The 71,630-nt window shown below is 49.2% G+C and overlaps 1 protein-coding gene across 1 annotated transcript; it reads left to right on the top strand.

Moving 5' to 3' along the window:
- Positions 1 to 20,194: 20,194 nt before the first annotated feature.
- On the top strand, positions 20,195 to 50,644 carry LOC123346787 (E3 ubiquitin-protein ligase TRIM39-like). The gene is made up of 7 exons (XM_044984247.1): positions 20,195 to 20,225; positions 21,840 to 22,252; positions 25,001 to 25,096; positions 28,460 to 28,690; positions 30,089 to 30,111; positions 30,196 to 30,296; positions 49,980 to 50,644. The coding sequence occupies exons 1-7, from the start codon at positions 20,195 to 20,197 to the stop codon at positions 50,519 to 50,521; spliced, it is 1,437 nt and encodes a 478-aa protein (XP_044840182.1). The 3' UTR covers positions 50,522 to 50,644.
- The last annotated feature ends 20,986 nt before the right edge of the window (positions 50,645 to 71,630 follow it).

Genomic DNA, 71,630 nt, shown 5'->3' with positions numbered 1-71,630 from the left:
CGGAATTCATAAATTCCTAGTTTTAAAACCTGAAGGGACCGTTAGGTTTAGTTTGATCTTTATAACACAGGCCAGTGAATTTCACCTAGTTACGGAGCCCAATAACTTGTGTTTGACTAAAGCATCTTTCCAGAAAGGCACCAGTCTGGACTGGGAGACATTAAGGGATGGAGCAGCCACCACCTCAGGAGTTTGTTAAACATCTGCACTGTTAAAACTTGTGCCTTATTTCTCATTTGGATTTATCTGGCTTCAGCTTCCAGCCACTGGTTCTTGTCCTGCTTTTCTCCACTAGATTACAGAGCCCTTTAATACCCAGGATTTTCTCCCCATGAACACCATGATCAAGTCACCTCTCACTCTTCCTTTTGACAAACAGAACAAATCGAGCTCTTTCATTCTGCCCCTGTAGGGCATTTTCTCCATTCCTCAAATTACGTTTGTGGCTCTTTGTTGCACCCTCTCCACTCTTTTTGAACATCCTTTCCAAAATGCGGCCATTAGAACTGGGCGCAGTGATCCAGAGTCCATTTCACCAGTGCTGAACATGGAACTAAAACCCCTCCCTGCCCCTGCTCATTGGCGAGGGGGTGTCTGGCAAAGCTGCTTTCCCGCTCTTTCTAACTGTCATTTCTCCTCCTCTCCCAGTCAGTTCCTCGTCCCCTTCCTTCTGTTTCCCTTCTCTTCTTTCCCCTCCAGGCCCCTCCCTTCTCTTCACCTCCCCCTGCCACCGAGCAGGGCAGAGGCCAGCAGCAGGCACCTCCCACCAGTGGCAGCAGAACACATAGTGCTGGGGAAGGAGAGACAGAAGAACTGAGAGCCCAGCAGTCATGGAGACACCAGGGATTGGCAAATGTAAGTCTGAGGGTCAGGAACCCCCAGCCCCAACGTCTTTAGCTGGTAGAGAGCTAGATAATGCCATTTGTAACATCTGTCAGGAGTATTTGACAGACCCAGTGACTATAGAATGTGGACACAACTTCTGCCGGGACTGCATCACCCAGCGCTGTGAGGGAGTGGAGACACCTGCCTGTCCTCAGTGTGGAGAAACGATCCAGAAAAGAGCCTTCAGGTCCAACACGCAGCTGAGCAGCATAATACAGTTCCTCAAACAACAGGGCTTAAAGCCAGGACAAAGGGGAAGGGAAGGGAACATCTGCGAAGAACATGGCAAAGAGCTCACATGGTTCTGTAAGGAGGATGTCAAAGCCCTTTGTGAGGAGTGCAAAGGATCCCTGGCTCACTGCTCTCACACTGTGATTCCCAGGGGAAAGGCTGCTCACAAGTCCAAGGTAGGGGTGTTTCTGTTGGCTAATTAAATCCCTTCAGGGTCCTGTGTCACACCTTTTCTGGACAGATACCAGTCTGCTGTGACTGGACCTAACCAGAGGATCCCCCGTGCTTCTAAGCCTCCAGCTCTGGGTCCCTCAGCTGCACTCCTAGCTGCAGACCCCATGTTTGCCACCCTTCTTTGGGATGTGGTCAGTGGTGAGCTGGAGCCAGTTCCCACAGGTCTCAAGAACCGGTTGCTAAAATTAGACCTCCGTGGAGAACCAGTTGTCAGGGGCACATCCAGGCCCCAGCACGCAGGGGTGGCTCTAGTCGTTTCGCCGCCCCAAGCATGGCAGTACGCCACGGGGGGGCGCTCTGCTGGTCGCCGGTCCCACGGCTCCGGTGGACCTCCCACAGACGTGCCTGCGGAGGGTCCGCTGGTCCCACGGTTACAGTGCCTGCGGATGCTTCCACCGAAGCCACGGGACCAGCGGACCCTCCGCCGGGACGCCTGCGGGAGGTCCACCGGAGCCACCTGCCGCCCTCCCGGCGACCGGCACAGCGCCCCCAGTGGCATGCCACCCCAAGCACGCGTTTGGCATGCTGGGGCCTGGAGCCGTCCCTGCCAGAACACCAAGTGCGTGCTTGGGGCGGCATGCCGCAGGGGGCGCTCTGCCGGTCGCCGGGAGGGCGGCAGATGGCTCCGGTGGACCACTCGCAGGTGTTCCTGCGGGAGGTCCACCAAAGCCGTGGGACCAGTGGACCGCGGGACCAGCGGACCCTCCACAGGCACACCTGTGGGAGGTCCACCGGAGCTGCCTGCCACCCTCCCGGCGACTGGCAGAGCGCCCCCCGCGGCATGCTGCCCTGCTTGGGGCAGCAAAATGTCTAGAGCCGCCCCTGCCAGTTGTTAAAAGGCCAGGAGGTGGGCAAAGAACTCCAGTCCACGGGCCGGACTATCCTGTTGCTCCCAGGATTCCCAGCTTGGGAAGCTGAGGCTCCCCGGGTCCCTCCTCCGCTTCCCCTCAGCTGCAGCGTGGCCAGCCGCCGGCACCAGCTGGGCAGCTCAGCTGAGCTCGGGAGTCGTCCTGCTTCTGCTTTTTGAGTGGCCCGGCAAGGTGTGTGGGGGGGGGGCTGCTGCTGCAAGCTTCAGGGCTGGCCAGAGGGGAGGCGAGGGGAGGGGGCCCCTGTCCCCCGCTTCCCCCACCCCGCAGAACCGCAGCATGGCCAGCAGCTGGGCAGCTCACCTGAACTCTGGGCTGCCAGCAAGGTAAGGGGGTGGGGGGCTGTGAGCTCTGGGGCCGCAGGGAGGGGGCAAGTGGGGCAATTTACCCCAGGCCCCCGGCCCCACAAGGATATCTCCTCCCGGCCCCTCCCCACTCAGAGCTGTAGCGTGGCCAGGAGCTGGGCAGCTCAGCTGAGCTCCTGAGTCGTCCTGCTGCTTTGATCTGACAGCAAGGTAAGGGGCGGGGGCTGCGAGCTCCAGGGCCGCAGGGGGAGGGCGTGGGGCAATTTGCCCCAGGCCGTGCAGGGGCCCCCGGCCCCACAAGTATGTCTCCCCCTGCCCCGCTCCTCCCCCACACCTCCCCTCTTAAATCAGAACTTTTTATAGGGAACCGGTTATTAAGATTTTGACAGCTCGTCACTGGATGTGGTCCTCTGCACCCCAGCTGTCTGAAACCCCAGACCCAGAGCTGCAGCCCTGCCAAGATCCCAGATGGTTACACACGCTTGGGCAGATTTCCAGCTCACTGTGGGTGCACTGAGTTCTCGATTGACCCCTTCAGGGACAATGTGTCAGGCGAGCCAGGAAGGCTGGCTTGGCAAAGGGATTTCTTAACCACAGGCACTTGTATATTTAAGAAAGCACTAGAGTTACACATCTACACAAAATAGCAAACAGTCCTCAGACAAACTGCCCCCATCCCTAGAGCCCTGCGCATATACAAAAATGTGTCTTAGCATCCGATCCATGATCTGCAAAAATTGTCTGTGGAATTGCAGGGCTCTACTTACCTGGCTGGGGTCAGGCTTCAAGGCAACCCCACTCCTCCGTGGGAGCCCGGTCAGGGAGATCTGCATGGGGAGCTTCAGGGAGCCCACGTGGAGTCGCGGACCCTCCACCTGCCCTCAGCTGGGCGAGGAGCCTGGGGGATGGGAACATGGCATGGGGCTGCTCTCAGCCTCCCACTTCCCTGACTGCAGACAGGTGTAAGGTCTGCCACAGCTCCCAGTGGCTCCCCAGATGGGCTCCACACTGGCCTGGCTGGGGGGGGGGAGGGGGTGACCTTTGGAGCTGCCAGGAGGTTGCTCAGGCCTCCCTCCCATGACAGGTGGAGAGTCCATCGCAGCTCCCCACAGCTGCCCACCCGGCTCTTGCCATAGCTGAGCTGTGGCTCCAAGGCATCCCCTCCCCCGACCCTGGCTGGAGCTGGGTTGGTGAGAGTCACACTGGCAGCTGTGAGGAGCCTGGGTTCTTCCACCTACCCTAGGCGGGGTGCCTGGGGGGCAGAGACACGGGCTGGGAGCTGTTCGAGTCCCCCTCCCAGGGCAGGTGGAGGGACCCAGGCTGTGCCAGCTCAGCTCTCTGGCTCTGGCCGGGGGCAGGGCGAGTGCCGCAGCCTGGCCATGGTAAAAGTCAGATGGGCAGCTGTGGGGAGCCATGTCCCTGCCCGCCAGGCCTCCTGCCCAGGGCAGGTGGAGGGTCTGCTTCTTCACAGCTGCTCACCCAGCTCTTACTGTCAGAGCCCTGCACGGATACAAAGTTTGTACCCGCATCTGCACTGTTATCCACAAAAATGGTCTATGGATATAAAGTAGATATCGATGGATTTGCAGGGCTGTACCTATCCCCTGGGTCCAGTCTCACCCCTTCTATCACTATGTCTACACTACAGCCTGTGTTGGCAAAACTTATGTTGCTCAGGGGTAAGAATATTCCACCCCTCTGGGCAACATAAGTTATGCCAATATAAGCACCAGTGTGGACAGTGGGAGAGCTTCTGCCACCGACATAGCTTCTGCTGCTCACGGGAGTGGGTTTTTTATGCCAACAGGCGAGATCTCTCCCATCAGCACAGAGCTTGTTCACCACACGTGCTGCAGCGGCACAGCTGTATGAGTAGAGCTGCATGGCCACAGCACTTCTAGTGCAGACATATGACTCTGAAGTCTGGTCAGTATCTCAGGCGAGGCAGAGACCCTCCTGCTTTCTCTCTCTCCAGCCTTGTCCTCTGGTATATGGTGGTCGATAGTCCCTCTTGCTCTGAGAGCATCGTCCCTTCAATATAGTCTCTGTCCCCTTTTGCCATATGGAATCCTCTCAGCTCCATGGACATCCCTTATTTGTCAAATAAATTCTTCACTAAGCTCCATCCCCATGCCCATAGCAGAGCCAGAGCTCCTTGTTTTACTTACTAAGAGATGTTTTTTCTGCCTTTTAATCCTATTAGCCCTGCAACTCATATCTAACTTAACAAACTAAATGAATTCAAAACAAAATATTTCTCACCATATGATTATGCAGTCTTACTGGCTGATTGCCTTTCAGCCAAAACCCCTCAATCATAGAATCATAGAATATCAGGGTTAGAAGGGACCTCAGGAGGCAGAGGCGGCTCTAGGGATCCGGCCGCCCCAAGCAGGGCAGCACGCCGCAGGGGGCGCGCTGCCGGTCACCGGTCCGGGGGACCTCTTGCAGACCTGGCTGCGGAGGTTCCACTGGTCCCGCGGCTCCGGTGGAGCTTCCGCGGTCATGCCTGTGGGAGGTCCATCCGAGCCGCGGGACCAGCGCACCCTCCGCAGTCATGCCTGCGGGAGGTCCGCTGGTTTGTGGCTCCGGTGGACCTCCCGCAGGCATGACTGCGGAAGGTCCGCCGGACCTGCCTGCCGCCCTGCTGGCAAAATGCCGCCCCACGCACGCGTTTGGCACGCTGGGGTCTGGAGCCGGCCCTGTCAGGAGGTCATCTAGTCCAACCCCCTGCTCAAAGCAGGACCAACACCAACTAGATCATCCCAGCCAGGGCTTTGTCAAGCCTGACCTTAAAAACCTCTAAGGAAGGAGATTACACCACCTCCCTAGGTAACCCATTCCAGTGCTTCACCATCCTCCTAGTGAAATAGTGTTTCCTAATATCCAATACCTTCCCCACTGCAACTTGAGACTATTACTCCTTGTTCTGTCATCTGCCACCACTGAGAACAGCCTAGCTCCATCCTCTTTGGAACCTCCCTTCAGATAGTTGAAAGCAGTTATCGAGTCACCCCTCATTCTTCTCTTCTGCAGACTAAATAAGCCCAGTTCCCTCAGCCTCTCCTCATAAGTCATGTGCTCCAGCCCCCCTCATCATTTTTGTTGCCCTCCGCTGGACTCTTTCCAATTTTTCCACATCCTTCTTGTAGTGTGGGGCTCAAAACTGGACACAGTACTCCAGATGAGGCCACACCAATGTCAAATAGAGGGGAATGATCACGTCCCTCGATCTGCTGGCAATGCCCCTACTTATACAGCCCAAAATGCTGTTAGCCTTCTTGGCAACAAGGGCACACTGTCGACTCATATCCAGCTTCTCATCCACTGTAACCCCTAGGTCCTTTTCTGCAGAACTGCTGCCTAGCCACTCAGTGCCACACACTGCCTAGCCATGGGAACTCTGCACTTGTCCTTGTTGAACCTCATCAAGTTTCTTTTGGCACAATCTTCTAATTTGTCTAGGTCCCTCTGTATCCTATCCTTATGCTCCAGCGTATCTACCACTCCTCCCAGTTTACTGTCATCTGCAAACTTGCTGACGGTGCAATCCACACCATCCTCCAGATTGTTAATGAAGATATTGAACAAAACCGGCACCAGGACTGGCCCTTGGGGCACTCCACTTAATATAGGCTGCCAACTAGACATGTCCCAGTCCAGTGCTCCTTTCCTTCTCCTTCAGGCATTGTGGATGTCGTGGGCAGAGAGAAATGGGGGAGAGGTTATCTGGGGTGTTTGCTCCCCTTTATTAGACCTGCAGACTGAAAAAAGTTATGGGAGAGAGCTCTTTAATCCAGCAGAGAAAGGCAGAGTCAGATCTAATGGCTGGAAGTTAAAGCTGGACAGATTTATGCTAGAAATAAGGTGCACATATTTTACCATGAGAAGGATTTACTATTGGAACAACTTAACAAGAGTTGTGAGGGGGTTCCCATTACTTGGAGTCTTTAAATTATTGCTGGCTTCTCTCAGAGGCCTGCTCTAGCTCAACCACATATTGATGATGCAGGAATCATTGGGGGAGGTTCTCTGACTCGTCCTCAAAAACAGGAGATCACACCAGATGATCAGAAAGGTCCCATATGGCCTTATCAGCCATGAATCTATGACTTATTCTGGCTAATGCTGGTCCATAGAGAAGCATAACTCTTTGTGATTGACAAAGGTGCATGGCAGTGGGTTTAGCAAACTGTAGCCACAGCAGGGAAAATAAGTTAGCTACATTATTTCCTCAGATGAATGAAATTCATAAATACCTAGGGAAGCAGGGACGGCTGGGAATTTACCCTTCTGAAATGGGATTGCCCTGATGGGAAGAGGGAGTTTGTGCCTCAAAGTGTGTGGCACACACATGGGGAATGGTCTCTGGATATTTTTTTTAATTGGTTTTATTAAATTATAGACTATTATTGACAGTTTCCCCATTTCTCCTTTCAGGGAGAGGCAAGCACATCAAGCAGGTACTGTACATGCATTTACCTTTGTCATTTCCCCTTACATTCCTGTTCGATGCACTGCAGCATTACTGCACTGAGCAGCTGAGCTGAAAGATGACAGAGAATCTCTTCTCTTTAGGAGTGAACATGTGAACGTTCAGGAACAGGAAGCCATTTCTACTCAACAGCAGGAGCTCGGAGGTAAATGAACTCCACTGTCATATTCAGCAGTGCCCACCCCAAGCACTCACAACTCATCAGTCAGGTCCAAACACATGACAAGACTGAGAGTCAAAAGATTGAGATACAAAAGGGGCACTTAAAAACGATAAAGTCATTGCAGAGAAACTAAATGAATTTTTTGCTTCCGTCTTTATGGCTGAGGATGTTAGGGAGATTCCCAAACCTGAGCCATCTTTTGTAGGTGACAAATCTGAGGAATTGTAATAGATTGAAGTGTCACTAGAGGAGGTTTGGGAATTAATAGCTAAACTTAACAGTAACAAGTCACCGGGACCAGATGGCATTCACCCAAGAGTTCTGAAACAACTCAAATGTGAAATTGCGGAACTATTAATTATGGTTTGTAACCCATCCTTTAAATCAGCTACCGTACCCAATGACTGGAAGATAGCTAATGTAATGCCAATATTTAAAAGGGGCTCTAGAGGTGATCCCGGCAATTACTGATCTAATATCAGTACTGGGCAAATTAGTCGAAACAATAGTAAAGAATAAAATTGTCAGACACATAGAAGAACATAAATTGTTGAGCAAAAGTCAACATGGTTTCTGTAAAGGGAAATCATGTCTTACTAATCTATTAGAGTTCTTTGAAAGGGTCTACAAACATGTGGACAAGGGGGATCCAGTGGACATAGTGTACTTAGATTTCCAGACAGCCTTTGGCAAGGTCCCTCACCAAAGGCTCTTATGTAAATTAAGTTGTCATGGGATAAGAGGGAAGAGCCTCTCGTGGATTGAGAACTGGTTAAAAGACAGGGAACAAAGGATAGGAATAAATGGTTAATTTTCAGAATGGAGAGAGGTAACTAGTGGTGTTTCCCAAGGGTCAGTCCTCAGATCAATCCTATTCAATTTATTCATAAATGATCTGGAGAAAGGGGTAAACAGTGAGGTGGCAACATTTGCACATGATACTAAACTGCTCAAGATAGTTAAGACCAAAGCAGACTGTGAAGAACTTCTAAAAGATCTCAAAAAACCAAGTGATTGAGCAACAAAATCGCAAATGAAATTTAATGGGGATAAATGTAAAGTAATGCATATTGGAAAAAATAACCCCAACTATACATACAATATGATGGGGACTAATTTAGCTACAACTAATCAGGAAAATGATCTTGGAGTCATTGTGGATAGTTCTCTGAAGACGTCCACGCAGTGGCCATTCTTATGTTCTTATGACTGGATACAAATATCACACGATTTTAAACAAAAACAATTGTGCCACCTCATTTTTGAACATTTAAGAACATTCCAGCCACCCCATTCCCCACCCCCTGCCCCCACAGTTTGCATGGATGCACAGCCAGTCTTAAGAACACACGTACAAATGTGAGCATCCCCTGGAGTTGGGGCATTAGCTCAAATGGTGGAGGTGGTGGTGGCTCTCCAGGTTTGTGTTCAGATTGAACAGGTGGGGGTTGGTCACATACTGTCATGTGCAAATGCTTAAACTGAGATAATGAGATTTGAGAGGCAGGATGGTCCAGTGGTTACAGAACTAATCTGCTGTGCCACAGATGGGCTGTGGGACCTTGGGTGAGTCACTTAGAGATGGATTATTAAAGCTGTATAGGTGCCTAAAGATTCAGATTAGCACCTACTGGAATTTTCAGACATCCAATTGATTTCAATAGGAGTTAGGTGTCTAGTTGCTTTTGAAAATCCTACTAGGCACCTATCTGAATCTTTGGGTGCCTCAATCCCTTTAGAAAACCTGTCCCTCTGTGACTCAAGTCCCCAGCTATACAATGGGGATAGTAGTCGGGCTCTACCTCCCAGAGGGGTTGTGAGGATAAATACACTAAAGATTGTGAGGAGCCCAGACACTATGGTAATGAGGGCCAGATAAGTACCAAAACAAATTATGGCACCAACACCAGAAGAGTTCAGCTCTCCTGTCAGAGTGTTCTGCTTAGTACCAGAGATATGTGTTTAATCCTAAAGAGATGTGGGCAACATTTTCAATACTGTTGTGATTGAGTTACATGTTTTTAGGTGCCCCTAAGTGTGGTTTTCAATAGCGGTTTGCAATAGTTTAAATTCTGGGTAGTTTTAGTTAGAACTGAATCTTAACTTTTAATTTCCATGGTTTAAAAGTTTGATTTCTTAAAATCTAAAATTGATTTTAATGCTCTTTTGAAAATGTCTGGCACATCTGCTCAGCCTTCTCTGACACTGAGAGAAATGGTCTGTGTATAATAATGATAATTAACAATGCTGGTGTTAGCATTGGTTCTAAACAAGGAACTATAGAACTGACAGGCACATGCCCACATTTTCTGTGATGAACTAGATAAACCCAAAGTAGACTGGAGGAGCTCTGTGTGAAATGTACATCCATTTGGAAGGTCAGCATGAGATCTAGACCCAACTGAAATCCTGCTTAAGTCCCATTTTGAGGTGCTAAATGGGATGTAAGTGGCCAGGCCTTTACTGGTCTCCTGTGAAAAGGCGAATTACATCCTTTCTGAATGATTCGGAAACGAAATACAGTGATAAATACAGTGGGGTACTGAGAAAGTTGTTCTTTATTCCATAACTAAACTTTTGTGTCATGCTCTAAACACTATAGAGTGCTCACCTGCAGCAAATGTCATAAGGATACGATTCTGTCACAGAGACACAGAGCAACGGCAGCAAGCACAGTGTTAATCCCTCCCTCCATCAGGGTATTTTTAGTAAAAGACAGGAACAAGTCGTGGGCTTCCATGAATTTTTGTTTATTGCCCATGACCAGTCCCTGGCTTTTACTAAAAATACCGGACAGAATCTTACCTTTAGTCATCAGCAGTAGACTTCCCAACTCTGTCGATTTCCTGTAATTCCACTTGTGCACACCAGGTGGCATCACTTTGTCAATACTGTTCATCAAGATGTGCCTACACCTCATATTACCTTGTCTTGGTCACTCAGCTTAGTCTAATAAATGAATTACTCTGTCACGTGGGTCCCTCTCAAACCATCCTGTCAAAGCTGTTCTAGGTGGTATCAATAATTAAATAGTCATAGACACAGAGACTGGGATCCAGGTGCTCATTCCTCCCCAGTGACTGTCCTAATTCCTGACCTACAGAGTGATTCACACTTGCTTTCTGGACCCATAAGTATTAAGGTATATAAGTATTTCCATAAGTATTCTCTAAGGTATACTAAATACTAAAGTATATAAGGGTGACAGCCCTGCTAGAGTTAAGGTTTAGATCAGGTTTCTGTTTAAAGCTGGTCTTTCCTAAGTGCTGTAAAATCTGCACCGTAACTTGGATTGCCCTGAAATGTTGTGTGGCTCTTGGGGGGTGTAGGTTTCTATCACTGATCCAAATTTGGGACTGTTTGACCAAGGGGTTGCTGAGCTACCCTCCCCCCCACATCCAGCTTTTCTGAAACTTGACAGATTTTGGCAACCAATTTTTGCTCATAGACAGAAATCAAACTAGGGCTCAGTTGATCACAGCAGAGTCTCCAAAGCTGAAGGACTGCCTGAACATGGTGTATTGGCATCCGCCAGCTCTGTGGTGACAATCACATTAAAAAATTTTTTGAAAAATATTTTGCTCCTCTAGTTTAGCTCATCAATACTCTCGTGTGCTACACAAGGAGCGAGAGGGATTACAGTGCAGTTGTGCAGACAGAGGAGAACTAACTGGAAAACTACCTCTTTTTTTACAGCACTTGGGTGACTCTCTGGGAAAGTCGCAGTCATTGAATTGGAGCACTAGACAGTGTGGGTTTAAATCCAAATGGAGGGAGATGTGTCCGGAGCAAAAAACAGGCCTATGGCTCCAGTCTACCTCTTCAAAGTGGGTTTGATTTGAGGGAAATGTAATCTGAGTACATCAGAATAATCCAAAGGCATTTACACTATTTTTGAGCAGAAAATAAACTACACAAGAAAATAGTCACTAGGAAGGGAGGGTGTTTGGTGTGGAAGAGTAGGTGGGAATATAGGGAGAGTGGTTGGAGGCTCAGATGATGGGGTGGGGGAATGGGACACTGTGAAAGGAAAGATGGGGATCAGTGACAGGGGGACTGAAGAAGAATAGGGGCAAGGACACCTGTCGCTCTCACATTCCCCTCCTGTGTGTGTGTGAGCACAATGATGTGGGAGCCCCCAGCCCAGCTACAGAGGTGTGACCCACCCTTCCTTGTCCTCTCATGTGAACCAGTTCCTGGAGGGAGGCCCTGCCTCTCTGGGCAAACCTGAGCTCCCCTCCCTGGGTAGGGTGGGATGCGGATGTCCCTTCCCTTCCCAGACCTCTCCTTACAGGCAAGGGGGAAAAACCCTCCTCCCTGCCAACCACACAATTTACATGTAAGAGAACATGTCCAGTCTCAGCCCTCTGGCTCCCTGTCAGCACTTGGTCCAAGCCCTTGGCGGTTACAGGAAGAGGGGTTGGCTTTTGTCTTAAAGTGACAATCATTCCCCATGAAGATGTCAAGCTGATGTCCTGGAGAATTCCCACTACCAGCCACCCCAATCCTTCCTCTGCCTGCACAGGGACCTGAGCCATAGGCAAGGCAAACGGCTCCACATTTGGAAGCTCACCCAGGCTGTGCATCCTTTCAGCAGTGGTTGGGGTTTTACTGCACACGTTTTGATGGATATCCTGGGTTGCCCATCCTATGGTCCAGGGGTAGCAACTTGTGACAAAAAGGGATCTCCCTCATCACAACTTGTAACTCCCACTTAGCCCAGGGGAAGCCATCTCAGACCACTGGGCATACTTACCTGCTGATAATCAAAGATCAATTGCCAAATTAATTGCCAAAATTAGGCTATCCCATCATAACATCTCCTCCATAAACTTATCAAGCTTAGTTTTAAAGCCAGATATGTCTTTTGCCCCCACTACTCCCCTTGGAAGGATGTTCCAGAACTTCACTCCTCTAATGGTTAGAAACAGTGATGAGCTGCCAAAATCTTAGGAACCGGTTCCCTACCAGGTCTTTGGCGGCACGGCTCCGCCGGCTGAAGCACCCACCACCGAAGACCCGGTAGGGAACCGCCCAGTGAGTACACCCCCCACCCACGTCCTGCCCCCCCTCAGAAACCACAACCCATAACCCCCCCTGCCCTGCTCCTTGTCCCCTGACCACTCCTTCCCAAGACCCCCAACCCTAACTCCCCCCCCAGGACCCCACCCCCTGCCAAACTTGCCCCGCTCCCTGTCCCCTGACTGCCCCGACTCCATCCACCACCACCCCAATAGACCCCAGGAACTCCCACACGGCGCCTACCCAACCCCCCCTTCCCCATCCCCTGTCTGCCCCCCCAGAACCTCTGCCGATCCAACCCCTCCTCCCCCGCCCCAGTCCCGGCCCTGGCCTCTTACCCTTGCCAGGTTCGGGACCGGCGCCGGAGCCGCAGCCGCGGGATTCCGACTCCCCGGCCCGGGCTGGCACCGGGACCGGAGCCGCAGCCGCGGGGCCCGACTCCCCGGCCCGGGCCGGCACCGGGACCGGAGCCGGAGCCGCAGCCACGGGGCCCGACTCCCCGGCCCGGGCTGGCACCGGAGCCGCAGCCGCGGGGCCCGACTCCCCGGCCCGGGCCGGCACCGGGACCGGAGCCGCAGCCGCGGGGCCCGACTCCCCGGCCCGGGCCGACACCGGGACCGGAGCCGCAGCCGCGGGGCCCGACTCCCCGGCCCGGGCCGACACCGGGACCGGAGCCGCAGCCGCGGGGCCCGACTCCCTGGCCCGGGCCGACACCGGGACCGGAACCGCACGGCCCGAGCTGGGCCAGGTCCGAGCCGCGCAAGCGGGACCAGCCCGAGCCGGGGGTGCTTGGCTGGGACTGGGCTGGGGCGCTCCACCAGGGCCAGGAGGAGCCGTCCTGCCCCCTCCCCCACACGCCCGGCTTACCTGCCTGCTCCTTTTTTCAGGCTTCCTGTGAACATTTGATTCGCGGGAAGCAGGGGAAGGGGAGGAGAAGGAGGGCGGAGCGTTCAGGGGAGAGGGGGAGGTGAGCTGGGGCCGGGCCGGGCAGACAGCTGCCCGAGCCTTTGTTAAATTTAAAAGCTTTTTAGAATCAGTTGTCCTGGAACAACCGGTTCTAAAAAGGCTTCTAAATTTAACAACCGGTTCGCGCGAACCGCTGCGAACCGGCTGGAGCTCACCACTGGTTAGAAACCTTCGTCTAATTTCAAGTCTAAACTTCCTAGTGTCCAGTTTGTTCTTGTGTCCACATTGGTACTAAGCTTAAATAATTCCTCTCCCTCCCTAATATTTATCCCTCTGATATATTTATAAAGAGCAATCATATCTCCCCTCAACCTTCTTTTGGTTAGGCTAAACAAGCCAAGCTCTTTGAGTCTCCTTTCATAAGACAGGTTTTCCATTCCTCGGATCATCCTACTAGCTCGTCTCTGAACCTGTTCCAGTTTGTATTCATCCTTCTTAAACATGGGAGACCAGAACTGCACACAGTATTCCAGATGAGGTCTCACCAGTGCCTTGTATAACAGTACTAACACCTCCTTATCTTTGCTGGAAATACCTCGCCTGATGCATCCTAAAACCACATTAGCTTTTTTAACAGCCATATCACATTGGCGGCTCATAGTCATCCTGTGATCAACCAATACTCTGAGGTCCTTTTCCTCCTCTGTTACTTCCAACTGATGTGTCCCCAATTTATAACAAAAATTCTTGTTATTAATCCCTAAATGCATGACCTTGCACTTTTCACTATTAAATTTCATCCTATTACTATTACTCCAGTTTACAAGGTCATCCAGATCTTCCTGTATGATATCCTGGTCCTTCTCTGTGTTAGCAATACCTCCCAGCTTTGTGTCATCCGCAAACTTTATTAGCACATTCCCACTTTTTGTGTCAAGGTCAGTAATAAAAAGATTAAATAAGATTGGTCCCAAATCTGATCCCTGAGGAACTCCACTAGTAACCTCCTTCCAGCCTGACAGTTCACCTTTCAGTACAACCCGTTGTAGTCTCCCCTTTAACCAGTTTCTTATCCACCTTTTAATTTTCATATTGATCCCCATCTTTTCCAATTTAACTAATAATTCCCCATGTGGAACCGTGTCAAATGCCTTACTGAAATCGAGGTAAATTAGATCCACTGCTTTTCCTTTGTCTAAAAAATCTGTTATCTTCTCAAAGAAGGAGATCAGGTTGGTTTGGCACGATCTACCTTTTGTAAAACCATGTTGTATTTTGTCCCAATTACCATTGACCTCAATGTCCTTAACTACTTTCTCCTTCAAAATTTTTTCCAAGACCTTACATACTACAGATGTCAAACTAACAGGCCTATAGTTACTCGGATCACTTTTTTTCCCTTTCTTAAAAATAGGAACTGTTAGCAATTCTCCAGTCGTACAGTACAACCCCTGAGTTTACTGACTCATTGCAAATTCTTGCTAATGGGCTTGCAATTTCATGTGCCAGTTCCTTTAATATTCTTGGATGAAGATTATCTGAGCCCTCCAATTTTGTCCCATTAAGGTCTTCCAGTTTGGCTTCTACCTCGGATGTGGTAATATCTACCTCCATATCCTCATTCTCATTTGTCATCCTACCATTATCCCTAAGCTCCTCATTAGCCTCATTAAAGACTGAGGCAAAGTATTTGTTTAGATATTGGGCATGCCTAGATTATCCTTAACCTCCATTCCATCCTCAGTGTTTAGCGGTCTCACTTCTTCTTTCTTTGTTTTCTTCTTATTTATATGGCTATAGAACCTTTTACTATTGGTTTTAATTCCCTTTGCAAGGTCCAACTCTACATGGCTTTTGGCCTTTCTCACTTTATCCCTACATGTTCTGACCTCAATAAGGTAGCTTTCCTTGCTTATCCCTCCCATCTTCCACTCCTTGTAGGCTTTCTGCTTTTTCTTAATCACCTCTCTGAGTTGCTTGCTCATCCAGTTTGGTCTACAACTCCTGCCTATGATTTTTTTCCCCTTTCTTGGGATGCAGGCTTCTGATAGTTTCTGCAGCTTTGATCTGAAGTAATTCCAGGCCTCCTCTGCCTTTAGATCCACAAGTTCTTCAGTCCAATTCACTTCTCTAACTAATTTCCTTAATTCTTTAAAGTTAACCCTTTTGAAATAAAAAACCCTAGTCCCAGATCTATTTTTGTTTATTCTTCCATCTAGTTTGAACTGAACTAGCTTATGATCACTTGAACCAAGGTTGTCCCCTACAACCATTTCTTCCATGAGGTACTCACTACTCACCAAAACCAAATCTAAAATGGCATCCCCTCTTGTTGGTTCTTCAACTTGGTGAAAAAAATCCATCAGCTATCACATCCAGAAAAATCTGAGCCCTATTATTATTACTAGCACTTGTCCTCCAGTCTATATCTGGGAAGTTAAAGTCTCCCATGATCACACAATTCCCATTAGTGTTTACTTCATTAAAAACATTAAAGAGGTCTCTGTCCATATCCAAATCGGATCCCGGCGGTCTGTAGCACACCCCAAGCACTATCTCAGGGGAGGCTCTAGTAGCTTTCTTTCCCAATGTGATTTTTGCCCAGACAGACTCTGTCTTATCCATTCCATCACTTCTTATTTCTTTACAGTTAACCTCATCATTGATATACAATGCTACTCCACCACCTTTGCCTTTATTTCTGTCTTTCCTAAACAGCACATAGCTTTCAATAGCTGTACTCCAGTCATGACTACTATTCCACCATGTTTCTGATATCCCTATAATATCCGGTTTCACTTCCTGAACCAGTAGCTCTAGTTCCTCCATTTTGTTACCTAGGCTCCTCGCATTAGTGTACAGACATCTTAATTTTTGCTTTTTGGCTTCACTGACATTCTTTACCCGGTTAGGCACAGACATTCTACCAACAGTATCACCTATTATACTGGTATCTACACTACCCTTCCTCCTTATGTCCATTCTTCTGCCCATGGCTGTATCCTCTCTTACTTTGTTTTCTTCCCTCTCAATGTTAAATTCCGGCATGGAGATTACTTGGACATCTCCCAACCATTTGGGGGTTGGACTAGATGACCTCCTGAGGTCCCTTCCAACCCTGAGATTCTATGATTGATCTTCCCCAAATTCCTAGTTTAAAGCTCTCTTAATCAGTTGTTGCAGCTCCATCCTAGAAGTCTATTTCCTTCCTACTCAGGTGAAGTCCATCCCGAGAGAACAGTCCTCTGTCCATGAATGCTTCCCAGTGGCCGTACATCCCAAAGACCTCCTTATAGCACCACTGCCTGAGCCATCTATTGATCGCCATAATCTTGTTACACCTTTGTTGCCCTTCTCTAGGAACAGGCAGAATCCCACTGAAGATCACCTGAGCCTCGATTTCCTTAAGCATCTTCCCCAGCCTGGCATAGTCTCCCTTGATATGTTCCAGCGAGAATCTAGCCATATCATTCATTCCCACATGAAGGACAATCAGCGGATTCTTTCTCACTCCTGTTAGGATCCTTTTCAGCCTCAGATCCACATCCTGTATCTTAGCTCCCGGCAGACAGCACACCCTTCCGTTCTCCGGATCAGCTCTAGTTATAGGCCTGTCTATTCTTCTCACTAAGGAGTCCCCAATCACGTAGACCTGCCTTTTCCTGATGACAGTGTGATTCTCTGGTCTATCCCCTGCTCCCACTGGCTGCAAGTCCTCTCGATTTCTGTTGTCCCTTGCAATCCTCCGCAACCCATCCCGTATCCTCCTGGGGCTCATATTTGGTGTTGTCTCCATTGACTCTTCCCCTCTTCCTGTAGGACTAGCTGGTCGTCTCCCTTGCCCTCTCACCTTTAGCGACCACCTGCTGTGCCCCTTCTTCATTTTCCAATTCTGCAAACCTGTTCCTGAGCTCTATTTCTCCTTCACTGGCCCGTCTTTTCCTCTGCCTGATTCTCTTAGTCACATGCTTCCACTGTCCACTTTCCTCACCCAGCAGTCTATCCTCAGAATTCTTTGGTCTTGCTTCCATCTACAAGTCTGAGCTTATCCCTTCAGCCTCCTCCTAGCTTTGCTCCATCATCTGCTTGGACCCCCTTCTAAACTCTACCAGAGTTTCAACCTGCATCTCCAGTCCTCGGATCTTTTCTTCCATCAGCTTTATCAGGTGGCACTTCATGCAGACGAAACTCTTTTCAGGTACCCCTCCTGGATCATGTACATGCCGCAGCTTCCACATCCGTCATCCGCATTGTGTCTTTCACTGCTGCCTCTGTATCGGTCATAGCCTTCCCACCTAAAACCTGTTAGTCCAGGAAACACAAACCAAAACAAACCCCCAACAGGCACCAGAACACCGGCAGACCACCACCCACTCCCTTCACTAGTCTGTCAGTTCCTCTGCCTAGGTCTCTTAGTCTCCTCCGCAAGCTCCTCCAACAGAACTCCCACTGAAACTCCCCTGTTTACAGCTGTTTGTTGGCTCCTGTGCTGCTGCAGCTGTCTATGCCGCTGCCTGACTGGCTGGCTACCTTTATAGGACCTCTAAGCAGAGAAGCTCCGCCCCCAATCAGGGCTCAGCTTCTCTCCCAGCACAGCCTCCATACATATAAACTACAAAATACAATACACAAAATACAAAAACCTGCTCCTCCAACAGAACTCCCACTGAAATTCCCCTGTTTACAGCTCTGTTTGCTGGCTCCTGTGCCACTGTAGCTGTCTAGCTCTACTCCTGGGAGTTTGGGAGTCCCAGAGATGCTGCTTTCACTTATATCCCCAGGCTCTCACTCCTCTTACCACATGCAGGCGCCAATCCATCTCCAGGAAAGCCAGCACCCCAGGGAAGGGGAAAATGAACAACTCTCCCAGCCAGAGGGGAATGGAGGAGGGGAAGGAGTGAGAATGAGACCATGACTGAAGGCCTGTCTACACTTACAGCCCTTCAGTAGTGCAGGCTGCACCACTGTTGTGCTTAGCAAACATGCTACCTATGCAAAGAGGAGAGCTTCTCCTGTCAATGTAGGTACATCGGCAGTTAGGTTGGTATAATTACATCGCTCAGGGGGGTGGAAGTAGATATATCAACATAAGTTTGTAGGATAGACCAGGGTCAAGTCTCTCAGGGTAGGTCTACACTTACCGCGCAGGTCGACGTGGAGAGTTCGACTTCTCGGAGTTCGAACTATCGCGTCTAATCTAGACGTGATAGTTCGATCTCCCCGCCCGCTCCGGTCGACTCCGGAACTCCACCACTGCAAACGGCGGTGGCGGAGTCGACCTTGGAGCCGCGGACTTCGATCCCGCGGCGTCTGGACGGGTGAGTAGTTCGAACTAGGGTACTTCGAATTCAGCTACGCTATTCACGTAGCTGAATTTGCGTACCCTAGTTCGACCCCCCCTTCTTAGTGTAGACCAGGCCTCAGGCAGAGGGGATGGGAGGAGAGAGAAAGGGACTGAAGAGGGGCAGTGGGATCAAAAGTGGGTTGAGAGGCTACAGGAGCCAATCCAGCTGCAGAGGAGGATCAGCCCAAATATATATCCTCCAGTGTGAGTGTTTCTGCCCAGCCATTGTCTTGCTGGAGGCAGCGCTGAGTAGAGGGGATAGTTTGGGGGTCTCTTGTGTTAATCAGGTCGGGTGTGTCATGATAGCTGGACTCACAAAACATCTCAAAACTGCAAGTTGTTTATTAGAGAAAACAGCTCCCACGTACAGACAGAACCAGACAAACGAATAGGCTTCTACACATCTTGAGCCCCAGCTGCTTTGTGCTGCACTGCTAGGGGAATTCAGCTGGAAGCCCTGCCTAGCAGGCCAGTGAGTGTCACTCCAGCAAAACGGGTCCCATCGATGGCATGGAGCTAACACAGGCTCAAAGCTCAGGTTGCAGTGCCCTGAGCTCTGGGCTGCGCTGTACATGGCTGTTTCCTATGTGCTGGGTTAGCACAACTGCTGTTTGAGGGCTGCTCTCTCTAACTTTCACCAGGCTGTAACAACCACAAGGAGCCAGTACACTGCCTCCGAGTAGCGTGGCTTAAGGAGGTCCCACACACGGCTCCTTTCCCTGATATGATGGTAACAAGGGGCGAGTGTTGTTTTAATTATCTGTATTATCCTAGCATCTTGGGGCTCCAGCCATGGATCAGGACCCTGTTGTGCCAGGCGCTGGACAAACGCAGAACAGGGACAGTCCTGCCTCAGGAATCTAAATATAAGACAAGAGGTGGATGCAGAGGGAGGAGAAGAAGGGAACAATGAGACAATGCTGGTCAGTACAATAGGCTGTGGTCACAGCACAACAGCAGCCTAACTGGTGTCAAGTTATTTTGTAGGCATCAAAACAAAGGAGAGTTTTGAGGACAGACTTGAAGGAAGATAATGAGGTAGCTTTGCAGAGGTTTAGGAACAGCAGGGGAGAAAGCAGGGGAAGGGGAGGAGAAGGAGGGCGGAGCATTCAGGGGCGAGGCTGTTGTTTGAAAGTGTAACAAGTAGGCCATAGAAGCTGGCAGCATGGGCTGATGGGAGGCAGGAGGTGACTTTTTGATACTGAATGAGTGATGATAGGTAGGTCAGGATACGCTCTGAAGAGCCTTGAAAGTGAAGACACACCGCTTTAGTTTGATGCAATGGAGAAAGCGGAGTCAGTGGAGGGAAGCAAAGAGAGGGGTGACAAACATGGTCAGTGCTATGGGCTAGGCAAATGACCTTTGCAGCAGCATTCAGAATGGTTGAGTGGGGAAAGGTTGCATTTGTCGGTGTCAGAGGGGAGGACGTTGCAGAAATTGAGATGTGAGATGATGAGAGCTTGGAGAGGGGTTTTAGCTGTGTGGGCAGATCAGAAAGGCTGTATCTTAGAGATGTTATGCAGAAAGAATCTGCTAGGCCTGGATGTGAGGGCCTATTCACAGGTATGAAGTAGGCAGTGGGGAAGGGGTTGGGGGAAGATTAGGAGCTCTGTTTTAGCCATGTCGAGCTTAAACTGGTGGCTAGATATTCATGAGGAGGTGTCAGAAACAGGATGCGCTTTTAGTCTGGACAGCAGGAGAGAGGTCTGGTACACAGCGGTAAATCTGTGAGTCATCATCAGCATGGAGAAGGTAATTGAATTTGTGTTTGCAGGTGAGATAACCCAGAGCTTCTCCCACTGGCAAAGGTACTCCAACTCCCCTAGAGGTGGTAACTATGTTGATGGGAGAAGCCCTCCCATGGACATTGCGCTGTCTCCAGCAGGGGTTAGGCTGATATAACTACATCACTCAGGGAGTTGGATTTTCCACAGCCCTGAGCTCCGTAGTTATACCAACATATGTTGGTGGTGCAGACCAAGCCTAACTCACTGGATCCTCAAATCAGACCAAAAAATAGAAAAACAAACAAACAAAAAACAAAGGGAACGAGAGAGGCAGAGCAAACCAAATCAATAAAAATGAAGACAAAGAGTCTGACATAAGATGCAGTTTTTTAACAATGTAGGTAATTAACCATGGGAACAATTGGCCCAGAGACATAATGGATTCTCCATCACTTGGATGTTTAAATCAAGATTGGATGTCATTTTCTAAAAGATGTGCTCTACCTCTACCACAAATTATGGACTTGATGCAGGAATTACTAGGTGAAATTCTCTGGCCCATGCTATGGAGATGTCAGACTCTTCTGGCCTTCACATCTATCAGTGTTTATTTATTCAGTGTTAATAAATGCAAAATAATGCATGCTAGAAAATATAATCCCAACTATACATATAAAATGATGAGGTCTAAATTAGCTTTTATCACTCAAGAAAGAGATCTTGGAGTCATTGTGGATAGTTCTCTGAAAACATCTGCTCAGTGTGCAGTGGCAGTCAAAATAGCGAACAGAATGTTAGGAACCGTTAGGAAAGGGATAGATAACAAGACCGAAAATATCGTATTGCCTCTCTTCAATACTGTATGCAGATCTGGTGGCCTCACCTCAGAAAAGATATATTGGAATTGGAAAAGGTACAGAGAGGAGCAACAAAAATTATTAGGGGGTGTGGAATGTGAGGAGACATTTAAAAAGATTGGAACTTTTCTGCTTGGAAAAGAGACAAATAAGGGGGGATGTGATAGAGATCTATAAAATCTTGACTGGTGTGGAGAAAGTGAATAAGGAAATGCCATTTTCTCTTTCACATAACACAAGAACTAGGGGTCACTCAATGAAAATAAGAGACAGGAAATTTAAAACAAATGGAAGTATTTCTTCACTCAGTGCACAGTCAACCTGTGGAACTCCTTGCCAGAGGATGTTGTGAAGGCCAAGATTATAACAGGGTTCTAAAAAGAACTACATAAGTTCATGGAGGACAGGTCCATCAATGGCTATTAGCCAGGGGGGTTGGGATGGTACCCCTAGCCTCTATTTGCCAGAAGCTGGGAAAGGGCGACGGGGGATAGATCATGTGGTGATTACCTGTTCTGTTTATTCCCTCTGGAGCACCTGGCATTGGCCACTGTTGGAAGACAGGATACTGAGGCAAATGAACCAGTGGTCTAATCTAGCATGTCTGTTCTTATATCCAGTGTAAAGCAAATCTTTTAGAAAGGCATCTAATGACAGTCTAAAGACCTGATGACAAATGCTGCCATTTCCCTTGGGAAGCTGTTCCAATGGTTTGCTACCCTCACTGTTAAAATGTCATCTAATTTGCAGTTAGAGTATAACTCATTAAATGAAACTGATCACTGAAACACTACATTTCCACAGACAAAGCCTCTGCCCATCTTTTGAGGAATCTACTGAAAGAAGTGGTTTGTCCCACCTGTGAGTGTTTCTTCAAGGATCCAGTGAGCACATACTGTGGACACAACTTCTGCCGAGTTTGTATCACAGCGTATTATAAAAAAACGGAAATGGAAACAGAGGAAGTTTTCTGTCCACAATGCAGGAAAAATATCAAGAAAGAGAATTTCCAGACCAACAGGCAGCTTGCCAGAATGGTGGAAAATATCCAGCAATCAGGGATAAAACCTGAAGACCTAAAAAAGCAGATAGCCTGCAGGGAGCATGAGGACAAACACAAGCTGTTTTGTGAAGATGATGGTGAGATTTGTGATAAAACCCAGGAGCATAGATCTCACACGCTGGTGCCCATTGAGAAGGCTGCACAGGAATACAAGGTAGGAAACATTATTTATTTCTAAATAGTCAGGAGAAAATAAATCACTGCAGGAGAAGTTTAATTTAAAAATGCCATGGAGTTTAGCCATGATGGGTAGGAGTCTTCTAAATATATTGGGTGAAATCCTGGCTCCACTGAAGTCAATGGAAAACTCCCAAACCTGGACCCACAAAAGTACATAGGAACCTAAGTCCCAGTTATAGGTGCCACTGCGATCCTCAGGGCCCCTTTATTTATCCAAAGTGGAGCAGCTTCAACAGGAGAGACTGAGGGAGCCCCTCCTAAGAACGGCCATACTGGGTGAGACCAAAGTTCCATCTAGCCCTGTATCCTGTCTTCCAACAGTGGCCAATGCCAAGTGCCCCAGATGGAATGAACAGAACACAGAATCATCAAATGATTCATCCCCTGTCGCCCATTCCCAGCTTCTGGCAAACAGAGGCTAGGGACACCATCCCTGCCCATCCTGGCTAATAGCCACTGATGGACCTATCCTCAATGAACTTATCTAGTTCTTTTATGAACCCTGTTATAGTCTTGGCCTTCACAACATCCTCTGGCAAAGAGCTCCACAGGTTGACTTAAGACTTTCCTCATTAGACTTTCCTGTAGCCCAGAGCTTAGAGCCCTCTCCTGAGAGGTAGTATTAGAACAGGGATCTCCTTTCTCATCATCAGGCAGAGAGAGGGGAATTGAACATGGATCTCTCACATCCCAGGTGAGTGCTCCAACCCTGGGCTACAAGTTATGAAGTGGGTGGCTCCTCCTCCTCCTCCTCCAGCTGTTTTGCGTGGAGTGGGGCAGGCTCATAACTCATTCCCCCAAGAAACGGCCTGGGTGTCCAACCACCTGATTCCAGGAGATGGGTTCCTGGTTGGGGGTCGCTGGCAGAGATAGGTGCCTCCCTGCAGCCTGGAGTTAGGTGCCTATCTCCCTGAAGGGGCGGGGCTTAGGGCACCTCTCATTAGCACTTCCCATTGGCTAGCTTAGGCAGCTCCCTCCCCGGCATGCTGGGGTTTGTGGATCTCAGTCTAAGGCGCCTGTCTCTCCCCAGTCATTGTACAGGGAGCCTAGCCCCTAACTCAGGCTTTGTGGATCGCAGTGTTGTTCCAGAGGTATTTTAGGTGCTAAAAAGTTAGGCATTGCAATGCTGAGAGTCACAATGTCCAAGTTCCTTTGTGGATCCCAGCCCCACTGACGTCAATCAGATGAGGATTTCACCTACTGAACATATTAGAACATCTCTGACTTGAAACTCTGCATGGCAGCCCCGCAGCCTGTGTAGGTTGTCTATGAAGGTTCTGACTATTGCTTAACTCCCCCATGGGCACTTGCTCTTACTATAAATTAAAGCAGCGATAATGCTTTGTACTTGCACACAGCACGCGGCTTCCCATCCCAGGCTTGCAGAGCCCCACACAGACACCAGTAGGTCTAGCCACAGAGCCCTGCCCTGTTCACCTTGCTTTGCACACAAGGATCTGAGGCACAGAGAGGTGACGGGCCCAGTTCTGCCCTCACTGTTGCCAGTGGGAGTTTATCCAGGGAGTTTAAGGGGAGCAGGATATGTGTGAGTCACCAAGATCCACATGAGGAGTTTGTTTGCCCAGGGTTAGTTCAGACAGAGCTGCAACTGGTGGAACCAGGTTGAAAGCCAGTGTGATGCTGGTGCTCCAGTGCTGTGTGCTGCAGCCCAAGGTGTGGGGTTCCCAGCGCTGGCGAAGGGGTCCCAGCCACACACCTTGGCACAAACACAATCCCTCCCTCCTAGGGAGTGGAGTTAGCTCCTGGAACAAGCACCACGTGCCAAGAGCACAACACTTTTCTCTAACCCAGACAGAGCCAGGCGCAGACCCAGGTCAGGATCTCTAGCAGGGGTTACACAGACTCCCTCATCCCGGCACAGCACACAGCTTTTCCCTCCCCACCCCCACACCTGGCTAGATACATGCAGACCCCCTGCCCCACACCAGTGCAATCCTCTAGCCCTTTGGGCCAGTCCAGCCTGTCTGTGGGCTCTGTTCTGGTGCTGTCATGCAATGTATGCACAGGATGGAGTGTCAGTTTCATGATCTCAGCACCAGGCTGAGAGTTTATATGAGTCCCCGCCCTTTTGCAAGCAGCTGCCTCTCCTCCAAGCAGCCCCCTCTGGCCCTCACCCAAGGCTCTTCCTTCTTCCTTTGATTTCCTTCCAAATTTCCCAATCTGGTCCTCACCACCACCACCCCGCAATGTCCCACCTGCTCATTGGCTCAAACCCTCCCTAGAATTGGAGTTAATTCTGTTAACTGGCACTCCCCCTCCCCCAGCCAATCAGGAAAAGGGTGGGGAGAAAGTGCTGTCTTGCCAGCTCTACAGGGGCTTCAGGCTGACCAGAGCTCTGAGGTGATGACTTCAGCTTCCTGGGAACTGTAGTAACTTCTTCTCTGTAGGTCGATGGGCAATGAACAGGTTCCTCCTTATGACACTTCTACTCCCTGAGCCCCTTCCACAAACCCCAGTGCTGAGCACCTCACCTGCCCCTGATTCTTGGACCTGTCTGTCTGGGGACCCAATTGGACAGCTCTGCAGAGAGTCCTGGGGTTACCCAGATCAGCTCTATCTGGGGCAGGGCTGGGGACAGAGCCCAGGTCCCCTCATTGCCAGGTCTAGGCTTGGCCACAAGGCCCGTCTGCCACCCGTGGGTGAAGAATCCCCAGAGCTGACTCACGGCAGCAGAATTTCCCAGGCATCTTTTTCCCCACAGGAGAAATTCCACAGAGACATTGAGCTTCTGAAGAAAGCGAGGGAGGAGATTTCAGAGCTGGAATTCAAGGAGAAGAATAAACCCAATGACTGGAAAGTAAGTGTCTGGGGTTTGGTTTAACCTCTCTCATTTAGGTGTTTTAAAGAATTTACAAGAGAATCTCAATAAAAATAGGCAACACGAGCATATCATTAAAACATATAAACCCAGTTCAGTATTATTATCAGACTTTAATTCCAGAAAATGTTGAGCCTGAGGAATATGGAGGGGAACAGAAGTGTAAAATTAACAAATCTTCATGACACTTAATAATGGGCTCATTTACACTGACTCAAAATGTAAATGAGGTCCAGATAAATCCATATTATATTTATCTGCATTTCTATTGCAGAAGCCCCTTCTGGATCAAGCCCAGTCGATCTAGCAACACCTAAGAAGGCAGAGGGCCAGACTCTTCCCTGTCTCACATTTTGTGTCAGCATTTGCACCAGGGCCAAGTCCGTGTAAAATGCTGCCATTCTGATTTAGTTGATTTTACACTGCCTGTGCTCACTGGGACAGCCCTGCTCTCGCTCGTACCAGCTTTACACTGCTATAGCCCCATTAACATGGATAGGGTTACCCCTGATTTACACTGGGTCAGTGAGAGGGGAATCGGCCCTAGTGAGTCCAGTGGAGTTGCACATATTTAGAGGAAGCCTTCCGACACCATGCTTAAGGCTGAAACACCATTTCAGTTTAAAGCTGCCATTCAAAGTGCTCTAAAATCCACAGGCATGCTCAGATTGTTTGAAAATTGCTGTTTGTTGAGGGACCAGAGCAGAATACATGGGGCAAATTTAGGGGCATTTGATCAAGAGGTTCTGGAGACTGCATCCCCCACCCCCACCCCATATGATGACTTGGTTTTTAGATGCTAATTCATTCCTTTTATGGACATTTTGCATTTCCTGATGAATATCTAGTGTAATGAAAGGATGGGTGGTGGGGGTTGCTTTTTCCCAAATATGAGTTTTGGTTTCGTAGTCTCAAGTGGGGGCAGAGTTAAAGATGTAATTGTTACTTGAAGGTAAATCTGGCCCAGATCCACAAAGGGACTTAGGTGTTACAACACCAAAGTTTTATACACCTGGAAAGTCACAGGCTTAGTAGCCTCAGCTCCCTGTACAATGAATAGGTGCCTCCTTTATAACATTTAGCCCAGTGGTTAGAGCATTCACGTGGGATGTGGGAGATTTCTCCCTGGCCTGAGGGGGAGGAAGCATTGGAACAGGGGAATCTCACACCTCTCAGGAGAGTTGTGGGAAGAGCGGGGGGAAAACAAGTTTCTTCTATTGAAATTGTTCCACTGTGTGTAAATACTTGTACAGTCATTGGGCCAGAGTGTAAATGAGAATGGGTCTATAGCCCAGTTGTTGGGGTATCCACCTAGGAAGTGGGAGACGCACAATCCAGTCACCCTAGCTTCACTGACTCTTTAATTCTTTACTCAGAAGTTATGGGCTTGATGCAGGAACCCCTCGGTGTAATTTTCTGGCCTGTGCCATTCAGGAGGTCCAGGGCCGCCCAGAGGATTCAGGGGGCCTGGGACAAAGCAATTTTGGGGGCCCCTTCCATAAAAAAAAGTTGCAATACTATAAAATACTATATTCTCGTGGGCAGTGGCGTAGCCAGGTTCTAACATCAGAGGGCGCGAACACATAAAAAAGGGCGCCATCCAACATATCAAATTACTAATTAATCCACTCCCCAACACCCCCTCGCTCCTTGTCTCCTGACTGCCCCCTCCTGGGACCTGTGCCCCTAACTGCCCCCCTAAGACCCTACCTCCTATTTGTCCCCTGACGGCCCTGACCCTTATCCACACCCCTGCCCCCAGACAGACTGCCAGGACTCCCACACCAATCCAACCACTCCCTGCCCCCTGACAAGACCCCCAATATACACCAAGACACACCCCATAATCCAAAGTGTGTGGGGGGGCAAGGGACCACGCACAGCTCCTGCCATTGAGGGTACATGGGTAGCTGCTTCTGCCCTAGCACCTGGATTTAGTGTTTAGCCAGAAGCCTTTGTGAGCAGACAGAGGGATACTGCTATCAAAGGGAGCGCTTGATTTTAGAGTCTGATCCAAGCAGACCTAGCAGAGAACACAACAAGAGCTCTGCCTCTGCCATCCCAGCACAGAGCCCATAAACAAGAAAGGCAGAGACGTGCTTAATACAGTGCAGGGGGTGGAGAGGGAGTACAGACAAGGGACTGGGCATGGAGATGGAGAGAAGGAGAAAGTGAGGAAGAAGGAGAATCCAGGACTGTGTCTCTGGAGGGAAGGCCTGGGGAAGGGGCATTCGGATACAGCATGTTGATGAGACCCTTGCAAACACAAGGGAAAGAAGCAGGGAAGGGATTGCGGAGGACAAGCGGGGCTACTCACTCAGTCTCCCCTGTGGGGCCCTGTGGCATTGAGTAGCAGGGCCCAGGAAATGAAAATCTCTTAACCACACAGAATCATTAACTGTTCCCAAATCCTCTTGTGCCATGGCTGCAAGCTTAGGAGAGCTTAAGCTGTGAGCTGCATGGACTTCCTCAATACATATTTCTTGTTCAGTGCCTCAAGCAGGTTTGCATTGTATGACCCTTATGAAAAGCCCAGCAGAGAAAGCTTGCAACTTTCCCAGCTCTTTCAGCAGTGGCTGGGGCCTTTAAATCACTCAGGCTGCATCTTCCAAATAAAATGCAATAATAATACAGCTCAGGCAAGCAGGCTGGGTGCAGTGCAGGCTGACCGGGCCATCTGATAGTACTTCACACTGAAGGCTGCTTTTATATGCTTGTGTTTTGCTGTTGGACAGAGGCCCAGACTTCCTCCCGTCTAACCCCCCTTGCTCCCTGACTGCCCCAGCCCCTCTCCCCACCCCAGAAAGTACCCCCCCAAACCATCCAACCCTCCTCTTGCTCGCTGACCGGCCCCCAGGACTCCCCTTACCACCACATAGCTCGAGCTGCTGGCTGCCTCTGCAGCCAAAGTTAAACAGTGCCAGCACGCAGGCCCCGGTGGCCAATCAGCAGTGCCGCACTCTGCATCCGGGGAAAGGGGAGTTGGGGGAAAATCCCGGACCTTTCTACCTTATTCCTACTAAGGTGCCACTTTGGGGGAATGTGCTCAGTGGGGGAGCGGCGGCCTCCCCTGCTACCCACCCTAGCTACACTCCTGCTTGTGGGGGCCCCTGCAAGACCTGGTGCCTGGGGCAAATTGCCCGACTTGCCCCCCCCCCACCCGAGTGGCCCTGAGGGGGTCAGACTAGATGATCACAATGGTCCCTTCTGGCCTTAAAATATGAATCTATGAACATTCATTCAAATCTAATGTACTTCACCCAAAATGGCCTTGTACACTTGATAATTCTGCTGATATTTATGGGTTGGTTGGTTTGTTTGTTCCTTTTTTATTCCCTAAAGGAAAAAGTAAAGTGCCAGAGACAGCGAATCTCATCTGAATTTGAGAAACTGCAGCTGCTTCTGAAAGAGGAAAAGAAACTCTTTCTCCAGAGACTGGCCAAGGAGGAGAGGGAGACTCTGAAGGAACTAAATGAGAATGTAACCAAACTTGCCCAGCAAAACTCCTCCCTTCAGCAGCTGATCACAGAGATCCAGGAGAAGTGTCAACAACCAGCCACTGAGCTGCTGAAGGTGAGTTATACAAAGTTCCCCTTTAGTTTCGATTTCCCACAGCCATGGAAACAAACACAGACTGTCCCTCCCACCCCCCATATTATCATTATTATTTACTGATTTACTATTTATTATGTAGCTCTGATGGCGGCCGGTGGGAGGCACGGGGGGGGGGACAGGAACGGGGATGAGGTGATCGGTGGGGACTGGCGCTGAGGAGAGGCCTGCCAGTGGGTGCTCAGCACCCACTATTTTTTTTCCATGGGTGTTCCAGCCCCAGGGCACCCATGGAGTCAGCACCAATGGGTAGAATGATCAAAAGCACTAAGTGACTTAGGAGCCCACATATCATTTTGACAAATGACTTAGGGCCAGATTTTCAGACTTATGTAGCTGCCTAGCGATGCAGATCAGCACCTTGTGAGGTTTTCAAAAGCATCAAACAGGTTCGGCACTCCGCTCCATTGACTGGTTTTACTGTTCCTGTCAGGGTAGCACCTGCCATGTGCTGGATGCTTTCTAGTATCCAGAAAGATGCATCCCTGCTCCTAAAACAAGGGTAGTCAATAGGTGGACCGTGGGCCAAATCTGGACCGCCTGATGCTTTTGAACAGACCCTGAAATATTTTTATTTATTTATTATCATTGTTATTTTGTTTGTTATTTCCTTTTGAGTCCTTATTACCTTGATCAAGAAATTTGGACCTTTACAAAAAAATTGACTACCCCTTCCCTAAAAGATTAGCCAATCAACGTTCCTAGGTTCTTACTTGGTGCCCATCACCATGGTATCAGAGCACCTCCCAACATCATCAAGTGTAGGCGTCAAGATAAAGATCTCTCTTCCCACCAGTCAGCAGGCCGGACTTTGTTATTGGTAGGGCAGTTAAAAAACACATTTTCACAGTAAGAGCAACACATTTTGTCCAGTATTTGCAGCCTCTAGAGGACAGTTTTACCACCACTTTTCACACTACAGTTGCTGTTTAACACCTGCATAAGCATGATTTAGACAGGGGCTTTTTCTAATCTTATGAGTTATTTTGGCAGCTCAGCACAATGTCTGGAAAATCTGCACAATATTTTTGTAAAAATTAAATTTCTCTTATTGTTGTTTTCAAATAGTTAATACACCATTTAGTGACCCCGTGCACCCTCTGGTATCATTAGTGACATGAGTCCTACACATGTCTGTACTTCTCTGGGATTGGAGTTGTGCATCAGCACCATTGTAATCATCCACCATTCAGCTAGTATTACCTAATTATAACAAATTTTAATGTAACTCAGAGCTGCAGGTGTTTTCCTGTCTGTAAAGCCTCAGGGAACAGAGAAAATTAACTGGCCATTCTGTGAACACAGAACAGCTGAACCGTACAACACTAACACTTCCTTATTTACTTTCTCTCCCATTAGGATGTAAAGGGCACCCTGCACAGGTGAGATTCCACATTCAGTTTACCATCCATTTCTATCAAGCCCATTGCAATGGTACCTGTGCTGAGCGTCTGTGTTCTCCTTAGGAGTGAGCAGGTGAGGCTGCAGGAACCAGAGCTCAGTGCTGCTGAACTGAAGGATGCATACAGAGTCCCTGGTATGATGGAAGTGCTGAGGGAATTCACAGGTAAGTTAACACTAATGCAGCAGGGCTCTCTACCTTTTCCTATCTGCAACCTGAAAAGCATCCATGTTTTCCCAGTCCTAAATCCATGTGCCAGGTTCCTCTGGGCCCTTTCAGCCAAAGGTACTAAAAGTGCTATGATATAAAGAGGCCAATACATTAATACTGGGCCTCCTATGGAGAAGGGGGCACTTACATTCAGAGACTCTGCCTTTGATAATTTAACATTGAAAAAGCCTGTGAATTAAATGTACCAACTCCTGCAGTGGCGTTGGAACAATTTGTATAGTGGGGGTTCTGGGAGCCATTGAACCAAACTGTAAACCCTGTCTATGATGGAAACCACTTCAAGCCAGAGGGTGCGGCAGCACCCGCAGTGCCCCTGGTTCCAGCACCTCTGCACTGCTGGTGAAAATCCCATCACTGCTTGGTCCCCAGGGGCTTTGAGCTGTTAGCATGACAGATTGTTCAGAAAGGGAACAACACTTGGCTCTTATATGGAGTTATTCAGCCACAACTTGCAAAGTGCTTTACAAAGGAGGAAGTTTTCATTGTCCCAGCATTCCAGAGGGGGAACTGAGGCACAGAGACACGCCCAAGGTGAGACCAGAGCCAGGAACAGAACTAAGTGTGACGGGTTCGGTCACAGAGACCCCCTTGGGACTGTCACCTGATGTGCTGAGACTACCTCTGAGCCCGTTTTTCCTGCCAGCTTCGGACTCCAGAACCCTGCCTTGTTGAGCCAGACATGCTAGCCTGCTGCAACACAGACTCAGGTCTGGTCCACTCCCGCAAAGTTGCAAACTTTAACCAAAAACTGCTCAGCAAGTCACCTATCTCCAGCACCCAAACACCTAGTTCCCAATGGGATCCAAACTCCAAATAAGTCCATTTTACTCTGTATAAAGCTTATACAGGGTAAATTCATAAATTGTCGGCCCTCTATAACACTGATAGAGAGATATGCACAGTTGTTTGCTCCCCCAGATATTAATCACTTACTCTGGGTTCATTAATAAACATAAGTGATTTTATTAAGTATAAAAAGTAAGATTTAAATGGTTTCAAGTAATAACAGACAGAACAAAGTAAGTTACCAAGCAAAATAAAACAAAACACGCAGATCTAAGCCTAATACATTAAGAAACTGAATACAGGTAAACAGGACTGGCTCTAACTTTTTGCCGCCCCAAGGAAAAACAAACAAACAAACAAAAGCAAGTGCCAGTCCGCCGTAACAACCCCCCAAGTGCCACACTGCCCCGCCGAAACAACCCTCCCCAAACGCTGCCCCACCATGCTGTAACAACTCCTCCAGCGCCTCCCTGCCCCGCCGAAACAACCCCCCCCGAGCGCCGAGCCGCGCTGGCCCGCCGAAACAACCCCCCCCAAGCACTGCCCTGCCGCACTGTAACAACCCCCCCCCCCAGAGCCACGCTGCCCTGTCGAAACAACCCCCCCAAGCGCCACCCTGCCCCATCGAAACAACCCCCCCTGAGTTCCACGCCGCCGAGACAACCTCCTCCCCCAAGTGCCGCCCGGCCGGAAAAAAACAAACAAAAAAACCTTGAGCGCCGCCCCGCCGAACAAAAAAAAAGAAGAAGAAAAAACAACACCAAGCGCCGCCCTGCCACCCAAAGATTGGCCGCCCCTTACAAGGTGCTGCCCCAAGCTTGGTCGGCGGGTGCCTGGAGCTGGCCCTGCAGGTAAATCTCACCCTCAGAGATGTTCCAATAAGCTTCTTTCACAGACTAAAAGAACAGGAGTACTTGTGGCACCTTAAAGACTAACCAATTATTTTAGCATGAGCTTTCGTGAGCTACAGCTCACTTCTTCGGATGCATAGAATGGAACACACAGACAGGAGATATTTATACATACAGAGAACATGAAAAGGTGGAAGTATGCATAACAACAGGAAAAGTCTAATGTTGTTATGCATACTTCCACCTTTTCATGTTCTCTGTATGTATAAATATCTCCTTTCTGTGTGTTCCATTCTATGCATCCGAAGAAGTGAGCTGTAGCTCACGAAAGCTCATGCTAAAATAAATTTGTTAGTCTTTAAGGTGCCACAAGTACTCCTGTTCTTTTTGTGGATACAGACTAACACGGCTGCTACTCTGAAACCTTTCACAGACTAGACTCCTTCTTAGTCTGGGCCCAATCCTTTCCCCTGGTACAGTCCTTGTTAGTTCCAGCTCAGGTGGTAACTAGGGGATTTCTCATTACTGGTCGCCCCCTTTGTTCTGGTCCACCCCCTTTTATAGCTTGGGACAAGGCAGGAATCTTTTGTCTCTCTGGATCCCCAACCCTACTTCTAAATGGAAAAGCACCAGGTTTAAGATGGATTCCATTATCAGGTGACATAAACATAAGAACGGCCATACCAGGTCAGACCAAAGGTCCATCTAGTCTAGTATCTGTCTACCGACAGTGGCCAATGCCAGGTGCCCCAGAGGGAATTAACCTAACAGGCAATGATCAAGTGATCTCTCTCTTGCCATCCATCTCCATCCTCTGACAAACAGAGGCTAGGGACACCATTCCTTACCCATCCTGGCTAATAGCCATTTATGGACTTAGCCACCATGAATTTATCCAGTTCCCTTTTAAACATTGGTATAGTCCTAGCCTTCACAACATCCTCAGGTAAGGACTTCCACAAGTTGACTGTGCGCTGCATGAAGAAGAACTTCCTTTTATTTGTTTTAAACCTGCTGCCTATTAATTTCATTTGGTGACCCCTAGTTCTTGTCTTATGGGAATAAGTAAATAACTTTTCCTTATCCACTTTCTCAACATCACTCATGATTTTATATACCTCTATCATATTCCCCCTTAGTCTTTTCTTTGTTTACATGTCCTGTTAGACTTCATTACTCACTGGCTGGCACCCATGTATACAGGAAGGCTTACAAGTAAACAGAGCTATTCACAACCAATTGTCCTAGTTAATGGGAGCCATCAAGATTCTAAGCCACCATTAATGGCCCACACTTTGCATAGTCACAGTAGGACTTCAGAGTAACACTTCATATTTCTAGCTTCAGATACAAGAGTGATACATACATACAAATAGGATGACCACACTCAGTACATCATAAGCTTTGTAATGATACCTTACAAGAGACGTTTTGCATAAAGCATATTCCAGTTACATTATACTTACACTGGGAGGAGTGGTAGATACGCTGGAGGGTAGGGATAGGATACAGAGGGACCTAGACAAATTAGAGGACTGGGCCAAAAGAAACCTGATGAGGTTCTACAAGGACAAGTGCAGAGTCCTGCACTTAGGACAGAAGAATCCCATGCACTGCTACAGACTAGGGACTGAGTGGCTAGGCAGCAGTTCTGCAGAAAAGGACCTAGGAATTACAGTGGATGAGAAGCTGGATATAAGTCAACAGTGTGCCCTTGTTGCCAAGAAGGCTAACAGCATTTTGAGCTGTATAAGTAGGGGCATTGCAAGCAGATCGAGGGATGTGATTATTCCCCTGTATTGGACATTGGTAAGGCCTCATCTGGAGTACTGTGTCCAGTTTTGGGCCCCACACTACAAGAAGGATGTGGAAAAATTGGAGAGTCCAGTGGAGGGCAACAAAAATGATTAGGGGGCTGGAGCACATGACTCATGAGGAGAGGCTGAGGGAACTGGGATTGTTTAGTCTGCGGAAGAGAAGAATGAAGGGGGATTTGATAGCTGCTTTCAACTACCTGAAAGACGGTTCCAAAGAGGATGGATCTAGACTGTTCTCAGTGGTAGCAGATGACAGAACAAGGAGTAATGGTCTCAAGTTGCAGTGGGGGAGGTTTAGGTTGGATATTAGGAAAAACTTTTTCACTCAGAGAGTGGTGAAGCACTGGAATGGGTTACCTAGGGACGTGGTGGAATCTCCTTCCTTAGAGGTTTTTAAGGTCAGGCTTGACAAAGCCCTGGCTGGGATGATTTAATTGGGAATTGGTCCTGCTTTGAGCAGAGGGTTGGACTAGATGACCTCCTGAGGTCCCTTCCAACCCTGATATTCTATGTTTCTATGATAAGCATATTTCCATAAACATATGGAGTGCAATGTCACACTAAGGTCTCCTGGTTTGTTGCCCTGATTATTGGCCAATGCTACCTCCTATAGAATCAGTGGTGGTTGCCATATTCAGCACTGACAAGACATCTCATAGTAACCAACATGTGCCATATAAGTGGCTGTCAGGAGTGGGGAAGATGGAACATCTGGGGGCATTATTCCAGGCCTGGCACTCCCAGCAAGAATGAGCCGCGGCTTGTTGCAGCTGCCTGCAGTACTGGAGGAAACAGGCTGAGACTCCTGCCTGCAGCACCAGCTGGCTGCTGCTGTGCCTCTCTCCTGGCAATCGCTGCAGTGCTCACCCCTGGAAACAGGATGTGAGAGGCCAGTTCCAGGGAGCCTGAGCCAAGGGCCAACTCCGCCTGTCCCCTCTCCTTTCGCCTGGCCCGAGGAGAGCTCCAGACTCCACAGAGAGGCCCGAGGAGAAACCACCCCAGCTAAATGGCCCAGCTCTGAGACTTCTCACTAGAGCTGGTCAAAAATGCTAAGAACCAGAAGACTGGGTGTGACAGCACCACCTGGTGATGCCTGCCAGAACAATGTTTTCTACTAAATAATTTAGAAAATTTTTATTTTTACCAGATTTTTTGTTTTTCCAGTGAAACGAAACCTGAGAAAAAGTTATTCAGGTTTTCACAGAAAACTTTTGAAAGAAGGAAACAAACAAAAAGATTTATCTTTTCTTTTACCCAGTTCTTCTTTTTCCTTCCCCTTCATCCATGTAAATGAGGAGGGATGGGGGGAGATGTGTTATTGTCGCAGGGGAAAGCCTGGGGGCAGAGTTTAGGATTTGCATTGCAGTGCAATGGTGGGAGTGTGGCACTGAACATGAAGGAGCTGTGAAAGTGGTGACAGGGACATGCATATTAATATTTGTTTCCCTTCAGATCCCTTCTGTGGGCGTTTCCTTGTGTTCAGGGGATCGGGTGGTTTGATGCTCCCCTGTCCAATTCAGCGGATGTAACTGTTCTAAGTGAGGTTTCTCTTTGTGGGAAGTGCCTTGGTTCTATGCATGAAAGTGGTAAAGTGGAACCCTCAATAATATTGTTATTCTCTTGAGAGACTGCTGAGGAGGAGTTACAGCTGTTGCCTTAGCGTGGAGCCTTCTGCTTCCCATCCTGTCCATCACACCAGGCTGCCCATCATTGTGGGGCATTAAAAGTGGTACCTGAAGTGGTGCCAGGAACACGGGACTGTACGTGGCAGAAGCATCAACTGCCCCCTGCAGGATCCCTCACTGCTCAAGAATATTCTTGTGTGACCTGAGCTCCTTGTCCCTCCTACCCACCCAGCAAGACAAGCCCCCTGGGGCATAGACACTATAGGCATAAAAAATAGAGGGTGCTCTGTACCTACCGGCAGCCCCACAGATCAGCGCCTATCCCTTCTCCACAAACCCTCTTGCCCACCGTGATCAGCTGTTCAGCTGGCGGTGTGCAGGAGGCACTGAGTGGGAGGAGGAGGAGGAGCAGAGGTGGGAAGAGGGGGGCGGACCGGGGGCAGGAAGAGGGCGGGGGTGGAGGCTTGGGGGAAAGGGTGGAGTGGAGGCAGGGCCTGGAGTGGAGCAGGGGTCAAGCACCCCAGTAACTGAGGAAGTTGGCACCTATGCCGTTGGGCCTGGGCATGGCTGAGCTCTGAGCCTGTCACGAGCCTAGCCTCTCTCCTTGGTTCTTCATTTAGGGAAGGACCAGCCTCCTGCCACCCCCTGGTACCACATCCTGGACAGCCCCGCCCCTCCCCTCCCAGCAGCTTCCCCCTGGGCAGAGTCCCAGGCCCTGAGTCACTCGCTGGCTGCTCGTGGCTGGCCAGGCCCAGGGTCTCCAGCAGAGCTGTTGGTGTGGCACCATGCTTGCTGCCAGGGCTCCGGGCCTGTTGTCCCAGCGCTGACCTCTCCCCTGCGGGTGGGGACGCTGCTGCTCTCAATGGCTGAGCCCCTGTCTCTGCCGCTGCCTCTGCTGTTGCGCTCGCAGGCTCAGCACGTGCCAGGGCCAATGCGGCGCTGCTGGGGCTGCTCCTTCCCTCAGCACCTGGATTCTCTGTGTCTGGGGCAAATGGCGGGTGAGTGGGCAGGGACCTGCTCAGAGACACACACCCTGTGCTGCACCCAGAGGGCAGAGACCAGCCAGGGCTGGGCAGCAAAGTGCCACTGCGCTGGGATTAACCCTTTCCTTCCACCCACCCCACCCACCCCAGCAGCCTCTGACCCCAGGGACCCAGGTCCGGCAGCTCGGGGGAATTGCTGGGTGAATGTGTGGGGCAGAGTAACCAGGGCTCCCTGTGCCCCAGGGTCCCCGTGTGCAATGGGGAAGGCCCCGTGCTGTCACGCTGACCTTAGGGGCTGGGCAGTGAGTGTTGTTTGATCTAGCGCCCACGAGTGAGCCAGGCCCTGCAGAGACAGAACAAGGGGCTGCCGGCCCCATAGAGCTCCTGGTCTGAGTGTAGACAAAGCCCACCAAGGGCAGCAGCAAACAGTGGGGGAGGGGACATGTGGGTCCCATTGTGGGGCCAGCCACTCCCTGAGCCCAACCTGTGACTGTTTTTTGGGTAGACAGGATTGTAGTGACTCTGATGGCTCCATGCTGGGCCCTAGGTCACCCCTCAGGGAACAGACAGGGCAGAGGCAGCCTGAGGATGGCGGGAGCTGGAGGCTGGGGGGAAGCGGGAGCCACCTGGGAGCTGGGGCAAGGACACTGGAAGTCAGGTGGGTGCCCATAACCCTGTGCTGTGTTCACTCCAGGTTCCCACTCTGTGATGCAGGCTCTGTTGGGGTCAGATGCCGTGATGAGGGGCCCTCACAGACAGACTGAAGAGAGCGAGGCTCTGTCTGCATGGAGAAGGGGCAGCAGTTCTGTTAAATGGGTTCCAGTTTTGTAGACTCATCATGGGGGGCATCCTCAGGTACCACCCCCAGCCATTTCAGGGTGTCTTGGCAAGGATCTTGCCTCAGTTTACCCTATTCAGCACTCCTTAAATTACGCCTCGCAGTCTAAAAGATCTGAGAAAAAAGTCCTCTGCTGGGGTCTGCTCTGAGTCCAATTAAACCCCAAAATAAAATCTTCTCCTTCACTCTGCTCCAGCCTCCAGCTCTCATTCAAGCTCCTCACTCATAGAATCAGGGTTGAAAGAGACCTCAGGAGGTCATCTAGTCCAACCCCCTGCTCAAAGCAGGACCAACACCAACTAAATCATCCCAGCCAGGGCTTTGTCAAGCCTGACCTTAAAAACCTCTAAGGAAGGAGATTCCACCACCTCCCTAGGTAACCCATTCCAGTGCTTCACCACTCTCCTAGTGCAATAGTGTTTCCTAATATCCAACCTAGACCTTCCCCACTGCAACTTGAGACCATTGCTTCTTTTTCTGTCATTGGTCACCACTGAGAACAGCCAAGCTCCATCCTCTTTGGAACCTCCCTTCAGGTAGTTGAAGACTGCTATCAAATCCCTCCTCACTCTTCTCTTCTGCAGACTAAATAACCCCAGTTCCCTCAGCCTCTCCTCGTAAATCATGTGCCCCTGACCCCTAATCATTTTTGTTGCCCTCCGCTGGACTCTCTCCAATTTGTCCACATCCCTTCTGTAGTGGGGGGACCCAAACTGGACACAGTACTCCAGGTGTGGCCTCACCAGTGCCGAATAGAGGGGAATAATCACTTCCCTTGATCTGCTGTCAATGCTCCTACTAATACAGCCCAATATGCCATTGGCCTTCTTGGCAACAAGGGCACACTGCTGACTCATATCCAGCTTCTCGTCCACTTTAATCCCCAGGTCCTTTTCTGCAGAACTGCTGCTTAGCCAGTCGATCCCCAGCCTGTAGCAGTGCATGGGATTCTACCTTCCTAAGTGCAGGACTCTGCACTTGTCCTTTTTGAACCTCATCAGATTTCTTTCGGTCAAATTGTCTAGGACACTCTACACCCTATCCCTATCCTCCAGTGTATCTACCTCTCCCCCCATTTTAGTATCATCTGTGAACTTGCTGAGGATGCAATTAATCCCGTCATCCAGTTCATTGATAAAGATGTTGAACAAAACCGGCTCGAGGACCGACACCTGGGGCACTGCACTTGATACCAGCTGCCAGCTAGACATTGAGCCATTCAACAATCTAGCCAGCTTTCTATCCACTGTGACAAAGTTCCTCCTCTACCTTGGTGGGTCCTGCACTTAGTGGTTGATTTGCTCACCTCACAGATTCACCCTGTGGGTCAGGAAACAGCCCAGAGACCTTCCCCTCTGGTAGAAGCCACAGTCCAGGTCAATTCCTCCTGTGTTTGATCAACAGTTGGGAGGTTTGCAGGGAACTCGGACCCGCTGTCTACTCCGGGTTCCAGCCCAGGGCCCTGTGGACTGCAGCTGTCTAGAGTGCCTCCTGGTACAGTTGCATGACAGCTACAACTCCCTGGGCTACTTCCCCATGGCCTCCTCCCAACACCTTCTTTGTCCTCACCATCGGACCTTCCTCCTGATGTCTGATAACGTTTGTACTTCTCAGTCCTCCAGCAGTATGCCTACTCACTCACAGCTTCTTGCACACCTCTTGCTCCCAGTACCTCACACGCACTTCCTCTCCTCTGGCTCCCTCCCTTTGGCCTGACTGGAGTGAGCCCTTTTATAGCATCAGAGGGGTCTTAATTAGAGTCAGGTGCTTAACAGCCTCACCTGACTCTTAGCAGGTTAATTGGAGTCAGGTGTTCTCATTAGCCTGGAGCAGCCCCTGCTCTGGTCACTCAGGGAACAGAAAACTGCTTATCCAGTGGCCAGTACATCTTCCTTCTACTACTCTGCTGTTCCCAACTGGCCTGGGTCTATCACACCACCTTATAGTCCATTCATCCAATCCATACTTTTTTAACTTGCTGGCAAGAATACTTCGGGTGACCTTATCAAAAGCTTTGCTAAAGTCAAGATATATCACATCCACCGCTTTCCCCATATCCACAGAGCCAGTTATCTCATCATAGAAGGCAATCAGGTTTAGGCTGACCAGACAGCGGGTGTAAAAAATCAGGACAGAGGGCGGGGGGTAATAGGAGCCTATATAAGAAAAAGACCCAAAAATCGGGACTATCCCTATAAAATAGGGACATCTAGTCACCCTAATCAGGTTGGTTAGGCATGACTTGCCCTTGGTGAATCCATGTTGACTGTTCCTGATCACCTTCCTGTCCTCAAGTCAAGTCTCAGTCCTCCTTCCCGGAGATGGGCTTGAATTAGTTTCCATCATGAAATCAGATAACTCCAGCCCTCCTTCCTGGAGCTGGGGTCATTTCAGACTGTGCCTTTATTCTCTGCATCCACTTTCTCCAGCTTGGGGCAGCTATCCAGGGTTCTGTCCTGCTACCGCTGCTCCTGTCATTGTGATCTGTGGCAGCTCCTCCCCCTTAGGGGAGCTCCTCTGTCTAGGACAGTGGTCCTGATACTTTTTTGGTCATGCCCTCCCTTACCTGGTTTGCCCCCACCCCCCACTCCGGGAGCTGCAGTTGGGACCTGGGCCAGGAATGAGGCCGCAATTGGGGCCAGGAGCTGGGGCTGTGGCTGGGAGTGGACCCACATTTGGGGCTCCGGGAGCGAAGCCGCTGGTGCAGTCCGAGCTGCAGCTGGGGCTGCAGTTGGGGCCAGGGGCTGGGGGCTTCGGCCGGGGGCAGAACTACGGTTGGGGCTTGTCAAGGTTCCTTCCCCACTCTGGACTTTAGAGTACAGATATGAGGACCTGCATGTGAACCCCTAAACTGAATTACCAGCTTAGATCTGGTTTTGCTGCTACCACTCCCAAATACTAACTCCCTTCCCTGGATAGACTTGAGAGACTTCTTCACCAAGTTCCTGGTGAACACCGATTCAACCCCTTGGATCTTAACACAAGGAGAATTTAACCATCCCCCCTCCTTTCCCCCACCAATTCCTGCTGAGTCCAGATCTAATCCTCTTGGATCTTAACACAAGGAAAAATCAATCAGGTTCTTAAAAAGAAGGCTTTTAATTAAAGAAAGAAAGGTAACAATCATCTCTGTAAAATCAGGATGGAAAATAACTTTACAGGGTAATCAGATTCATAGAGCCCAGAGGAACCCCCTCTAGCCTTAGGTTCAAAGTTACAGCAAACAGAGGTAAAACCTCTTAGCAAAAAGGAACATTTACAAGTTGAGAAAACAAAGATAAAACTAACACGCATTGCCTGGCTGTTACTTACAAGTTTGAAATATGAGAGACTGGTTCAGAAAGATTTGGAGAGCATGGATTGATGTCTGGTCCCTCATAAGAACATAAGAACATAAGAACGGCCGTACCGGGTCAGACCAAAGGTCCATCTAGCCCAGTATCTGTCTACCGACAGTGGCCAATGCCAGGTGCCCCAGTGGGAGTGAACCTAACAGGCAATGATCAAGTGATCTCTCTCCTGCCATCCATCCCATCCTCTGACGAACAGAGGCTGGGGACACCATTTTACCCATCCTAGCTAATAGCCATTTAGGGACTTTACCACCATGAATTTATCCAGTCCCCTTTTAAACATTGTTATAGTCCTAGCCTTCACAACCTCCTCAGGCAAGGAGTTCCACAAGTTGACTGTGCGCTGCATGAAGAAGAACTTCCTTTTATTTGTTTTAAACCTGCTGCCTATTAATTTCATTTGGTGACCCCTAGTTCTTGTCTTATGGGAATAAGTAAATAACTTTTCCTTATCCACTTTCTCCACATCATTCATGATTTTATATACCTCTATCATATCCCCCCTTAGTCTTCTCTTTTCCAAGCTGGAGTCCTAGCCTCTTTAATCTTTCCTCGTATGGGACCCACTCTAACCCCCTAATCATTTAGTTGCCTCTTAGTCCCAAGAGCAAACCACCCCCAAAACAAAGAGCACACAAACAAAAATCTTCCCCTCACCAAGATTTGAAAGTATCTTGTCCCCTTATTGGTCCTTTGGGTCAGGTGTCGGTCAGGTTACCTGAGCTTCTTAACCCTTTACAAGTAAAAGGATTTTGGTGTCTCTGGCCAGGAGGGATTTTATAGTCTTGTACACAAGAAGGCGGTTCCCTTCCCTTTATAGTTATGACAGGGCTAGAGCTGCAGCTGGGGTTGTAGCCTGGAGCAGGGCCGGGAGTCCGTGGCTGAGGCTGGAGTGGAGCTGGAGGCAAAGCAGGGCTGGGTGGAGTTCCCTTCCCCCCACCCATGGGGGCTGGTCCAGGCCCTGCCATGCCCCCCAAATGTTCCTCCATGCCATGAGGGGGGCATGACCCACAGTTTGGGGACCACTGCTCTAGGAACATCCATTCCAGGCTCCTTGCTCTGGTGAGTTCTCCTGGGAGCTCCTATCCTCAGCACTTTCCTGTCCATAGGATCCCTTCAGCTGAGCCCTGATAACCCTTTATCAGGCTCATTAGCTGTTTCGCTGCCAATCAGCCACCTAGGGATTTAATTACTTCCAAGTTGGTCTGGGTTGTCTCATTCTCCCTTACAGGGGCCTGTCACAGGTAGTCTGGTCCCTGACTCCCCTAAAAGGGCCAGGCCCCTTGACACATTTCCCCTCACTCCCAGAGCCAACTTGTATTCAAAGGTAGGTTTGACCATGGCTGACACTTGGTTATGTTCCGCAGCCGGAGTGAGGTGGGGGGTACTTCCTGCCCTGCTGCCACAAGGAAATCTGCTAGGTTCCTGGCCATAATTTTATTCTCATCACTGAAGTATGAAGAGACCAGGAGTTTGATTCCCCAACTTTCTCTGTAGCTCATGTCACAGGTAAAATCCACCATAGTCTTCAGCATGTTATAGTTCAGAACAACTCTTTGTCCATAGCAGAGGTAGTCAATATCACTGGGCTTTCATCTTTGGTGTGATGGTTGTGCAGCAGATATTGGCTGGCTACAGAGCTTCCCTCTCAGCCAAATACACACCAGATGTGTTCATCACAGAATCCTTTAATGTTCTTCCAAGTATGGCTGAGGTCAGCTTTAATATGGTATTTTACACACAGCGCTACCTAGTGGTTGAACAGCATAATACAGTTTAGCGCTCCATTACATCTCCCCTTTTAAGTTCTACATTCCTACCATTTACAATATTTACATTATCACAATGTCTTTGAGGTTCAGTATGGATCAGTCTGTTAGGTGTCTCTGAATGGTGCTGGTGTTCTAATTACACGACCCGAACAGGTGATAGCTTGGCCATCTGGCTGTCCATTAGATCCAACGACTGACTATGGTCTGTCTAGAATCCTTGAGTCATCTGCTTGTTCCGCATCCACCATCTATAGAGTTTGCTCCGTTGATTGGTCTTTCTGAGGAACAAACTGTAGATGTTGACAATTTCTGTTGGACTCTCCTCTCTTGATCTCGATCAAATACCAACTGGGTGTTGAATTCTTTTTCTTTACAACAGCTGGAGTATTCCATTCATTTTCTCCATCCAGTTTGACACAAACATGGTCACCAGGTTCTAGGCCTGGTAGTTGTCTCAGTGATGTCTGTTGTAAAAGTGTTCGTAATCTTTTTTTGCCTTTTCATTCAATTTGGCTACTCTTTATGTGTCTGGCTACTTTGGACATAGATTCTTTTCCAAAGTTGGGAGGGTTGATCTGAGTTGTCTTCCCATCAGGAGTTGTGCTGCACTATATCCAGTAGCTGCTAGGAAGTTAGCTAATGTAACGCCAATATTTAAAAAGGGCTCTAGAGGTGATCCCGGCAATTACAGTAAGTCTAACGTCGGTGCCGGGCAAATTAGTCGAAACAATAGTTAAGAATAAAATTGTCAGACACGTAGAAAAACATAAACTGTTGAGCAATAGTCAACATGATTTCTGTAAAGGGAAATCGTGTCTTACTAATCTATTAGAGTTCTTTGAAGGGGTCAACAAACATGTGGACAAGGGGGATCCGGTGGACATAGTGTACTTAGATTTCCAGAAAGCCTTTGACAAGGTCCCTCACCAAAGGCTCTTACGTAAATTAAGCTGTCATGGGATAAAAGGGAAAGTCCTTTCATGGATTGAGAACTGGTTAAGAGACAGGGAACAAAGGGTAGGAATTAATGGTAAATTCTCAGAATGGAGAGGGGTAACTAGTGGTGTTCCCCAAGGGTCAGTCCTAGGACCAATCCTATTCAATTTATTCATAAATGATCTGGAGAAAGGGGTAAACAGTGAGGTGACAAAGTTTGCAGATGATACTAAACTACTCAAGATAGTTAAGACCAAAGCAGATTGTGAAGAACTTCAGAAAGATCTCACAAAACTAAGTGATTGGGCAACAAAATGGCAAATGAAATGTAATGTGGATAAATGTAAAGTAATGCACATTGGAAAAAATAATCCCAACTATACATACAATATGATGGGAGATAATTTAGCTACAACTAATCAGGAAAAAGATCTTGGAGTCATCATGGATAGTTCTCTGAAGATGTCCATGCAGTGTGCAGAGGCGGTCAAAAAAGCAAACAGGATGTTAGGAATCATTAAAAAGGGGATAGAGAATAAGACTGAGAATATATTATTGCCATTATATAAATCCATGGTACACCCACATCTCGAATACTGTGTACAGATGTGGTCTCCTCAGCTCAAAAAAGATATTCTAGCACTAGAAAAGGTTCAGAAAAGGGCAACTAAAATGATTAGGGGTTTGGAGAGGGTCCCATACGAGGAAAGATTAAAGAGGCTAGGCCTCTTCAGCTTGGAAAAGAGAAGACTAAGGGGGGATATGATAGAGGTATATAAAATCATGAGTGATGTTGAGAAAGTGGATAAGGAAAAGTTATTTACTTATTCCCATAAGACAAGAACTAGGGGTCACCAAATGAAATTAATAGGCAGCAGGTTTAAAACAAATAAAAGGAAGTTCTTCTTCACGCAGTGCCCAGTCAACTTGTGGAAGTCCTTACCTGAAGGCTAGGACTATACCAATGTTTAAAAGGGAACTGGATAAATTCATGGTGGCTAAGTCCATAAATGGCTATTAGCCAGGATGGATAAGAATGGTGTCCCTAGCCTCTGTTCGTCAGAGGATGGAGATGGATGGCAGGAGAGAGATCACTTGATCATTGCCTGTTAGGTTCACTCCCTCTGGGGCACCTGGCATTGGCCACTGTCGGTAGACAGATACTGGGCTAGATGGACCTTTGGTCTGACCCGGTACGGCCGTTCTTATGTTCTTATGAAGGTAGATAGATATTACCACATCCAAGGTAGAAGCCAAACTCGAACAACTTAATGGGACAAAATCGGAGGGCCCAGATAATCTTCATCCAAGAATATTAAAGGAACTGGCACATGAAATTGCAAGCCCATTAGCAAGAATTTTTAATGAATCAGTAAACTCAGGAGTTGTACCATATGACTGGAGTATTGCTAACATAGATCCTATTTTTAGGAAAGGGAAAAAAGAAGTGATCCGAGTAACTATAGGCCTGTTAGTTTGACATCTGTAGTATGTAAGGTCTTGGAAAAAAATTTGAAGGAGAAAGTAATTAAGGGCATTGAGGTCAATGGTAATTGGGACAAGTTACAACATGGTTTTACAAAAGGTAGATCGTGCCAAACCAACCTGATCTCCTTCTTTGAGAAGGTAACAGATTATTTAGACAAAGGAAATGCAGTAGATCTAATTTACCTCGATTTCAGTAAGGCATTTGACACGGTTCCACATGGGGAATTATTAGTTAAATTGGAAAAGATGGGGATCAATATGAAAATTGAAAGGTGGATAAGGAACTGGTTAAAGGGGAGACTACAACGGGTCGTACTGAAGGGTGAACTGTCAGGCTGGAAGGAGATTACTAGTGGAGTTCCTCAGGGATCAGTTTTGGGACCAATCTTATTTATTTTTTTTATTACTGACCTTGACACAAAAAGTGGGAATGTGCTAATAAAGTTTGCGGATGACACAAAGCTGGGAGGTATTGCTAACACAGAGAACGACTGGGATATCATATAGGAAGATCTGGATGACCTTGTAAACTGGAGTAATAGTAATAGGATGAAATTTAATAGTGAAAAGTGCAAGGTCATGCATTTAGGGAATAATAACAAGAATTTTAGTTATAAATTGGGGACACATTAGTTGGAAGTAACAGAGGAGGAGAAGGACCTCGGAGTATTGGTTGATCACAGGATGACTATGAGCCACCAATGTGAAATGACCGATAAAAAAGCTAATGCAGTTTTAGGATGCATCAGGCAAGGTATTTCCAGCAAAGATAAGGAGGTGTTAGTACCGTTATATAAGGCACAGGTGAGACCTCATCTGGAATACTGTGTGCAGTTCTGGTCTCCCATGTTTAAGAAGGATGAATTCAAACTGGAACAGGTTCCGAGATGGGCTACAAGGATGATCCGAGGAATGGAAAACCTGTCTTATGAAAGGAGACTCAAAGAGCTTGGCTTGTTTAGCCTAACCAAAAGAAGGTTGAGAGGGGATATGATTGCTCTTTAGAAATATATCAGAGGGATTAATATTAGGGAGGGAGAGGAATTATTTAAGCTTAGTACCAATGTGGACACAAGAACAAATGGGTATAAACTGGACACTAGGAAGTTTAGACTTGAAATTAGATGAAGGTTTCTAACCATTAGAGGAGTGAAGTTCTGGAACAGCCTTCCAAGGGGAGTAGTGGGGGCAAAAGACATACCTGGCTTTAAGACTAAGGCCTGGTCTATAGTAAGGGGGGGTCGAACTAAGGTACGCAAGTTCAGCTACGAACTCGAACTACCTTAGTTCGAAGTACTCACCTGTCCAGATGCCGCGGGATCGAAGTCCGCGGCTCCCCCGTCGACTCCACCACCGCCGTTCGCGGTGGTGGAGTTCCGGAGTCGACGGGAGTGCGTTCGGAGTTCGACATATCGCGTCTAGATGAGACGCGATATGTCGAACTCCGAGGAGTCGAACGCTATCCGCCGACCCGGGCGGGTAGTGTAGACGTACCCTAAGCTTGATAAGTTTATGGAAGGGATGGTATGATGGGATAGCCCAATTTTGGCAATTGATCTTTGATTATCAGCAGGTAGGTATGCCCAGTGGTCTGTGATGGGATGTTATATGGGATGGGATCTGAGTTACTATAGAGAATTCTTTCCTGGGTGCTGGCAGGTGAGTCTTGCCCACATGCTCAGGGTTTAACTGATTGCCATATTTGGGATCGGAAAGGAATTTTCCTCCAGGGCAGATTGGCAGAAGCCCTGGGGGTTTTTCGCCTTCCTCTGCAGCGTGGGGCTCGGGTCACTTGCTGGAGGATTCTCTGCAGCTTGAGGTCTTCAAACCACAATTTGAAGACTTCAATAACTCAGACATAGGTTAGGGGTTTGTTACAGGAGTGGGTGGGTGAGATTCTGTGGCCTGCATTGTGCAGGAGGTCAGACTAGATGATCATAATGGTCCCTTCTGACCTTAAAGTCTATGAGTCTATGAGAGTCCCAGCTGTGCCCAGTGGTGGCAGGGCTGTGCCCAGTGGTGGCAGGGCTGCACCCACAGTGTGTGTGGGGACAGCTCCAACCTGTTTTTAGCAACAAACCAGCCACATACAGCCCCAAAGCAACAGAGATTCCCTGGGGCCAGCCCCATTCACTTCCCTCAACCCTCCTGGCACCTGCCCTTCCCTTACTCTTCCCTCAACCCCTGTGCCCACCTGGCCCCTGCCTCTATCCCCACCCCTCCCCTTCTTCTCACCCCCTTTCTGCTCACCTGGGCCCCTGCCCTTCTGCCCCCACTTTGCCTCCATGGCATGTGCCCCTGCCCTCCCCCCATCACTGCCCCCCTGGAACTCACCCCTCCCTTCTTCCCCTTCCATCCTGTACCTGCCCCCTCTCCCAACCATCCTTTGCACCCTGGAGCACACCCATCACTTCACACCCCTGCTACCTCTTGGCATGAATCTCTCCCCTTTCCCCCTCTGCTGCCATGTCTCCCACCCCTCCCCTCGCCTCCCAACTGCCCCCATGGTGACTGACACTTCCCTCACCCCCTCTGCCTCTCCATGGCCCCCCACCCTTCACCCTCCTCTGCTGTCTTGGCTCCCGCCCTTCTCACCCCCCTCGGTCCTGCCTGGCACCCGCCCCTTCCCTTGTCCTACTGTGTCCATCCCTCCTCTAGCCCCACTCTGACCCTCTGGTTCCTGCCCCTCCTTGATCCCCTCTCCTAACACCTCCCTCTACCCACCTGCCCTGCCTCTCTGATCGCCCCACTCTGCCCCCTAGTGCCCACCCCTCCCATCACCCCCACTCTGCCCTCTGGTGCCTGTCCCTCCCTCCTCTGCCCTCCCTGTGTCTGTGGTTCTGCTCAACCCCCTCAATCTCTCTGGCACCTGCCCTTTCCCTTCCCCCTTCGCCCTCCTGGTGCCTGCCCCTTCCATCACTCCCTCTACCCCCAGCACCTGCCCCTCCCCTTGCCCCCTTCCACCTTTCTGCCCACCCTCCTCATGCCCTCTGCCCCCACTCTCCTCGTGCCCCTCTGCCCCATCACCCATGACTTGCCCCATCCCCTGCCTTTCTCGTGCCCACCCCTCCTTTCACACACCCCCTCCTGGCACACACTCCACCCCACCCCCCTTCCCTCCCTTTATCTGCCCCTTCCTTTCCCCCTTCTGTCCCCTGGCACCTGCCCCTCCCCCTGCCCCTCTGGTGCCCACCTCATCACTTGCCCCCCTTTGCCCCCAATACCTCCTCTTGCCCCTTGTTCTTCCTGGTGCCTGCCCCATTCCATGCTGCACCACTGTCACCCTGGTGTCTGCTCCACCCCCTGCCCCATTGCTGCCTGCCCATCTTCTCTCCCTGCTCTGCCCCCTGGCTTTCACTCCTCCCCTCTCATGCCCCTCTAGCCCCCTGGCACCCACCCCTTCCCTTGCCCTCCCACCCACTGATAAACACACACCCCCATTTGCCCCTGATGCCTTCCCAATCCCTTGCCCCACCACAGTCCCCACCCAGCATTTGTCTCTCCCCCACTCTGCCCCTGGTTCCTGCTCCTTCCTTCTCCCATCCAGGGCCCTACTTCTCCCCTCGGCACAAGCCACTTCCCTCACCCCCACCCCCTGGTGCCTGCCTCTTCCCTTGCACCCCCTCCCCCCTGCCACCTTCCCCTTAGTTCTCCCCCTCCTTTCCCCTCGCCCTCTGCCTCCCTGTCCTGAAACATGCACCCCTCACCCCCCCCCCGTTAGTCACCTGGTGCCATCCCATCAGTTCACTCCTCCTCTGCCACCCTGAGACCCAGCTCTACCATTGCCACCGTCTGCCTCCATGGTGCCTGCCCCTGCCTTTGCCTCCTCTGCCTGCCAGGTGCAAACTCCTTCCCTTGCCCCTCTTTGGGCCCCTTGGTGTCTGCCCCTCCCCTCACCCTCTCCTAACCTCTGGGTGCCGCCCCTTCCCTCACCCTCCCTCTGCCCACCTGGTGCCCTCTCCTCTCTCTCCTCCTTGCATCTGCCCCTCTGCTCATCCCCCCATACCTCCTGGTGACTAGCCCTTCCCTCCTCCCACCTCTGTCTTCCTGGCACCCACCCCCATGCCCCTCTCCCCCTTTATGACTGTCCTTCACCTCGCTCCACTGTTGCCCCATGGGGGTCTGCCCCACCCCTTGTCTTCCCATGTCTCTCTGGCACCTGCCCTACCCTAACCCTCACCCCTCTTTGTCCCCTTCTCACCTGCGCTTTCTCCCACCCCTCCTTTTCCCCTGGTGCCAGCCCCTCCTTCTACTCCCCGTCTGTCGCTAGTTCCTGCCCCTCTGTTCACCCCTTGTGTCCCCTAGTGCAAGCCCCTTCCCTTCCCCCCATCCCCTGGTGCCACCCACCCCTTCTCTAGCCCACCCTTTGGATCCCTGGTGCCCACCCCTCCACATCTCTCTCTTTCCCTTGGCACCAGTCCTGCCTCTCATGCATACTCTATGCCCCTGATGCATGCCCCTCCCATTCTCCCTTAGCCCTGCACCAGTGCCTGCCCCTCCCATCACCCCATGCTGCCCCCTGGCACATGCTCCTTTGCTCACTCCCCACACACACAGCCCCCTGGCACCTGCCCCTCCTCCACCCACTGGTGACTGCCCCTGCCCTAGCCAGGCCCTCTGCCCCTGGACTCCTGCCTCACTCTGTCCCCCTGGTGCCTGCCCATTTGCACCCCCCATGGTACTGGCACCTGCCCCACTGCTCATCCTCCCACCCCCTGGCACCTGTCCCTCCCATTGATTCCCCCGTCCCATTGGAGCCCCCCCCCACCATTCCCTCACATCCCTCTGCCCCTTGGTGCCCACCCCTGAAGCCCCTGGGAACCTGCCCTTCCCTTCACCCCCCCGCCCCTGTCTTCCTGGTGCCTGCTCCATTCCCCCCCACCCCATTGTCCTTGAGCCTGCCCTTCTGCCCCTCCCCCCACTGCTCCTGTCACCTGCCCTTCCCATTTCTCTCCCTGCATCAGCCTGTCCCCTTCCCTCCCCCGCTCCTCCTGCCCTTTCCCTGCTCATTGTCTCCTCACAGGCTGACGGGCCCTGACTCCCCTCAGGCAACAACCCCTCCCCCACCCCGCCCCAGCAATTAGATTAACGGGGACACAGGTTAATTTCCCCTTGATCCCAGTGACCAGCCCCTGCCCCCGGCTCTGACTCTGTGACTCTCTCCCCAGTGGACGTGACTCTGGATCCAGACACGGCTCATCCCGACCTCATCCTGTCTGAGGATCGGAAACGTGTGAGACGCGGAGACAAACGCCAGGATCTGCCCAACAACCCTGAGAGATTTGATCGTTGTGTCTGTGTCCTGGGCACTGAGGGGTTCGTGGGCGGGAGGCGTTACTGGGAGGTGGAGGTGGGAGACAAGCCTGAGTGGGACCTGGGGGTTTGTAGGGAATCTGTGAGCAGGAAGGGGAGGGTCACATACACACCTGGGAATGGATACTGGGTCGTGTGGCTGAGGGGTGGGGAATACAAGGCCTGCACCTCCCTCCGGACCCCCCTCCCCGTGAGCGTCAGGCCCAGCCGGGTGGGGATTTTCCTGGACTATGAGGCGGGCGAGGTCTCGTTTTACAATGTGACTGACAGGTCCCATCTCTTCAGCTTCACTGACACCTTCTCCGGGACACTCCACCCTTATTTCAGTCCTTGTCCCAACGCTGGGGGTAAAAACGCGGCTCCCCTGATCATCTGCCCGGTCCCAACTCAGGCCTGAGGGAATCTCTGTCCCTGACAGTGACCCCACAGCACAGACTGCCCCCTCCCAGCCCTGCTGCTCTTCCCGCCCCCAGTGGTGGGGGCCTGTTACTGCAGCAACTGGACTTTCTGTGCTGACCGGACGCTGCCAGTTTCCCTTTTCAGCTGGAGGTTCCATTCGAAAACTGGACACCTGGCAACTCCCAGCCCTCACCTTCCCCCGTCCCCTGCCCCAGGGGTAGCAGGTGGTGGTGGACGGGGTCATTCACTCCTGTCAGAATGTTCTACCCCTGTGAAATCTCAGTGTAAAATATGAAAGAAAAAAGATAGTTCTAATTTAGAAAATGTTATTGCAACAAGGTGTAAATACAAGAATATTTTAATTTACATTTCAATGCTATTTCAAAAGCAAGCATCTAAACCTATTTTTAGAAATGTAATTATTTACATTTTTTTTATTCTTCCCTCAAATCTATATTGAAGTTTAACTTCTCTAAATAACGTCATTTGTATTTCAACTGTGGAATTTAAAGAAATCCAAAATATTTATCTTAACAAAATAAACTATTAAAGTGTCATACTGGGTTGTTCAGTTACAATGTACATGTGTCAAAAACATCACAACTACACACATGTGCAGCTGCGGGCTCGCTCTCTCTCCCCATTGCTCCCCCGTTATTGTCTTGACTGGTTCTCTCTGGAAGGGAGGGCACATACACCCACCTCCTGCACTATAGCTTTGAAAATTAACAGGTGAAAAAATGATAGAATTAATTAAGCAAAATATTTAAATTAACTCACACAAGATAATATAATATTCTTTGAACTTCTGTCAGCACTAATTCATTTGATTTTTAACTTTCTAGCTACATATAATCAGTAATCAAGATATAACCCTTCCTTTCTTTTTCTCACATCAATTAACAAAACACAGCCCCCAACATCAAATGCTATCTCCCTATAGATAGGAATTTCTTCCACAATCTCAATTTTTTATTTTATTTTTCTTTAGAAATATTATTTGCAGGCAATGCACTGTCAGTGCCCACTGTTGATTTCAATGTACTGTCGGGCTTTTCATGTTCTTGGTTATAAGGACACAACAAATGTAGTTTGAGATAGAGAGGGGGTTGTATTCCTTTACTGAATCATCACAAATTAACTTAATTATATTAAAGACGCTGGCACTTAATGACACATAACATGAAATTTGGTGAAGCTTTATTGGGAAATCTTTCTTCTTGGCCATACATCAGTCGAAAGGGTGATATTTTTGTTGTTGTGAGGTTTAGAGTACAAAGAAAATAAAGTTGCTACAAGAAATTCATCACAATTCCTTTGGCTTCTGTCCACCACCTTCTGGAATGCTCTGTAAAAATAGTGACCGGTCTAATTCCTTGAAATTAGTGACTGAACCTAATTTCTTCAAGAGCTAGCTGAGCAGAGTGTGAGGGGAGACACATCACATGGCATTGCTAGGATTACTTTTTGTTTTAAACCTGATGCATTATGAACATTTTCAGTGTAATAATGCAGTTTTGAAGATGTATTCACAATATGCCATTCATGGCAGTGTGCCCTAAACTTACCTTGATTATTTGAAAATAAATACCCTAAAATTATCTTTTGATGGATTCATTTGTGTTTTTATCCAGTCTGCTGGTGTCTAGGTGGCATGGGCTGCTGTCAACCTATGTGTTTTTCCTAGTTTTTAACACAGGGAAATTTAAATCTGAAAATAGATAATTTGTCCCTAAAATTTCCTTCTGAAATATCTGCGTTCCTTTCCCTATTTCTCATTGAATTATGAGTAAGTAATGTGGTTTCTTATCCAATTTCATTGTGTTATTACATGGGAAAATATGTTGACAAATAGTAAAAATCATGTTGTATATTAACCTATCTGACAAGACATAAAAATGTGTTGTCATTCACAATTTACAGCATGAAGTGTTATGAAGAGATTGCAGGCAATGTTCATTTTAAAATTTCTAACTAAGAATGGTCTCCCTCATCAGTTCCTGCAACCCCTAGCTAGCAGACCTCTGTGTGAATTAAGCAGCCTGCAGTCTGCCGGGGAAGCTGTACCAAGTGTCTTTATTACTTTTTATGGTACATCACAACATAGCAACAGTTATGAGGAGCCCCCTTCCTGCTCCCTGGTTCAGCCTTTTATACTGCTGCTTTCTTCTCAGTACTGAGCTAGTGACCTCATCAGGCTCCCTACAGGTGCCAGTGATCCCCTCTGCCCAAACTGCTCAGTCCCCCCTACTCGCACTGCACCCGGTGCCCTAGGTGTGCTCAGCGACAAGGGTGTTGGCTTCCAAAGGGCGTTTGTAGCTGCTAACAGCCCCCGTCACACGGCCATGATTGTGCAATGGAGCATATAGTGAAAATAACACCACCAGGAGACAACTCCGAGGGGGCTTCCTGGAGTCTGGACCTGAGCAGCTGGGGCTTGGGTGAGTGTCATGACACCCTGCCCCAGCCCCACCCACAATCACCACTCCTGGCGCAGGCTGGGCAAGGGGCAGCCCCATCCCCCACTGAACAATGCCAGAAAGTGTTTGCTGCCTCCTGAAGAACACCGCAAAAGAAGTGGCTACATTTTGTTTTAATTTTAGAAAGTATTTGCTTTTGAGGGTTATAGATCCAAGAGTTCTGTGTTGGTAATACCGATATTAGCGCTACTCCTCTTGTTAGGGAGGAGTACAGAAACCGGTTTAAAGAGCGCTTTATATCGACATAAAGGGCCTCTTAGTGTGGACGGGTGTGGCGTTAAATTGGTTTAACGCTCCTAAAACCAGTTTAAACGCACAGTGTAGACCAGGCAACAGTGTCAGGGGTGGCAGGTTTGTATAATTTTTGTTGGTGCCCAGAACATGTCCAAGTTCCACCCCCACCCCACACCTGCCTTGTAAGCCGATCTATAATTTTTAAATTAATGTAAAATTGGACTGAAAACAGTAAGCGTTTAACAGTTTCCCTCTATTGCACAGTATCACTATCGTAAGAAAAAATTATTTAACTAAGCATATCACCTTTATTAATACTCTTTTGAATATGGAAACACCATATCAGATTAGGGTTAGTGTGGCCGCAAATTGATGGTATTGGCCTCCGGGCGGTATCCCACAGTGCACCACTGACCGCTCTGGACAGCAATCTGAACTCAGATGCAGTGGCCAGGTAGACAGGAAAAGCCCCGCGAACTTTTGAATATCATTTCCTGTTTGCCCAGCATGGAGCTCCGATCAGCACGGGTGGCGATGCAGTCCCAAATCCAAAAAGAGCTCCAGCATGGACCATACGGATGTGATTGCTGTATGGGCAGGCAAATCTGTTCTATCAGAGCTCCGTTACAGAAGACGAAATTCCAAAGCATTTTTAAAAAATCTTCAGACAGACACCATAGCAGGGACTCAGCACACTGCTGCGTGACAAGCGTAACGGAAAGCCAAAGAATCAAATGGACGCTCATGGAGGGAGGGAGGGGGGACTGAGGACTCAAGCTATCCCACAGTTCCTGCAGTCTCTGAAAAGTATTTGCATTCTTGGCTGAGCTCCCAATGCCTGTAGGGACAAACACATTGTCCGCGGTGGTTCAGGGCATAGCTCGTCAATTTACCCCCCTCACCCACCCCCAGAAGTAAAAGGGAAAAAAATCATCTCTTGACTCTTTTAAATGTCACCCTATGTCTACTAAATGCTGCTGGTAGACGCGATGCTGCGGCACTCAATTGCAGTATCCTCTTTCTGTACTGCCTAGACTATCATAGCAGTGGGATGCTGGGCTCCTCTCCCCCACACTGCTTAATGTTCTGTCTGGACTATCATAGCAGCTGGAGGCTGCCTTCCCCTCATTTTATCTCACTAATAAGTCACTGTTTCTTATTCCTGCATTCTTTATTACTTCATCACACAAATGGGGGGACACTGCAACGGTAGCCCAGGAAGGCTGGGGGAGGAGGGAATCAACAGGTGGGGTTGTTGCAGAGGCACCCCCAGTGAATGGCATGCAGCTCATCATTTCTGCGGGATCTGACACGGAGCAGCTGTGCTCTCTGGTTCTCTGATACACTGGCTCTCTAGTACACTTGCCCCATATTCTAGGCACGACTGATTCTATTTTTAGATACCATAAAGGAGGAATTGACTTGGGGAGTCATTCCCATTTTTGTCTTTTGCACCCCCGGCCGATCTCAGCCAGGGGCACCCATGATAGCAGCAGACAGTACAGAGCGACTGATAACCATCATCTCATTGCCAATTTACAATGGCAGACGGTGCAATATGACTGGTAACCGTCTCTGCTATCTTGCAAAGGCAAATTAATGCTGCTGCGTAGCGCTGATGAATCGCCTCTGTCAGCGGCATCCAGCACACATACGGTGACAGTGACAAATGGCAAAACAGGCTCCACAGTTGCCATGCTATGGCGTCTGCCAGGGCAATCCAGGGAAAAAGGGCCCGAAATGATTGTCTGCCACTGCTTTCCCAGAGGAAGGAGTGACTGACGACATTTTCCCAGAACCATCCGCGACAATGATTTTTGCCCCATCAGGCACTGGGACCTCAACCCAGAATTCCAAGGGGCGGGAGAGACTGCGGGAACTATGGGATAGCTACGAAATAGCTACCCACAGTGCAACGCTCCAGAAATCGATGCTAGCCTCGGACCGTGGACGCACACCACCGAAAAATGTGCTTAGTGTGGCCGTGTGCACTCGATTTGCACCTTCTGCGGAAAAGGACCTAGGGGTTACGGTGGACGAAAAGCTGAATATGAGTCAGCAGTGTGCCCTTGTTGCCAAGAAGGCTAATGGCATTTTGAGTTGTATAAGTAGGGGCATTTCCAGCAGATCGAGGGATGTGATCATTCCCCTCTACTCAGCACTGGTGAGGCCTCATTTGGAGTACTGTGTCCAGTTTTGGGCCCCACACTACAAAAAGGATGTGGATAAATTGGAGAGAATCCAGCGGAGGGCAACAAAAATGATTAGGGGGCTGGAGCACATGACTTATGAGGAGAGGCTGAGGGAACTGGGATTGTTTAGTCTGCAGAAGAGAAGAATGAGGGGGGATTTGATAGCTGCTTTCAACTACCTGAAAGGGGGTTCCAAGGATGATGGATCTAGACTGTTCTCAGTGGTAGAAGATGACAGAACAAGGAGTAATGGTCTCAAGTTGCAGAGGGGGAGGTTTAGGTTGGACATTAGGAAAAACTTTTTCACTAGTAGGGTGGTGAGAAACTGGAATGAGTTACCTAGGGAGGTGGTGGAATCTCCTTCCTTAGAGGTCTTTAAGGTCAGGCTTGACAAAGCCCTGGCTGGGATGATTTAGTTGGGGTTGGTCCTGCTTTGAGCAGGGGATTGGACTAGATGACCTCCTGAGGTCCCTTCCAACCCTGAGATTCTATGATTCTATGATTTTATACAATCTGTTTTACTAAACCGGTTTATGTAAAATCGGAATAATCCCGTGGTGTAGACGTACCCTGTGCCAGCACAATGGGGAATAGAAGTCATTGCTGCCCTTTGTCATCCATTACCTCACGTGTCTACTTGTTATAGCTGATTAGAGGCTTTATTGTGCAGCAATAATAAATACAGATAATATAAACAATTAGCTTGGCTAATGTTTAAAAACACTTCAGCTGTATTTAACATGGGGAAAGATGCAAAGTGTTTAATTTAATGGGGAGCCATCCACGCAGGTCCACTTCATTGGAGTTGTCAAGGTTTCCTCCCCCACTCTGAACTTTAGGGTACAGATGTGGGGACCTGCATGGACCCTTCTAAGCTTAATTCCTAGCTTAGATCTGGTAACGCTGCCACCAGCCAGAATTCCAGTGTCTGGCACACTCCTTGTCCCCCCAAAACTTTCCCCTCCCTGGGCTGCCTTGAGGCTTTTCCACCAAGTCCCTGGTGATACCAATCCAACCCCTTGGATCTTAACACAAGGAGAAATTAACCGTTCCCCCCTCCTTTCCCCCACCAACTCCTGGTGAGTCCAGACCCAATTCCCTGGGATCTAAAAACAAGAAAGAAAAAATCAATCAGGTTCTTATGTAAGCAGAGTCAGGATGAGCCCCACCCTGACATCTGGTGGTAAATTATGGGGAGTGCGGAAAGTGTTGCATTGGTATTTCGGTTATTTGCATGGGCACTCCCACCCCACTTAGCATACCGCAAAGCAGCATGGGATGGTTACTTTCACAGCTGTGGGAGCCCCCAATTTCGTTGTTATTGGGCAGGAGGAATGAAATGTTGTCACCCTGATTGGGTAAATGGGGAACTACAAAATTGTCTTGTGATGGGGGGTTTCATTGTCAGCTGGATAGCGCTTGCTAGATGGGGCACATGGGTTCCAAAACCCATTGAGAAGAGAGAGGCTGGGGGCCAGTATCTGTACTTGGTGGTGCAGGCTCCTTGTGTGAGCTGGAAGCACCAGTTCCACCTGTGCCTCTCTCCACTGTGGAATGTCAGAGTTAACTTTTGATTCCCTTAAGAATCTAGATGCAGGTTACTGAGCTGAATTCACTGGGGCTCCCCTACTATGAGCTGAAATCACTGAAGAGCTGGACTTGCTAAGCTGAGAGCACTGTGCTGATGAGTGGGGGAGCCTGAAGCAATACTGGCAGAGCAGAGTGGAGCAGTTTGTGCAGCCACTGGGTGAGTGGAGCTGAGCAGCTCATGAGGACGGCTGGAGCGGATCACAGGACAGCTGGTGGACCAGAGCAGCTGGCAGAGTGGAGCAGCCCACAGAGTAAGCGGAGCTGAGCTGTTTGCGGGGACGACTAGTGGAAGCAGAACCCCACGAAGAGGCAGGGCAGCTGGCCCCGAACCACGTAAGGCGCCCCTTTCTACCTAGGCTGGGGAGGGGGACCTCTGCAAAGAGACTCTTGAACTCTGGGCTGCCTGACCCAAGACAGAGACTTTTGGATTGTGGGACTTTTGGGACTGTGGGTGATTTGGGGGTTGCTGGACTCAAGGGCCCAGAGAGAAGGGCATGGCCCAATTTGCTGGTGTGGGTCTTTGCTCACGGTTTGACCTATGAACTCTAGCTGAGGTATTTTCCCAAGTTAATGCTTCTTGTTTATCATGTAATTAAACCTTTTCTGCTACACCAAGACTCTGTGCTTGCGAGAGGGGAAGTATTGCCTCCTCCAGGCGCCCAGGGGTGTGTGTAAGATTTTCCCAGGTCACTGGGTGGGGGCTCGAGCTGGTTTGCATTATGTTGTGGGGAAGGGACCCCTATGTATTGAACCCAGCCCTTGCTGCTATTGTTTCGGCCCGGCAGAAGGGTTACACTTAAAAAGAAAGCTTTTAATTAAAGAAAGAAAGGTAAAAATTATCGCTGTAAAATCTGGATGGAAAATACTTTACAGGGTAATCAGATTCAGATAGCCCAGAGGAACCCCCTCTAGCCTTAGGTTCAAAGTTACAGCAAACAGAGGTAAAATCCTCTCAGAAAAAAGGAACATTTACAGGTTGAGAAAACAAACATAAGACTAACACACCTTGCCTGTGCTACTTACAAGTTTGAAACATGAGAGACTGATTCAGAGAAATTTGGAGAGCCTGGATTGACGTCTGGTCCTCTTAGTCCCAAGAGTGAACAACCCCCAAAACAAAGAACACAAAACAAAGACTTCCCTCCACCAAGATTTGAAAGTATCTTGTCCCCTTATTGGTCCTCTGGTCAGGTGTCAGCCAGGTTTACTGAGCTTCTTAACCCTTTACAGGTAAAAGAGACATTAACCCTTAACTATCTGTTTATGACACACACCCCAAATCTCAGACAGTGTGGAACCACACTGGCGGTGATTTCTTCCTAGAACTTTAGAACAAACAGATTAATAAAACACATGCACCTTTACATATACTACTAATTATGTAAAACTACAAGATTTTTCACATTTCAGGGACAATTTTTTAACTAGTTGATTCTGGGAAACTTTCACGGGAGAGTGCATCAGATACTTTGTTAGAAGCTCCTGAAATGTGTTGAATTTCGAAATCAAAATCTTGGAGAGCTAAACTCCATCAAAGAAGTTTTTTGTTGTTTCCCTTGGCAGTATGAAGCCACTTTAGCGCAACATGGTCGGTTTGTAGCTGGAAACGCCGTCCCCAAACATATGGGCATAGCTTTTCCAGGGCATACACAATGGCCTAGCATTCTTTTTCACTGATGGACCAGTGGCTTTCCCTCTCAGACAGTTTTTTGCTGAGAAACACGACAGGATGGAAGTTTTGATCCGGACCTTCCTGCATTAAAACTGGTCCAACACCACGCTCAGATGCATCTGTGGTTACTAGGAATGGTTTGTCAAAGTCTGGGGCCCTTAGCACAGGGTCAGACATGAGTGTTGCCTTAAGCTGGGTAAAGGCTTTCTAACACTCATCAGTCCACTTAACTGCATTTGGCTGGGTCTTTTTGGTCAGGTCTGTTAGTGGGGCAGCGATTTGGCTGTAGTGGGGTACAAATTGCCTGTAATATCCAGCCAAGCCTAAGAAAGATTGGACCTGTTTCTTAGACTTTGGGACAGGCCACTTTTGGATAGCATCCACCTTGGCCTGTAGGGGAGTTATCGTTCCTTGACCCACCTGGTGTCCAAGGTAAGTCACTCTGTTTTGGCCTATTTGACACTTTTTAGCCTTAACAGTTAGTCCTGCCTGCTTGATGCGCTCAAAGACTTTTTCCAAGTGTTCCAGGTGTTCTGCCCATGAATCAGAAAAAATGGCCACATCGTCGAGGTAGGCAACTTCAGACTCTCCCAGTTCTGCTAGTAGACCATCTACAAGTCTTTGGAAGGTGGCGGGTGCATTTCGCAGTCCGAACGGAAGCACATTAAATTCATACACCCCTGCATGGGTGATGAAGGCTGACCTTTCTTTGGCGGGTTCATCTAGCGGTACTTGCCAGTACCCCTTGGTTACGTCTAATGGAGAGATCAACTGGGCACGTCCCAATTTCTCCAATAGCTCATCGGTGCGTGGCATTGGATAGTTGTCAGGACGAGTTACAGCATTTAGCTTACGGTAGTCCACGCAAAAGCGTATTTCCCCATCTGGTTTGGGAACTAGAACCACGGGAGATGCCCATGAACTGTTAGAGGGACGGATTATACCCATCTGTAGCATGTTTTGGAGCTCCCGTTCTATAGCAGCTTGGGCATGAGGAGACACCCGGTAGGGTGGGGTTCTAATTGGGTGAGCATTACCTGTGTCAATGGAGTGGTATGCCCGTTCAGTCCGTCCTGGGGTGGCTGAGAACATTGGGGCGAAGCTAGTGCACAGCTCCTTGATCTGTTGCCGTTGCAGATGTTCCAGTGTTGTGGAGAGGTTCACCTCTTCCACACCACCGTCACTTTTTCCTTCATAGTAGACACCTTCAGGCCACTCAGCGTCATCTCCTCCCTGGGCTGTAAACTGACAAACCTTTACTTCCCTGGAATAAAAGGGCTTTAGAGAGTTAACATGGTACACTTTAGGCTTTAGGGTTGAGGTGGGGAATGCTATGAGATAGTTAACAGCTCCCAGGCGCTCTTGGACCGTGAATGGCCCTTCCCATGACGCTTCCATCTTATGGGCCTGTTGCGCCTTCAAGACCATAACCTGGTCCCCTACTTTGAAGGAACGCTCTCTGGTATGTTTATCATACCGGGCCTTTTGCTCTTCCTGAGCATCCTTTAGGTTTTCTTTAGCAAGGGCTAAAGAGTGTCAGAGGGTGCTTTGTAGGTTGCTTACAAAGTCCAGAATGTTAGTTCCTGGAGAAGACGTAAACCCCTCCCATTGCTGCTTCACCAACTGTAATGGCCCCTTAACCTCGTGGCCATACACAAGTTCGAATGGTGAAAACCCTAAACTGGGATGTGGTACAGCCCTGTAGGCAAAAAGCAACTGCTGCAACACTAGGTCCCAATCACTGGAGTGTTCATTTACCAATTTACGTATCATGGCCCCCAAAGTTCCATTAAACTTCTCCACCATGCCATTGGTTTGATGGTGGTAAGGGGTGGCAACCAAGTGATTCACCCCATGAGCTTCTCACAGGTTTTTCATTGTCCCTGCCAGGAAATTAGTTCCTGAATCGGTAAGGATGTCGGAGGGCCAACCTACCCTGGCAAAAATGTCTGCTAAGGCCTGGCACACAGTTTTAGCCCTGGTGTTGCTTAGAGCTACTGCTTCCGGCCATCGGGTAGCAAAATCCATGAAAGTCAGTATGTACAGCTTTCCTCTGGGGGTCTTCTTTGGGAAAGGACCCAGAATATCCACAGCTACTCGCTGAAATGGGACCTCAATTATTGGGAGCGGTTGGAGAGGGGCTTTGACCTGGTCTTGGGGCTTTCCCACTCTTTGGCACACCTCACAAGACCGGACATAATTAGCAACGTCCTTGCCCATTCCCTCCCAGTGGAAGGACTTCCCCAACCTGTCTTTGGTTCTGTTCACCCCAGAATGGCCACTGGGATGATCATGGGATAAGCTTAAGAGCTTTACCCAGTACTTAGTTGGAACTACCAACTGTTTTTGAGGATGCCAGTCTTCCTGGTGTCCACCAGAAAGAGTCTCCTTGTATAAAAGTCCTTGTTCTACAACAAACCGGGATCGGTTAGAAGAGCTGAGAGGCGGTGGGGTGCTCCGTGCCACCACCCAAGCTTTCTGAAGGCTGTCATCTGCTTCCTGCTCAGCCTGGAACTGTTCCCTTGATGCTGGAGACACCAGTTCCTCCTTAGACTGTGGACTTGGGCTTGGTCCCTGTGGAAGCGATGTAGGTGATGAGGTTGTTTCCGTTGACTGTGAACCGCTTTCCGCTGGTGCACTAGGTGATATTTCAGGCTCTGGATGAGCCTCTTGGGTAGGGTTGTCTGCTGCTTCTGCCAACTTCAGGCCTGCTGGTGCCGTCTGACGGAGTGGTAGATGGGTTTGCAAACGCTGGCGTCAGTGCTGGCAACGGTTCTGGTGCTGGTTGCTTTTCCGGTTCTGGGACTGGATGCACTATGGCTGTTTCAATTGTTGGCAGGGGATCCGGTTCCACCACCTCTGTCTGGGTCTCTGGTAACATAGACGGGGCCCTGGTGGACGGCTCAGGAACAGGGATGGGTGTGGAAACTTGCTTGGCCTGGCTGTGGGTGACCATTCCCACCCTCTTGGCCAGCTTCACATGGTTGGTCAAGTCTTCCCCCAGTAACATGGGGATGGGATAATTATCATAGACGGCAAAAGTCCACATTCCTGACCAGCCCTTGTACTGGACAGGCAATTCAGCTGTAGGCAAGTTTAAAGATTTTGACATGAATGGGTGAATTGTCACTTGGGCCTCTGGGTTGATGAATTTGGGGTTCACTAAGGATTGGTGGATAGCTGACACTTGTGCCCTGGTGTCTCCCCACGCGATAACCTTCTTTCCGCCCACTCTCAAGGTTTCCCTTCGCTCCGAGGATATTTGAGAGGTATCTGGGCCTGGAGATCTTTGGTGTGATGGTGATGTAATGAACTGTACTCGGTTGGGGTTCTTGGGGTAGTTGGCCTTTATATGTCCCAGTTCATTACATTTAAAACTTCGCCCAGCTGACTGGTCACTGGGCCAAGGTGGGTTGCTGGAGACTGGTGAGGTGGGACAATAGGGGGTCTGGGGCTTTCCTTGGGTTGTAGGTGGGGTCTTGGGTTGCCCCCGGTGATAGGGTTTATTTTCAGTTTGCCCCCTCTGATATTCGCTCCTCTTGCTAATAGTTTTTTTTTTCCTGCCACTTCCACCCATCTGGCTCCAATCTCCCCCGCCTCGGTTACAGTTTTGGGTTTCCCATCTAGTATGTACCTTTCTATTTCCTCAAGAACACCCTCTAAGAACTGCTCCATTTGCATTAGGAGGGACAGCTCTTCCAGAGAGTTAACACTTGCTCCTGATATCCAGACATCCCAATTCTTTCCAATGTGGTAGGTGTGTCGGGTAAATGACACATCTGGTTTCCACCTTAAGGCTCTGAACCGCTGACGGGCATGCTCAGGTGTTAGCCCCATTCTGATTCTGGCCTTGGTTTGAAAAAGATCATAATCGTTCATGTGTTCCATAGGCATTTCAGCCACCACCTCTGCTAAGGGTCCACTGAGCTGTGGCCTCAGCTCTATCATGTACTGGTCTGTAGAGATGTTGTACCCATGGCAGGTCCTTTTGAAATTTTGTAAGAAGGCCTCAGTATCATCACCTGCCTTGTAGGTGGGGAATTTTCTGGGATGGGAAACAGTACCTGGAGAAGGGTTATTAGGGCTGGCTAGTGCATCCTGCCTAGCTTTTGCTAATTCCAGGGCCTGCTGGTGGGCCTCCCTCTGGATCTCCATCTCTTATCTCCATCTCTTTTTCTTTCATCTCCACAGCTCTCCTGTGGTTAGCCTCTTTGGCTTTCTCTTCTGCATCCAGCCTAGCCAGGTCTAGTTTGTTAACTGTTTCACTGGTACTCATTTTCCTGCTTTCTTGTGCTGGCCACACCCCTCTGCAGCTCACTGACTGGGATGCACTCAGCTCAGGGCTGCTTGGTTAACAGAGACTTTCTAACTAGCTATACCCAAGAGGTAGAAAGAAAGAAAACAATTCAGCTTGTAAATTCCTTTTGCTGTCTGTTTGCTCACAGCTTGAAGCCTTCTCTTAACAAAGACCCTTGTTAAAAAAAAAACTTAACACCTCTGCCCTCAGGCTACTTTCTAAGCAGCTAGAAAGGAGAGAAAAAAAATTCTACTGGCTTTTGGTTCCTAAAAAATCCCTCACCGCTGCTCACCATGTCAAGGTTTCCTCCCCCGCTCTGAACTTTAGGGTACAGATGTGGGGACCAGCATGGACCCTTCTAAGCTTAATTCCTAGCTTAGATCTGGTAACGCTGCCACCAGCCAGAATTCCAGTGTCTGGCACACTCCCTGTCCCCCCAAAACTTTCCCCTCCCTGGGCTGCCTTGAGGCTTTTCCACCAAGTCCCTGGTGATACCAATCCAACCCCTTGGATCTTAACACAAGGAGAAATTAACCGTTCCCCTCTCCTTTCCCCCCACCAACTCCTGGTGAGTCCAGACCCAATTCCCTGGGATCTAAAAACAAGAAAGAAAAAATCAATCAGGTTCTTAAAAAGAAAGCTTTTAATTAAAGAAAGAAAGGTAAAAATTATCGCTGTAAAATCAGGATGGAAAATACTTTACAGGGTAATCAGATTCAGATAGCCCAGAGGAACCCCCTCTAGCCTTAGGTTCAAAGTTACAGCAAACAGAGGTAAAATCCTCTCAGCAAAAAGGAACATTTACAGGTTGAGAAAACAAACATAAGACTAACACAACTTGCCTGTGCTACTTACAAGTTTGAAACATGAGAGACTGATTCAGAGAAATTTGGAGAGCCTGGATTGACGTCTGGTCCTCTTAGTCCCAAGAGTGAACAACCCCCAAAACAAAGAGCACAAAACAAAGACTTCCCTCCACCAAGATTTGAAAGTATCTTGTCCCCTTATTGGTCCTCTGGTCAGGTGTCAGCCAGGTTTACTGAGATTCTTAACCCTTTACAGGTAAAAGAGACATTAACCCTTAACTATCTGTTTATGACAGGAGTGCTTGTAGAGTTAAATCCAATCCAAGCAGGACATTTGCCTTCTATGATATCCTGTATGAACTCCTGCAAAGCATGACAGAGGCACCGGGTTGACCAGAACCTTCTGTAACTCCCTGGGTTCTCTGCTGTCTTTCCAATGAAACCAGGGAATGTTGCCGAGAGCACTCAAAGGTCTCCCTGGAGATCTAAGAGGGACCCAAACCAAGCAGAGGAAAAACAAACTGCCTGATGGAACCAGCACATGATAATTGAAAGGGCCTCAAATGCCACAGATCTGAACAGTTTCTTCTCCCTGAAGAAGTCAAACCTATTTTAATCTGCAGTCCCTGCACTAAGAATTTCTGATTTACCCAGCAGGGCAGAAATAGAACCCAGGTCTCCTGATTCTTAGTCCAGTGCCATAATCATTAAACCATTCTGATTCCCATGGAAAATGGTTTCTTTACACCCTCCACCATGTCTTTGATGTCTCTCCAGATCCCTCCATGCCCCTGGGGCCATCATCCTTTCCACACCACTATCTTCTGTCTTTATATCTCTGCATACTTATTGTATGTGATAGGGTTCTTGGACAAAGAGGCCATCACTGCCATTGCTACACCCCTAGGCACGCAGGTGGCTGACTCCCTGCATGCATTGTATTCATAGCTGAAGGCTGCAGGATTATTGCATGTGAAGTGGAGAGGACCTATGCAGACAAATAACTGCTCTGACGCTGCCTGGTGGGTGTCTTCCCTCCTCAGCAGGAATGGGGGCTTCCTGCAGTCAGCGAAGGTTTTTGAGGTTCCCCAGCCCCTGCTACTCTTCTGCTCTGCCTTCCAGGACAGACCAGGTCTCTCTACAGGTGAAGTTCCCACCCACTCACATTTCCCATCACCATTTCATCCAAGTCCTGGATCCCTCAGGCTTGAGCCCTCTTTGCCAAGCCATTGCATGACTCCCAGTCCTCTCTGTATTGTCTTCAGAAACCCAGTAGCACTTTCCTCTGTGCAACAGCCAGTCAGCGGGGCAGAGTCTGCACCTGGAGTCCCCTGGCTGGAGAGACAGGAAGGGACTCACATTTGGTTTATCCAGAAGAATGTTGAGGCCTGTTTTAACTTAAGCTCATTAATTGTGAATTAACATGTTAATCACCACAACTGTCAATCCTGGGCCTTTGCTGCATAAGTATTTGCACCTGTTTAACTAAGTGTCTTTTTAAACCAATGTGATTAACCACCCCCTAGTGCAGATGGAGTTATACCTCTACAAAGATGTTTCTATCAGTACAGCTGTTCCCTTATGGGGAGGTGAATAAGGTCTACCAGGAGGAGTCACTTTTATACTGATCTAAATGCAGCCACACTGTGGTTCTAGGGTTTGAAGGAGAATAATTCACAAAAAATTTGAAGCCAACATTCATATTTAGGCATCTAAATAAGTGGTCTGGCTTTTGAAGGTACTGAGCACTTGCACCTACAATTTAAGTTAGTTAGATGAGTTGTTGCTCAGTACTCTGACAATCAGGGCACTTATTTAGGTGGGCAGGTCTCACATTTACTCTAAAATATGCAACACCTGCCCTGAAGCCCTATCAGGCTTGGAGCCTTGAAGATGAGTGGAGATTCCTTCATGAATGCAGACTGGGCTTTCTTCTGAACACTGCCCAGGACAGGGAGCACTGAATCATAGAATCATAGAATCATAGAATCTCAGGGTTGGAAGGGACCTCAGGAGGTCATCTAGTCCAACCCCCTGCTCAAAGCAGGACCAAACCCAACTAAATCATCCCAGCCAGGGCTTTGTCAAGCCTGACCTTAAAAACCTCTAAGGAAGGAGATTCCACTACCTCCCTAGGTAACCCATTCCAGTTCTTCACCATCCTACTAGTGAAAAAGTTTTTCCTAATATCCAACCTAAACCTCCCCCTCTGCAACTTGAGACCATTACTCCTTGTTCTGTCATCTTCTACCACTGAGAACAGTCTAGATCCATCCTCTTTGGAACCCCCTTTCAGGTAGTTGAAAGCAGCTATCAAATCCCCCCTCATTCTTCTCTTCTGCAGACTAAACAATCCCAGTTCCCTCAGCCTCTCCTCATAAGTCATGTGCTCCAGCCCCCTAATCATTTTTGTTGCCCTCCGCTGGACTCTCTCCAATTTATCCACATCCTTGTAGTGTGGGGCCCAAAACTGGACACAGTGCTCCAAATGAGGCCTCACCAGTGCTGAGTAGAGGGGGATGATCACATCCCTTGATCTGCTGGAAATGCCCCTACTTATACAACCCAAAATGCCATTAGCCTTCTTGGCAACAAGGGCACACTGTTGACTCATATTCAGCTTTTCGTCCACCGTAACCCCTAGGTCCTTTTCTGCAGAACTGCTACCCAGCCATTCGGTCCCTAGTCTGTAGCAGTGCATGGGATTCTTCCGTCCTAAGTGCAGGACTCTGCACTTGTCCTTGTTGAACCTCATCATATTTCTTTTGGCCCAATCCTCTAATTTGTCTAGGTCCCTCTGTATCCTATCCCTACCCTCCAGCGTATCAACCACTCCTCCCAGTTTAGTGTCATCTGCAAACTTGCTAAGGGTGCAGTCCACACCATCCTCCAGATCGTTAATGAAGATATTGAACAAAACCGGCCCCAGCACCGACCCTTGGGGCACTCCACTTGATACCGGCTGCCATCTAGACATGGAACCATTGATCACTACCCGTTGAGCCCGACCATCTAGCCAGTTTTCTATCCACCTTACCGTCCATTCATCCAGCCCAGACTTCTTTAACTTGCTGGCAAGAATACTGTGGGAGACTGTATCAAAAGCTTTGCTAAAATCCAGAAATAGTACATCCACTGCTTTCCCCTCATCCACAGAGCCGGTTATCTCGTCATAGAAGGCAATTAGGTTAGTCAGGCATGACTTGCCCTTGGTGAATCCATGCTGACTGTTCCTGATCACTTTCCCCTCCTTTAAGACCTTGGGCAGGTCATTAACCACTCTGTGCCTCAGTTTCCACCTCTGAAATATGGGAATTATAACGTTCATCCACCTGTGAAAACACTCTAGGATTTGCAGTTGAAAAGCCTGAATATCAGAGCTAGCTATTATTATAGGTAGTGATGCCTGCAGTTGAGGTTGCCTGGCAGTTCCCCTTGTAAGACCCTGTTTTCAATTTCTGATAACTTTGACAAACTTTAACAGTTAAGACTAAAATTTTACTTGCTGGGTGTCTGCCTCCAGCTGAGCATTTTTGGAAAATTTCAGCAAAAATGGTTCAGCCATTTCTGAGAATGAGAACAGCGAAAAATTATAAAAGGTTTAGAAAACCTGAGCTGTGAGGAAAGGTTAAAAAAACCTGGACATGTTTAATCTTGAGAAAAGAAGACTGAGGGGGGAACCTGATAGTCTTCAAATATGTTAAGGGCTGGCATAAAAGACACTGACCAATTGTTCTCCATGTGCACTGAAGGTAGGACAAGAAGTAATGGGCTTAATCTGCAGCAAAGGGGATTTAGGATTCTCAAACTGGGGGTCAGGACCCCTCAGGGGGTTGCAAGGTTATTATATGGGGGGCGGGGGGTCACGAGCTGTCAGCCTCCACCCCAAACATAGAATCATAGAATCTCAGGGTAGGAAGGGACCTCAGGAGGTCATCTAGTCCAACCCCCTGCTCAAAGCAGGACCAACCCCAACTAAATCATCCCAGCCAGGGCTTTGTCAAGCCTGACCTTAAAGACCTCTAAGGAAGGAGATTCCACCACCTCCCTAGGTAATGCATTCCAGTTCCTCAGCACCCTACTAGTGAAAAAGTTTTTCCTAATGTCCAACCTAAACCTCCCCCTCTGCAACTTGAGACCACTACTCCTTGTTCTGTCATCTTCTACCACTGAGAACAGTCTAGATCCATCCTCCTTGGAACCCCCTTTCAGGTAGTTGAAAGCAGCTATCAAATCCCCCCTCATTCTTCTCTTCTGCAGGCTAAACAATCCCAGTTCCCTCAGCCTCTCCTCATAAGTCATGTGCTCCAGCCCCCTAATAATTTTTGTTGCCCTCCGCTGGATTCTCTCCAATTTATCCACATCCTTCTTGTAGTGTGGGGCCCAAAACTGGACACAGTACTCCAAATGAGGCCTCACCAGTGCTGAGTAGAGGGGAATGATCACATCCCTCAATCTGCTGGAAATGCCCCTACTTATACAACTCAAAATGCCATTAGCCTTCTTGGCAACAAGGGCACACTGCTGACTCATATTCAGCTTTTCGTCCACCGTAACCCCTAGGTCCTTTTCTGCAGAACTGCTGCCCAGCCATTCGGTCCCTAGTCTGTAGCAGTGCATGGGATTCTGCCGTCCCAAGTGCAGGACTCTGCACTTGTCCTTGTTGAACCTCATCAAATTTCTTTTGGCCCAATCCTCTAATTTGTCTAGGTCCCTCTGTATCCTATCCCTACCCTCCAGCGTATCAACCACTCCTCCCAGTTTAGTGTCATCTGCAAACTTGCTGAGGGTGCAGTCCACACCATCCTCCAGATCGTTAATGAAGATATTGAACAAAACCGGCCCCAGCACCGACCCTTGGGGCACTCCACTTGATACCGGCTGCCAACTAGACATGGAACCATTGATCACTACCCGTTGAGCCCGACCATCTAGCCAGTTTTCTATCCACCTTACCGTCCATTCATCCAGCCCAGACTTCTTTAACTTGCTGGCAAGAATACTGTGGGAGACTGTATCAAAAGCTTTGCTAAAGTCTAGAAATAGCACATCCACTGCTTTCCCCTCATCCACAGAGCCGGTTATCTCATCATAGAAGGCAATTAGGTTAGTCAGGCATGACTTGCCCTTGGTGAATCCATGCTGACTGTTCCTGATCACTTTCCCCTCCTTTAAGTGGTTCAAAATTGATTCCTTGAGGACCTGCTCCATGATTTTTCCAGGGACTGAGGTGAGACTGACTGGCCTGTAGTTCCCTGGATCTTCCTTCTTCCCTTTTTAAAAGATGGGCACTACATTAGCTTTTTCCCAGTCATCCGGGACCTCCCCCGATCGCCATGATTTTTCAAAGATAATGGCCAATGGCTCTGCAATCTCATCAGCCAACTCCTTTAGCACCCTCGGATGCAGTGCATCCGGCCCCATGGACTTGTGCTCGTCCAGCTTTTCTAAATAGTCCCGAACTACTTCTTTCTCCACAGAGAGCAGGTCACCTCCTCCCCTTACCGTGCTGCAGAGTGCAGCTGTCTGGGAGCTGACCTTGTCTGTGAAGACAGAGGCAAAAAAAGCATTGAGTACACTAGCTTTCTCCACATCCTCTGTCACTAGGTTCCCTCCCTCATTCAGCAAGGGGCCCACACTTTCCTTGACTTTCTTCTTGTTGCTAACATACCTGAAGAAACCCTTCTTGTTACTCCTAACATCTCCGGCTAGCTGCAACTCCAAGTGTGATTTGGCCTTCCTAATTTCACTCCTGCATGCCTGAGCAATACTTTTATACTCCTCCCTGGTTATTTGTCCAATCTTCCACTTCTTGTAAGCTGTTTTTTTGTGTTTAAGATGAGCAAGGATTTCACTGTTAAGCCAAGCTGGTCGCCTGCCATATTTACTTTTCTTCCTACACATCGGGATGGTTTGTTCCTGCAACCTCAATAAGGTTTCTTTAAAATACAGCCAGCTTTCCTCGACTCCTTTCCCCGTCATGTTATTCTCCCAGGGGACCTTGCCCATCAGTTCCCTGAGGGAGTCGAAGTCTGCTTTTCTGAAGTCCAGAGTCTCTGTTCTACTGCTCTCCTTTCTTCCTTGTGTCAGGATCCTGAACTCGACCATCTCATGGTCACTGCCTCCCAGGTTCCCATCCACTATTGCTTCCTCTACTATTTCTTCCCTGTTTGTGAGCAGCAGGTCAAGAAAAGCTTTTCCCCTAGTTGGTTCCTCCAGCACTTACACCAGGAAATTGTCCCCTACACTTTCCAGAAACTTCCTGGATTGTCTGTGCACCGCTGTATTGCTCTCCCAGCAGATATCGGGTGATTAAAGTCACCCATGAGAACCAGGGCCTGTGATCTAGCAACTTCTGTTAGTTGCTGGAAGAAAGCCTCGTCCACCTCATCCCCCTGGTCTGGTGGTCTGTAGCAGACTCCCACCACGACATTACCCTTTTTGTTCATACTTCTAAATTTAATCCAGAGACTCTCAGGTTTTTCTGCAGTTTCATACTGGAGCTCTGAGCAGTCATACTGCTCTCTTACATACAATGCAACTCCCCCACCTTTTCTGCCCTGCCTATCCTTCCTGAACAGTTTATATCCATCCATGACAGTACTCCAGTCATGTGAGTTATCCCACCAAGTCTCTGTTATTCCAATTACATCATAATTCCTTGACTGTGCCAGGACTTCTAGTTCTCCCTGCTTGTTCCCCAGGCTTCTTGCATTTGTGTATAGGCATGTAAGATAACTCACTGATCGTCCTGGTGTCCCAGTATGGGGCAGGAGCCCTCCCCTTTTGCACTCACCTATTTATGCTTTCTCCCAATATCCCACTTCCCCACTTACCTCAGGGCTTTGGTCTCCTTCCCCTGGTGAACCTAGTGTAAAGCCCTCCTCACTAGGTTAGCCAGCCTGCTTGCAAAGATGCTCTTCCCTCTCTTCGTGATGTGGAGCCCGTCTCTGCCTAGCAATCCTCCTTCCTGGAAGACCATCCCATTGTCAAAGAATCCAAACCCTTCTCTCCGACACCATCTGCGTAGCCATTCGTTGATTTCCACGATTCGACGGTCTCTACCCTGGCCTTTTCCTGCCACAGGGAGGATAGATGAGAACACCACTTGCGCCTCAAACTCCTTTATCCTTCTTCCCAGAGCCACGTAGTCTGCAGTGATACGCTCAAGGTCATTCTTGGCAGTATCATTGGTGCCCACGTGGAGAAGCAGGAAGGGGTAGCGATCCGAGGGCTTGATGAGTCTCGGCAGTCTCTCCGTCACATCCAGGGCCGGCTCTAGACCCCAGCGCGCCAAGCAGGCGCGTGGGGCGGCCCTTTCCCTGGGGGGCGGCATTTGGCTCCGGTGGACCTGCCGCAGGCATGCCTGCGGGAGGTCCACCGGAGCCCGGGACGAGCGGACCTGCCGCAGGCATGACTGCGGCGGGTCCCCTCTTCCCGCGGCTCCAGTTGAGCTCCCGCAGGCATGCCTGCGGGAGCTCAGCCGGAGCCGCGCGAAGAGGGGACCGGCCGCGGGACCGGGGAAGGGGCGGCGCTGCGCACGGCTGCTTGGGGCAGCCTATTTTCTAGAGCCGCTCCTGGTCACATCATGAATCCTAGCCCCTGGCAAGCAGCACACCTCTCGGTTTTCCCGGTCAGGGCGGCAGATAGATGACTCAGTCCCCCTGAGGAGAGAGTCCCTGACCACCACCACCCTCCTCCTCCGCCTCTTGGGAGTGGTGATCGTGGAACCCCCATCCCTAGGACGGTGCATCTCATGCCTTCCAATCAGTGGAGTCTCCTTCTGCTCTGTTCCCTCAGATGTATCCTCCACTCCACTCTCTGCACTAGTACCTG

Source organism: Mauremys mutica, chromosome 12 (genome assembly GCF_020497125.1).
Source record: "Mauremys mutica isolate MM-2020 ecotype Southern chromosome 12, ASM2049712v1, whole genome shotgun sequence".
NCBI classification, from domain to species: Eukaryota; Metazoa; Chordata; order Testudines; family Geoemydidae; genus Mauremys; species Mauremys mutica.
This window is presented reverse-complemented; position numbering and strand designations above follow the sequence as displayed.

Bases quoted from the DNA above. Each gene is read 5' to 3' on its own strand.
- LOC123346787 (XM_044984247.1), top strand. From the start codon at position 20,195: ATGGAGAAGGTAATTGAATTTGTGTTTGCAG. The intron at 22,253-25,000 runs GTAGGAAACATT...TTTTCCCCACAG, and splicing joins AGGCTGCACAGGAATACAAG to GAGAAATTCCACAGAGACAT. The intron at 28,691-30,088 runs GTGAGTTATACA...CTCTCCCATTAG, and splicing joins CAGCCACTGAGCTGCTGAAG to GATGTAAAGGGCACCCTGCA.